Source organism: Lepisosteus oculatus, chromosome 26 (assembly GCF_040954835.1).
Source record: "Lepisosteus oculatus isolate fLepOcu1 chromosome 26, fLepOcu1.hap2, whole genome shotgun sequence".
Classification (NCBI taxonomy): domain Eukaryota; kingdom Metazoa; phylum Chordata; class Actinopteri; order Semionotiformes; family Lepisosteidae; genus Lepisosteus; species Lepisosteus oculatus.
Window position 1 is genome coordinate 12,072,110 of NC_090721.1, and position 71,618 is coordinate 12,143,727.

General features: G+C 47.1%; 2 protein-coding genes, 1 long non-coding RNA gene, 1 other non-coding gene and 1 pseudogene across 4 annotated transcripts; 2 read left to right on the forward strand and 3 right to left on the reverse strand.

Moving 5' to 3' along the window:
- The first annotated feature begins 18,423 nt into the window (after window positions 1–18,423).
- Window positions 18,424–26,848, forward strand: LOC138225161 (uncharacterized). Its single transcript, XR_011183743.1, has 6 exons — window positions 18,424–18,752; window positions 20,477–20,550; window positions 21,401–21,471; window positions 25,675–25,722; window positions 26,456–26,619; window positions 26,748–26,848. It is a non-coding gene; the product is annotated as an uncharacterized lncRNA (long non-coding RNA).
- A 4,968-nt stretch (window positions 26,849–31,816) lies between these two features.
- LOC138225116 (macrophage mannose receptor 1-like) lies at window positions 31,817–34,883 on the reverse strand. The gene is made up of 5 exons (XM_069184114.1): window positions 34,863–34,883; window positions 34,580–34,832; window positions 34,123–34,476; window positions 33,641–33,747; window positions 31,817–33,271 (listed from the first exon to the last, which is right to left on the reverse strand). Exons 1-5 carry the CDS (start codon window positions 34,881–34,883, stop codon window positions 33,098–33,100), a joined length of 909 nt encoding a protein of 302 aa, XP_069040215.1. The 3' UTR covers window positions 31,817–33,097.
- LOC138225162 (splicing regulatory glutamine/lysine-rich protein 1-like) lies at window positions 34,738–42,616 on the reverse strand. Its single transcript, XM_069184433.1, has 4 exons — window positions 42,320–42,616; window positions 40,735–41,706; window positions 35,539–35,883; window positions 34,738–34,917 (listed from the first exon to the last, which is right to left on the reverse strand). The coding sequence occupies exons 2-4, from the start codon at window positions 41,354–41,356 to the stop codon at window positions 34,892–34,894; spliced, it is 993 nt and encodes a 330-aa protein (XP_069040534.1). The 5' UTR covers window positions 41,357–41,706; window positions 42,320–42,616; the 3' UTR covers window positions 34,738–34,891.
- A 24,211-nt stretch (window positions 42,617–66,827) lies between these two features.
- On the reverse strand, window positions 66,828–66,978 carry LOC138225181 (U4 spliceosomal RNA; annotated as a pseudogene).
- Window positions 66,979–67,625: 647 nt separating this feature from the next.
- On the forward strand, window positions 67,626–67,697 carry trnag-ucc (transfer RNA glycine (anticodon UCC)). Its single transcript has one exon. It is a non-coding gene; the product is annotated as a tRNA-Gly (tRNA).
- Window positions 67,698–71,618: the final 3,921 nt, after the last annotated feature.

Below are 71,618 nucleotides of genomic sequence, written 5' to 3' on the forward strand. Positions count from 1 at the left end.
AAATACTCACATATTCGGACAATCCCCTCTGTACCACACACCGGTCACCTCACACAGGTGCAGCCATGACACCACGGTCAACAGCACCGGGCGCGAGCTGCTGCAGCTCTGTCAAGGGCTGGGCCTGTACATCGTCAACGGCAGGACTAGAGGGGACTCTCTAGGCAGGTTCACCTACAGCTCAGCTCTGGGCAGCAGTGTGGTGGACTACGCCATCACCGACCTGGACCCCTCCTGTATCAGTGCCTTCACTGTCAGGCCACAAACTCCCCTCTCCGACCACAGCCAGATCACACTCTACATGAAGAGAACACACCAGCACAGAGACACACTGACACAGCCCAGCCAGCTGTATGACCTCAACCAGGCATACAGATGGGACACAGACAGCCTAGACAGATACCAAACTGCACTGGGCCATGAGGAAATTCAGACACTGATGGACACATTCCTAAACACTCCGTATCAAACCAACAAATTAGGCATAAACTTGGCCACACAAAAACTAAATCACCTATTCCACAAACTAGCATCAAAATCTAAGCTAAAAACAACTACATCAAAAAACTACCAAAAAACAAAAGCAAAAGAAAAGTGGTTTGATACGGAGTGCAAAAACATCAGAAATGCACTACGAAAAGTCTCAAATGAAAAACACAGACAACCACACAACACAGATCTGCGACTCAGGTACTGTGACATGGTAAAACTTTACAAACACACGCTGAAAAAGAAAAGAAACACATACATAGACAAACAACTTGCAGAAATTGAGGAGTCACTAAATCAGAATTGTTTCTGGGAGAAGTGGAACAACTTAAACAAATCAAAACCAGAAGAATTGGCCATCCAAAATGGAACAATCTGGCAAACATACTTTGAAAATCTCTATGAAAAGCTCCCAAATACAAATCAATCAGACCAAAACACCATTTATGAAAAACTCAAAATTTTGGAATTGGCTATCAAAGACAACCAAAACCCCTTAGACTCCCCAATCACTGAGCAGGAGCTACTGGACAAACTCCAGGCCCTCAGACCACGCAAAGCCTGTGGCCATGATGGTCTCATAAATGAGATGCTGAGACACAGCAGCCCAAAGTTGCAACAAGCCCTGCTCAAACTCCTCAATCTCATCATGACAGCTGGATGTTTCCCCGAGGCCTGGAACCAAGGACTGATCACGCCCATCTATAAGAGTGGAGATAAACTCGATCCCAACAACTACCGGGGCATCTGTGTGAACAGTAACCTGGGGAAGGTATTCTGCAGTATCCTGAACACACGAATACTGGCCTTCCTTACCGAACGCAATGTCCTGAGTAAAAGTCAGATTGGCTTCTTGCCAGATCACCGCACATCTGATCACATTTACACCCTACACACACTGATAGACAAACACGTCCACCAAAAACACAAAGGAAAAATTTTTGCCTGCTTTGTCGATTTCAAAAAAGCATTTGACTCGATTTGGCATGAGAGATTGTTTTATAAACTACTCCAAAGTGGCATAGGGGGCAAAGTGTACGACATCATTAAATCAATGTATTCAGAGAGCAAATGTGCAGTGAAAATTGGAAACAAAAGGACTAAATTCTTCACCCAAGGCCGCGGGGTGAGACAGGGCTGCAGCCTGAGCCCAACACTGTTCAATATCTATATCAATGAATTAGCAGGAATGTTGGAGCAGTCTGCAGCTCCTGGTCTTACACTACACGACACAGAAATCAAGTTCCTGCTCTACGCAGATGACCTGGTCCTGCTGTCGCCCACAGAACAGGGGCTGCAGCAGAACCTGGCACTGCTGGAGCAGTACTGTCAGACCTGGGCACTGACAGTCAATCTGGACAAGACCAGAGTTATGGTTTTCCAGAAGAAAGCCAGACCTCAGGGAAACAGGTACAAATTCACACTGAACAACAACACATTGGAGCACACATCCAGCTACACATATCTCGGTCTCACCATCAGCTCTTCCGGGAGTTTTGACCTGGCAGTGAAGGCACTGAGGGAGAAGGCACTCAGGGCTTTCTACGCAATAAGAAGGAGGCTCTTCAACATCAACCCACCAACAAGAATCTGGCTCCAAATATTTGAAAGTGTAATCCAACCCATTGCCCTATACGGCAGTGAAGTTTGGGGTCCCCTCACAGACCAGGATTACACCCAATGGGACAAACACCCCACAGAAACTCTGCACATGGAGATCTGTAGAATCATCCTCCGTGTGCAGAGAAAAACTCCTAACAACGGGTGCAGGGCCGAATTAGGCCAGTACCCACTATTGATAAACATACAGAAAAGAATATTAAAGTATTGGCTACACCTAAAAAACAGCGACCAAAATTCCTACCACCACAAAGCCCTGCTGAGCCAAGAGCTGAGCCCAAAACAGAGCCCCCTGAGCCAGCTGGTCCTGAGGCTCACCGACCTGAGCCACACCAACACTAACCAGCCTCAGGACAGCACTGCTAGAGCACCACAACCCAGACTCAACCACATCACAGCACAGATCAAACAGCAATATCTCACACACTGGGACACACACACACAAACACAACATAAACTGGAATGCTACAGAACCTTAAACAGACAATACACACTAGCTGAATATTTGACCAAAATAAAAAATAACAAACAGAAACAGACCCTGACGAAGTACAGGCTCAGTGACCACAACCTGGCCATAGAAACTGGGCGACACAGGCAGACCTGGCTGCCCAGAGAGGACAGGCTGTGCTCCCACTGCCAGCAGGGAGAAATAGAGACAGAGGTGCACTTCCTACTGCACTGTGACAGATACTCTGGGATTAGAGAAACATTCTTCCCGAAATTCAGAAATCTAATCCCAGAGTTCCCACACCTGCCAAAACCACAACAGGTCCCAATCCTACTGGGAGAGGGAGGAGGGAACTCAGCTGATCTGGCAGCCCAGTATGTGATCTCCTGTCACAGCCTGAGGAACAGTGAGTCCGTCTCCCAATAATGCTCCAGCCGCCTACAGTATATGTCAATATTTTATAATATGTCTCTGTTGTAAATGTCTGTAACATGTCTGTAGATTTTATTTTACTTCTATTTTTTGTTTTGTTCCATGTTAATTTTATTATTTTTATTTGCTTTGGCAACACTGATTGTACCCATCAGTCATGCTAATAAAGCACCTTGAACTGAACTGAACTGTAAGCCTGTCTCTCAATAATAATAATTCAGTGTGGGATCTCCTGTCCCAGCCTGAGGAACAAACAGTGAGCCTGTCTCAAAATAATAATAATTCAGTGTGGGATCTCCTGTCCCAGCCTGAGGAACAAACAGTGAGCCTGTCTCAAAATAATAATAATACAGTGTGGGATCTCCTGTCCCAGCCTGGGGAACAGTGTGCCAGACTCTCAATAATATTAATAATAATAATACAATGTGATCTACTGTCCCAGATTGAGGAACAGACAGTGAGCCTGTCTCAATAATAATACAGTGTGTCCCAGACCGAGGAAAAGACAGTGAGTCTGTCTCTAAATAATTATAATAATACATTGTGGGATGTCCTGTCCCAGCCTGGGGAACAGACAGTGAGTTTGTCTCTCAATAATAATACAGTGTTATCTCCTGTCCCAGCCTGGGGAACAGACAGTGAACCTGTCTCTCAATAATAATAATACAGTGTGTGATCTCCTGTCCCAGACTGAGGAACAGACAGTGAGACTGTCTCTCAATAATTATAATAATACTGTGTGAGCTCCTGACCCAGCCTGGGGAACATACAGTGAGCCTGTCTCTCTATAATAATAATTCAGTGTGGGATCTCCTGTCCAACTCTGAGGAACAGACAGTGAGCCTGTCTCTAAATAATAATAATACAGCGTGTGATCCTCTGTCCCAGCCTGAGGAACAGACAGTGAGCTTGTCTCTCAATAATAATAATACAGTGTGTGATCTCCTGTCCCAGACTGAGGAACAGACAATGAGACTGTCTCTCAATAATTATAATAATACTGTGTGAGCTCCTGACCCAGCCTGGGGAACATACAGTGAGCCTGTCTCTCTATAATAATAATTCAGTGTGGGATCTCCTGTCCAACTCTGAGGAACAGACAGTGAGCCTGTCTCTAAATAATAATAATACAGTGTGTGATCCTCTGTCCCAGCCTGAGGAACAGACAGTGAGCTTGTCTCTCAATAATAATAATACAGTGTGTGATCTCCTGTCCCAGCCTGAGGAACAGTGAGCCTGTCAATCAATAATAATACAGTATGTGATGTCCTGTCTCAGCTTGAGGAACAGAGAGTAAGCCTGTCTCTCAATAATAATAATAATAATACAGTGTGGGATCTCCTGTCCCAGCCTGAGGTACAGACAGTGAGCCTGTCTCTCAATAATAATATAGTGTGTGACCACCTTCTGTGGTCTGTTTCAAATCCGCCCGCGATGAGACACCGAGGAGAAATGAAGAGCCCCAGTCGCGCTAGAAAATCACCCGGGAAAGAGACTTTCAATGTAGGAAAAAAAAGTCGTTAGTAAGAGACATAATATGTTTGTTTTGTTTTTTTAATCGCTGCGATGTGTGACTAAGCCCATACGACTAAGAGTTGCCCCCTTTGTCTAGATCTCCACTCTCTGAATAAAGAAGTGTCGTATGGCCCTGACACCCACCCCTCCATTCTCTGCATAAAGCAGTGTCGTCAGGCCCTGACATCCCACCCCTGCCACTCTCTGCGTAAATAAGTATCGTCAGGCCCTGACATCCCACCCCTGCCACTCCCTGCGTAAAGAAGTGTCGTATGGCCCTGACATCACACCCCCACCACTCTCTGCGGAAAGCACTGTCGTATAGCCCTGACACCCAACCCTCCACTCTCTGCATTAAGCACTGTCGTATAGCCCTGACACCCACCCTTCCACTCTGAATAAAGCAGTGTCGTCAGGCCCTGACATCCCACCCCCGCCACTGTCTACGTAAAGTAGTATCGTCAGGGCCTGACATCCCACTCCCGCCACTCTCTGTGTAAAGTAGTGTCATATGGCCCTGACACAAATCCCTCCACTCTCTGCATAAAGCAGTGTCTTATGGCTCTGAAACCCTCCCCTCCACTCTCTACATAAAGCAGTGTTGTCAAGCCCTGACATCCCTCCCCCGCCACTCTCTGTGTAAAGCACTGCCGTATGGCCCTGACATCACACCCCCACCACTCTCTGCGTAAAGCACTGCCGTATAACCCTGACACCCACCCCTCCACACTCTGCGTTAAGCTGTGTTGTCAGGCCCTGATATCCCACCCCCGCCACTCTCTGTGTAAAGCAGTGTCATATGGCCCTGACATCACACCCCCATCACTCTCTGTGTAAAGCACTGCTGTATGGCCCTGACATCACACCCCCACCACTCTCTGCGGAAAGCACTGTCATATAGCCCTGACACCCACCCCTCCATTTTTTGCATAAAGCAGTGTCGTCAAGCCCTGCCACTCTCTGCGTAAAGAAGTGTCGTATGGCCCTGACATCCCACCCCCACCACTAACTGTGTAAAGTAGTATCGTCAGGCCCTGACATCCCACCCCTGCCACTCCCTGCGTAAAGAAGTGTCGTATGGCCCTGACATCACACCCCCACCACTCTCTGCCGAAAGCACTGCCGTATAGCCCTGACATCCCACCCCTCCACTCTCTGCATAAAGCAGTGTCGTCAAGCCCTGACATCCCACCCCCACCACTCTCTGTGTAAAGCAGTGTCATATGGCCCTGACATCCTAGCCCCGCCACTCTCTGTGTAAAGCAGTGTCATATGGCCCTGACATCCCACCCCCACCACTCTCTGTGTAAAGCACTGTCGTATAGCCTTGACACCCACCTCTCCACTCTCTGTGTAAAGCAGTGTCATCTAGCCCTGACATCCCACCCCCTCCACTCTCTGAATAAAGAAGTGTCGTATGGCCCTGACACCCACCCCTCCATTCTCTGCATAAAGCAGTGTCGTCGGGCCCTGACATCCCACCCCTCCACTCTCTGCGTAATGCGGTATCGTCAGGCCTTGACATCCAACCCCCGCCACTCTCTGCGTAAAGCAGACATGTTACAGACATTTACAACAAACACATATTATAAAATATTGACATATACTGTAGGCGGCTGGAGCATTATTGGGAGACAGACTCACTGTTCCTCAGGCTGTGACAGGAGATCACATACTGGGCTGCCAGATCAACTGAGTTCCCTCCTCCCTCCTCCCTCTCCCAGTAGGATTGGGACCCGTTGTGATTCTGGCAGGTGTGGGAACTCTGGAATTAGATTACTGAATTTCGGGAAGAATGTTTCTCTAATCCCAGAGTATCTGTCACAGTGCAGTAGGAAGTGCACCTCTGTCTCTATTTCTCCCCGCTGGCAGTGGGAGCACAGCCTGTCCTCTCTGGGCAGCCAGGTCTGCCTGTGTCGCCCAGTTTCTATGACCAGGTTGTGGTCACTGAGCCTGTACTTCGTCAGGGTCTGTTTCTGTTTGTTATTTTTTATTTTGGTCAAATATTCAGCTAGTGTGTATTGTCTGTTTAAGGTTCTGTAGCATTCCAGTTTATGTTGTGTTTGTGTGTGTGTGTCCCAGTGTGTGATATATTGCTGTTTGATCTGTGCTGTGATGTGGTTGAGTCTGGGTTGTGGTGCTCTAGCAGTGCTGTCCTGAGGCTGGTTAGTGTCGGTGTCACTCACTGCGAGTGTGATTTCAGCAGAGTCTCTGTACTCTTGGGACACTTGACTCACCTGTCTCTCTCTTTCTCTCCCTGTGCTGTCCCTCTCCTGCCCCCTCTCTCCCTCCTCGGACTCCAGCTGGAGGAGGTCCAATCACCACCTCCTGTGAGACAGAAGAAAAATAAGGTGGGTAATGCTCTGATCCTCTCTTTACTCCTGTCCAGTGTCCAGTCAGTGTCCAGTCAGTGTGTCTGTATGAACCCCTCTCTCTCTCAGTGCAGTGTTCATGTACTGGAGTGTCCAGTCAGTGTGTCTATATGAACCCCTCTCTCTCTCAGTGCAGTGTTCATGTACTGGAGTGTCCAGTCATGTGTCTGTATGAACCCCTCTCTCTCTCTCAGTGCAGTGTTCATGTCCTGGAGTGTCAAGTCCGACTCTTAACGTGACTCTCCTGTCTCTGCTGCAGAATCGCTGGTGCGTCTTTTTAAACTCCCTGAGCTGCGTGTCAGTGGAGACAGATGATCAGGACGAGCCCATGGAGGCGGCGGAGACCGTGGGTCAGGAGAGAAAGAGCGAGGGAGAGGAGGAGCAGGCTGCCGGGAAGGACAAGAAGAGGAAGAGGAGGTGCAGGTGAGCAGACAGGGGGGCGCCACCCGGTCGTGTCTGTGATTCAAGGAGGAGTCTCCTCTTGCTGTTTGATGTCATGGTGACGTCTGTGTCTGTGTCCCTCACACCTGCAATAACAATATTCTTTCCAGGTTCCTTTCCTGGTTCTGTGCCAGCTAAGATCTGGACTGGACTAGACTGGACTGGACTGGAGCTGAGGGCTGCCAGACTGGACTGCACTGAAGCTGAGGGGCCCCAGACTGGACTGGACAGGAGCTGAGGGACACCAGACTGGACTGGACTGGAGCCTAGGGACACCAGACTGGACTGGACCGGAGCTGAGAGACACCAGACTGGACTGCACCTGAGCTGAGAGACACCAGACTGGACTGGACTGGAGCTGAGGGGCCCCAGACTGGACTGGACTGGAGCTGAGAGACACCAGACTGGACTGGACTGGAGCTGAGGGACCCCAGTCTGGACTGAAGCTGAGGGACCCCAGACCGTGCTGGACCAAAGCTGAGGGACCCCAGTCTGTGCTGGACCAAAGCTGAGGGACCCCAGTCTGGACTGCACTGGAGCTGAGGGACACCAGGTTGGACTGGAGCTGAGGGGCCCCAGACTGGACTGGACTGAAGCTGAGGGGCCCCATTCTGGACTGGACTGAAGCTGAGGGACCCCAGACCCCAGTCTGGACTGAAGCTTGTAATTTTTGTTCTTTTGTTAAGCATCAATAAAATTTTTTTTAAAAAAATCTGTTTAGCTTTTGGTTTTTTCCCTCCCCCCCCCCCCAAAGTTGCTGCTGGGAGAGGTGTGAGTGGGGCCAGCAGGGGGCGCTCTCACCCTGCGGTCTGTGTGGGTCTTGATACCCCAGTATAGTGACGGGGGACACTGGACTGTAAACAGGCGCCGTCCTTCGGATGAGACGTCAAACCAAGGTCCTGACTCTCTGTGCTCGTTAACAATCCCGGGGTGTTTCTGGAGAAGAGTAGGGGTGTTACCCCAGTATCCTGGCCTGATTCCCCCCCTGGTCTTGAACCATCATGGCCTCCTAATCACCCCCCCTCTCTGAACTGGCTCCATCCCTCTGCTCTCCTCCCCACTGGATCCCCCTGACCTGGGAAGAGCTCTGAGTGGAGAGTCCAGATGGATTAATTATTATTATTATTATTATTCGTGCTGCACTGGGCTTCAGTTCTGGCAGTGAGAGGGGGACTCTGTGATCAGTACAGATACTTATGACTGTATAATAATACACGATAGAAATGGAAAACAGGGTTGCGCTGTGGTCCCTTCGAAACGTTTTGAACTGCCAGAAGAAGTTTTCACAACCCGGACTCGTGAAGGTACAGGTCTTCTCCCATCGTCCGGAGCAAGGTGTATGGTGTCCTGGTGATTTCTCCTGTTTTGAACGGAGTTTAATGTCTTGTTTCTACTTTATTAGAGAGAGGCACTGAACATCCTGTGATGGACTGGTGTCCTGTCCAGGGTGTGTGAGTGTGTGTGTGTCCTGTGATGGACTGCTGTCCTGTCCAGGGTGTGTGAGTGTGTGTGTGTCCTGTGATGGACTGGTGTCCTGTCCAGGGTGTGTGTGTGTACTGTGATGGACTTGTATCCTGTGAAGGACTGGTGTCCTGTCAAGGGTGTGTGTGTGTCCTGTGATGGACTGGTATCCTGTGAAGGACTGGTGTCCTGTCCAGGGTGTGTGTGTGTCCTGTGATGGACTGGTGGATCACAATATCAATTCTCCTCCATGATTCCCTCCTTCATCGCCAGAGTAAAAGCGGGACACGGCAGTAAAAGCTCAGCCCTGAGGGTGGTGGTCCTCTCGGCCACACGGGGGCGCTGTGGCCCCACGGGGGGGTTATGTTCAAGTCCCGCTGGGAATCGCACCGACGCGGCGGAGTTCGTGAACGTCCCAGACACTAAGAAAACGAGAGAGAGAAAAAAGGTCGTTTTCTGGGTTCAAGAAGCAACCCTGAGATTCAGGGAGTTTCCCTGCTGAGCTTACTCTGCCGAAAACACGCACACGGTTTTATTTTTTTCCCGTGCCCCCCCTCACACAGGCCGTTTCTGTAGCGTGAAGTTGTGTTTTTTTGCGCGGCGGTCGGTGAGGGGCGAAATTGTATTTATTTTTTTACCACGGTTTGAAACAGAAACGGCCGGGTGGTGTTGTAGAGAGGTCGACGTGCCTGGTTTTCCTCGTCTCCGAAGCCCGTTTTTTTGGGGGGGGGTCGTGAGGTCCCACGCAGGGCTCGGAAAAGAAAATGCCGTGTCTTTTCCCCGCAGGACAGGGGGAGGGGGGGGGGGAACCCGTGTTTTTTGGACGTGGCGTGGCCCGAAATTTCCGCCCTTGGCCGCTAGAGGGGGGTGGAGGTTGGTCTTTCTTTGACTTGGGGGTCGGGGGGGTGCTAATTTCACTGAACCCCACCCCACGGAAACCCGTGTTGGACGTGGGGGTGCTGAATGCGCCCTCGACGTGATTTTGTCTTTAAATTCAAATGCAGCTTTTGTAACCCTTGGGCCAGAAACAGCTGGACCCGTTTCCCCTGCTTGTCCGGGGTGGCGACTACCGGGTTCGTACAGGGACACCCGGCTGGCCGCCGAGAGTTGGAAAAATAAAATGTCCACCCAAAAAAAAACAACATCCGCGAAAAATGTCGGCCATTTTTGTTTTTCGCGGCCGAGCCGTGAGCGCGTCGGGGGCGACGTCACGGGGGCGTCACAATGAGCCGCCTGACGTCACAGAGCGGCGGATTCTTGCGGGGGGCGGCGCCGGAGCCCCGTGAGCTCAGAGGAGTGAAGAGAAAGGAGGAGGAAAGGACAATATAGCGCTTTCTAAACACGTGTTAATTCCAAAAAAGATTCGCGGGTTACTTCGACTTCAATCAAATAATAGTTTCAGCTTCAGTTTCGCCCTTAAGTATCCCCGTGAATCGGTAAGTCAGTTAAAAAATGCCGCTGTCGAGAAATAAAATAAGTTGAGAAATAAGTTGTTTTTTTTTCCCTGTTACTCCACTCTTATGGGTGTGATCGTGCTGTAAAAAGATATTGAGAGGAGGTGCACCTCTACACAGAGAGTGGTGGGGGTGGGGAACAAGCTGCCCAGCCCTGTGGTTGAAGCCGATACCCTGGCTTCTCTCCAGACACAGCTGAGTGAGCTCCTCCAGTCAGGACAGGAGGCTCTACTGTACAGAGAGTGGCGGGGGTGTGGAACAAAGCCGATACCCTGGCTTCTCTCCAGACACAGCTGGGTGAGCTCCTCCAGTCATGACAGGAGGCTCTTCTGTACACAGAGGGGGGCGGGGGTGGGGAACAAGCCACCCAGCTGTGTGGCTCCGCCCCCTCCCCTCTGTGACTCTTCTTGTCTCGGCAGGACGATGGACCGACAGAGATGCCGCACGGCCGTGCGCGGTCGCAGCAGGACCCGGGCCCGGCGAGGCGTCGTAAGTCCACCCCTCCCGCCCGCCGTCCAGCGTCCAGCGTCCAGCCCTCCTCCAACTGGCCTCTCCGCCCCCAGCAGCGCTCGCTGTATTATAATAATAATAATAATAAACTTCACTGATAGAGCACCTTTCACACACATAGCAGCGCAAAGCGCTTGACAGACCAGGTCTCACGGTAACACCTCCAGACGAGGAGAGACACTTCCAGTGGTGATCTTGACTGAGGACACGCCTCGGCTCAAGAGACAGGGTCGCGGGTCCGAGGAAAACCAAGCTGCAGGTCCATTATGGCCTTCTGAGTGCACAGATTGCCTCTGAACGTCCCACACTCTTCCTGGACACACTGTAGAGACTCACCTGTCCAGACTCTTACTGGACTCACTGTACACACTCACCTGTCCAGACTCTTACTGGACACACTGTACACACTCACCTGTCCAGACTCTCACTGGAGACACTTTAGAGACTCACCTGTCCAGACTCTTACTGGACACACTGTACACACTCACCTGTCCAGACTCTCACTGGACACACTGTAGAGACTCACCTGTCCAGACTCTTACTGGACACACTGTACACACTCACCTGTCTAGACTCTCACTGGACACACTGTAGAGACTCACCTGTCCAGACTCTTACTGGACACACTGTACACACTCACCTGTCCAGACTCTTACTGGACACACTGGTCTGACTCACCTGTCCAGACTCTCACTGGACACACTGTACACACTCACCTGTCCAGACTCTCACTGGACACACTGTACACACTCACCTGTCCACACTCTCACTGGACACACTGTCGAGACTGCCCAAGGCCCCTAGTCTCGACACGACTGGGCTGGGCTATGTGGTCAGAGCTGTCTCGGAGATGGGCTGTTTGGCGTCTTCACAGGTCACACCGGTCAGGCCGAACCCGGACTGGCAGCGGGAGAGGTCCCGGCCCAAGTCCCGGTGCTTTTCCGTAAGTCTGACCCGGTCGCCTTCCGCGAGACTGGACCGGCCGCCCTGTGGTGGGCCCGGTGCCCCACATCTACCTTACAGCTCCCCACACTGACCCCTAAACTCCCGATACCCTACAGCTCCCCACACTGACCCCTAAACTCCCGATACCCTACAGCTCCCCACACTGACCCCTAAACTCCCGATACCCTACAGCTCCCCACTCTGACCCCCACAGTCCTGATGGCCAAGAGGTCTCTGCTTGCTGTAGTGATTGAGTGAGCTCTGTGGACCTGACCTCTGTCTTGTGTCCTCGTTTCCAGCGTCTCCTAGTGGTCCGGCATTTCACCAGAGCTGAAGGTGAGATCTGGGGAGGAGACAGAGCACCCCCTAACACCCCTGAGCTGGGTTACAGGGTAAGACAGCTTCTTACTGTTGGACACACCTGTCCACACTCTTACTGGACACACTGGACACACTCGCCTGTCCAGACTCTTACTGGACACACTGGACACACTCACCTGTCCAGACTCTCACTGGACACACTGTCCACACTCACTGGACACACTGTGCACTCACACCTGTCCACACTCTCACTGGACACACTGTCCACATTCACCTGTCCACACTCACTGGACACACTGTCCACTCTCACCTGTCCACACTCTCACTGGACACACTGTACACACTCACCTGTCCACACTCACTGGACACACTGTCCACTCTCACCTGTCCACACTCTCACTGGACACACTGTAGAGACTCACCTGTCCAGACTCTTACTGGACACACTGTACACACTCACCTGTCCAGGCGTAGTCTCTGCTCCTCATCCCCCCTGCGTTGTGTCTCCCCCTTTCCCCGCTGGACAGAATCCCGTGGTGTCTTCGTGCTTCCCCGAGCTCGTCCAGAAGCTGGAGAGGGCGGCCGAGCTGCAGCTGGAGCTCCCGGGGTCGCCCGGCTCGTCCCGCTCGGGCTCGCCCGGCTCGTTCCGCTCGGTGTCCCCCCCCTCCTCGCCCGAGAGCCCCCTCCGGCCCCCTCAGGCCCCTGACTGTCCCGCCCCGCCGCCCCCCCTTCCTCCCCGCCATGCCCCTCGAGCCCCCCCTGCTGCCCGGGGCGGTGCCCCTGCCCCTGCCCCCGCCCGTCCTGCCCCCCATCGCCCGCCCGGCCCCGCCAGGCCCCGCCTGGGGCTCCCCGGTGCGGAGGGCAAGGAGAGAGGCTGAGATGTCTGACGAGGCAAGTGGGGCAGAGTCTGTCCGTCTGTCCGTCCATCTGTCTGTCCGCCCATCTGTCCTTCTGTCCGTCTATCCTTCAGTCCATCTGTCCTTCTGTCCATCTGTCTTTCTGTCTTTTTCTGTCTTTCTGTCCATCAGTCCATATGTCCTTTTCTCTGTCTCTGTCATCTGTCCATCTGCACTTCTCTCTTTCTGTCTTTCTGTCCTTCTGTCTGAGTCTCTGTGTCTGTCCCTCTCTCCCTGTCTCTCTCCCTCTCTCTTTCCATGTCTCCCTGCTCTCTGTCTGTCCTGCTTTGTCCCAGCTGGGCCTGTCTCCCTGTGTCTCTCCGTGTGTCTCCCTGCTCTCTGTCTGTCCTGCGTTGTCCCAGCTGGGTCTCTCTCCCTGTGTCTCTCTGTGTCTCCCTGCTCTCTGTCTGTCCTGCGTTGTCCCAGCTGGGCCTGTCTCCCTGTGTCTCTCCGTGTGTCTCCCTGCTCTCTGTCTGTCCTGCATTGTCCCAGCTGGGTCTCTCTCCCTGTGTCTCTTCGTGTGTCTCCCTGTCTGTCTCTCTGTCTGTCCTGCGTTGTCCCAGCTGGGCCTGTCTCACCGGCTCTCTGCCTTCAGCTCTGTTCGCCGATGTCCCGCCAGCCCGTCTCTCTCTCAGCCTGTCTCTTGACTTGCAGGAGGAAGAGGAGGTGGAGACAGTTACTCTGGCAGGAGAGAGGAAGGAGGTCAGTGCTGGTCCCACCCTGCCTCCTGTCCTGTCTGTGGTGGAGTTTCGCCGTCTTGTCTGTCCCTGGGTCTCAGTGTCTCTCTCTCTTTCAGCCCTGTCTGTCAGTGTCTCTCTCGGCCTGCTGTCTGTCCCTGCCTCTCTGTCTCTCTCTCTTTCAGCCCTGTCTCTCAGTCTGTCTGTCCCTCGATCTCAGTGTCTCTCTCTCGGCCTGCTGTCTGTCTGTCCCTGCCTCTCTGTCTCTCTCTCTTTCAGCCCTGTCTGTCAGTGTCTCTCTCCTCCTCCTCTCTGTCCTGTGGTGTCCAGGCAGTGTGTCTCTCTCCTCCTCCTCCTCTCTGTCCTGTGGTGTCCAGAGGGTCAGTATTAGTGGGCTACACCCAGGCTCACTCACTGCGAGTGTGATCTCAGCAGTCTCTGTGCTCTTGGGACACTTGACTCACCTGTCTCTCTCTTTCTCTCCCTGTGCTGTCCCTCTCCTGCCCTCTCTCTCCCTCCTCGGACTCCAGCTGGAGGAGGTCCAATCACCACCTCCTGTGAGACAGAAGAAAAAGAAGGTGGGTAATGCTCTGATCCTCTCTTTACTCCTGTCCAGTGTCCAGTCAGGGTGTCTGTATGAACCCCTCTCTCTCTCAGTGCAGTGTTCATGTCCTGGAGTGTCCAGTCAGTGTGTCTGTATGAACACCTCTCTCTCTCTGTGCAGTGTTCATGTACTGGAGTGTCCAGTCAGTCAGGGTGTCTGTGTGAACCCCTCTCTCTCTCAGTGCAGTGTTCATGTACTGGAGTGTCCAGTCAGTGTGTCTGTATGAACCCCTCTCTCTCTCTCAGTGCAGTGTTCATGTCCTGGAGTGTCCAGTCCGACTCTTAACGTGACTCTCCTGTCTCTGCTTCAGAAGCGCTGTTGCATCTTTTTGAAGTCCCTGAGCTGCGTGTCAGTGGAGACAGAAGATCAGGACGAGCCGATGGAGGCGGCGGAGACCGTAGCTCAGGAGAGGAAGAGCGAGGGAGAGGAGGAGCAGGCTGACGGGAAGGACAAGAAGAGGAAGAGGAGGTGCAGGTGAGCAGACAGGGGGGCGCCACCCGGTCGTGTCTGTGATTCAAGGAGGAGTCTCCTCTTGCTGTTTGATGTCATGGTGACGTCTGTGTCTTTGTCCCTCACAACTGCAATAACAATATTCTTTCCAGGTTCCTTTCCTGGTTCTGTGCCTGCTAAGATCTGGACTGGACTATACTAAACTGGAGTGGACCGGAGCTGAGGGACACCAGACGACTGGACTGGAGCCTAGGGACAATAGCCTGGACTGGACCGGAGCTGAGAGACACCAGACTGGACTGGACTGGACTGGAGCTGAGGGACCCCAGACTGTGCTGGACCGAAGCTGAGGGACCCCAGTCTGGACTGAAGCTGAGGGACCCCAGACTGTGCTGGACCGAAGCTGAGGGACCCCAGTTTGTGCTGGACCGAAGCTGAGGGACCCCAGTCTGTGGTGGGCCAAAGCTGAGGGACCCCAGTTTGTGCTGGACCGAAGCTGAGGGACCCCAGTCTGTGGTGGGCCAAAGCTGAGGGACACCAGACTGTGCTGGACCGAAGCTGAGGGACCCCAGTCTGTGCTGGACCGAAGCTGAGGGACCCCAGACTGTGCTGGACTGAAGCTGAGGGACCCCAGACTGGACTGGACCGAAGCTGAGGGACACCAGACTGGACTGGACTGGAGCTGAGGGACCCCAGTCTGTGCTGGACCGAACCTGAGGGACCCGAGACTGTGCTGGACCGAAGCTGAGGGACCCCAGTCTGGACTGCACTGGAGCTGAGGGACACCAGACTGGACTAAAGCTGAGGGGCCCCAGACTGGACTTGACTGGAGCCGAGGGGCCCCAGACTGGACTGGACTGGAGCTGAGGGATACCAGACTGGATTGGACTGGAGCTGAGGGACACCAGACTGGACTGGACTTTTGTAAAGCATCAATAAAATGTTTTAAAAAAAAATCTGTTTAGCTTTTGGTTTTTTCCCTCCCCCCCCCCCAGGGTTGCTGCTGGGAGAGGTGTGAGTGGGGCCAGCAGGGGGCGCTCTCACCCTGCGGTCTGTGTGGGTCCTGATGCCCCAGTATAGTGAAGGGGGACACTGGACTGTAAACAGGCGCTGTCCTTCGGATGAGACGTCAAACCGAGGTCCTGACTCTCTGTGCTCATTAACAATCCCGGGGTGTCTCTGGAGAAGAGTAGGGGTGTTACCCCAGTGTCCTGGCCTGATTCCCCCCCTGGTCTTGACCCATCATGGCCTCCTAATCACCCCCCCTCTCTGAACTGGCTCCATCCCTCTGCTCTCCTCCCCACTGAGAGCTGCTGTGTGCAGAACGGACTGGAGCATCATCCAGGTGGGGGCTGCACACTGGGGGGGCTGGAGGGGATCACCCTGACCTGGGAGGAGCTCTGAGTGGAGGGTCCAGACTTATTAATTATTATTATTATTCGTGCTGCACTGGGCTTCAGTCCTGGCAGTGAGAGGGGGACTCTGTGATCAGTACAGATACTTATGACTGTCTAATAATACACAATACAAATGGAAAACAGGGTAGCGCTGTAGTTTTCACAACCCGGACTCGGGAAGGTACAGGTCTTCTCCCTTCGTCCGGAGCAATGTGAGAGGTCACCCCCTCGGGGCGCAGTATCCCCGATGCATCCCCCCACCACCACCACCCAAAACGACACACACTTCTGTGATGATTGGGAGACCCCGTTTCGACCAGCCCCTGCGGTGGAGGAAACGACCCGCTGGAGAGAACACGCAGACTCCTCACAGAAGGGTCACCTCGGCATTTATTCCAACAGCAAAACAACACCAGAGAGAAACGGTCTCCGAAAGAGAAGCGTACACCGGGAAAAACACGACGGGTCATTACAAATGGGAATAGGAGTTCTTTTTTTCTTTTTTTTCCGGACGTCAGTTGTATCGTGTCCTGGTGAATTCTCCCGTTTCGAACGGAGTTTAATGTCGCGTTTCTAATTTATTAGAGAGAGGCACTGAACTTTGGGGAACGTGACATCCACCCAGTATTACTAGTAGGTTGATAAATACAAATGTTCTTTTTCCCCCCGTATTATACCTCGCGAAATATAACGATGGCCAACTCCTTAAGTCGAAATTTAAACCCTTCTCACGCTACAAGACTCCGGACGTTTCCTTTTTTGTCCTCTTTGGCCTCCAAAATAAAAAAAAACTGGGATCCATCGTGGCGTTGCCAAACTAAAAGGTCAACCACTTTTCGGGCTTTCGTGCTGTCCATGATGAAACCGTCATGGTTGTGTAAGGATACGTTACGTCACAGACCGGCGGCGCTCGAACGTGAGGAGTGTCGTTACGTTTTTGAAACGGGCATGTCAGACAAGATCTCTGACAAGATCTCTGAAAAACCCAAACCTGTAAGATTCAATTTCAATTCCGTTTTTTTATATAGCGCCTTTCACAACAAGAATGCCCCAAGGCCCCGAACAAAGGAGTTGTTCCACACCCCCGCCACCCTCTGTGTACAGTAGAGCCCCCTGTCCTGACTGGAGGAGCTCACCCAGCTGTGTCTGGAGAGAAGCCGGGGTATCGGCTTCAACCACAGGTCTGGGCAGCTTGTTCCCCACCCCCAACCCCCTCTGTGTACAGAAGAGCCTCCTGTCCTGACTGGAGTGACAGTAGAGACGGGGTTCGTGGGTTATCTGGAGGGGGACTTCGCTCCAACAAAACGCCCAGCCCTGCTGCTCCTACCTCGGACGGAAGACACTTTCCCCAGCTGCTTCATCGTCTTCTCCCTGCGGGAGACCAGCCGCCTGCCGGATCGGGGGGCGCTGTCGCCGGGGCGGGCCGTGGCCCCCGACGTCGAGGGGCTCCCGGGGGCCGCTCCGCTCGTCGTCGGCACCGGCGCCGCGTTCTCTGCCGCCGCCACCGGCATCGGGCTGCGGGCCTCACCTGGAGGCAACACAGCGGCTTCTTTTAACAGATCACCTCGGGAATCGGGAACAACGGAGCTGTGTGCTGCCATCTGTACGGAGGGGTTCAGCGCAGGGGGGCTCCGGGCTCGGGTCTGGACCCTGGGGGGGGGACTGTCTGTGTGGAGTCTGCATGGTCTCCCTGTGTTCTCTGGTTCCAAAGACAGGGTTTTGGGCTAATTGGCTTCTGGGAAAACTGGCCCTGGTGTGTGCGTGTCCTGTGATGTACTGGTGTCCTGTCCAGGATGTGTGAGTGAGTGTGTGTGTGTCCTGTGATGGACTGGTGTCCTGTCCAGGGTGTGTGAGTGAGTGTGTGTGTGTCCTGTGATGGACTGGTGTCCTGTCCATGGTGTGTGTTTCTGTGTGTCCTGTGATGGACAGATGGTACCCAGCCTGGACACCCATGAGACACTGGCTTCCTCAGAAGACTCTCACGGAGGGCACACTGTCCCTAACCCGGGTCCAGAAGTAACTACAGTGATCTATAATTCCTGCGCCTCGGAAGGGTTTATGACGTCTCTGTCCCGCGCCCGCGCCCGCGGACCGGCGGTTCGGCGTCGCGCTCCGCAGCTCGAGCTTCGGTGCGAGGCAGGGCGGGAGGGAGTCGATGTGGCCTCGGCGCCATCTTTGCTGGTGAGTCAATTGTGACCGTTGCGGTACAATAAACCATCAATAAACCTTTTCCCACCCCGACCAGTATTTCTGTCGCGGCCCACGTCCCTTACAATCGACAAACTATAAAAAAACACTAGCCCTTCGCAACATTACACGCCATTTTATTTATTTTAAACGTCCGTTAGATACGCAGGTGGCTCGATACCTGTCTTATCCTCGCCGGCGTCTTTATACCGGCAAGTGAATTTTATTTGGGGTCCCTCAGAATTGTGACAGAAATGTCAGTGAAACACAATAAAAAACGAAACTTTTTTTTAAAGGCGATGAATGGATTTTAACAGTAACCGTGTAGCGACTGACGTAAGAAAAAAAAAGTTGTCTTTCCCTACGAAGACGTTTTGGTACAGGACTTTCTTTAAATATCAGTTGTGCATAGCGTTTTACAAAAAGTTGATGATGATCTTGGAGATAATTGCAAAGGAAAATTGAGATAACTACCAAAACATTACGTGTGAAACGACAGGACAGAACTTTGAACCCACAAAGAAACAAAGGTATGAAATATTGCCTCGTCATGGGGGGTTGATAATTGTAATAAGTGTTCCTAATTTTCGTAAAGAACTGTATATTATGGGAGTCACACGTGAGATTTAGTGTATATACGTTTCATATTGTGCATATATACGGGGTTAAAAAGTGGAATGAGTATGATTATAAACTCGTGTGTCCTATAATCAGATAATTTTTGAACAAGCTTTGATTAGACAGGTGAAAAACAACACCAGATCCTTTTTTTAAATATATTCTCACGTCTGAATATCAGCTTCTCCCCTCTGGCCAACATTTCAGGGCTCCCAGATGTAGATCCCAAATTGAAACAAATATTCATTTGTTACCCTTATTAAAACAGTTAATAGAAGTGAGTGACCAGGGTAAATAAAGGTGGGTCAGTGTAAACTGTTTATTCTGAACCAGACGTCATGTGTGATATGTCATGACTTCTTATATTAAGTTTTATCTTTATATTTAGTTATACATGTGTAATAGATGCAATGTGTCCATAAAAAGGTTTCTCCAGGGGAAAATCAAGTTGGTTTTAAAACCGTGTTTCCTTTTTAGGGTACGTTTGCATTCCAAGTGTGGTGTTTTTGCCTTTTTATCATATTTCGGATGTGAATCTGTGGTATTTTTGCAGAGACAAGTTGCCTTTCTTATACGCGGAGGGATCTGTTTGTGAGATGTCTGCTCGGTCCATTTCTGAGCTCAGTATAAGGTGTAGAAACCATGACTGTCATCATAACCTGCCTCTCACCCTGGCCCGAGCCTGAAGCATGCCCCTTAGTGCAGGGTTAGAGGTTTGGAATAATGTTGTGACTATTGCTTCATCAATAACATGCTGATTGCATGTTTCTAGATGGGTATAACAGAGATCTCAACTACTGAGGGGCCTTACTAATAATTGCTTACACTTATATAGCGCTTTTCTGGACACTCCACTCAAAGCGCTGCACAGGGAATGGGGAATCCCACTACCGCCACCAATGTACAGCCCCCACCTGGATGATGCGACGGCAGCCATAGTGCGCCAGAACGCTCCCCACACACCAGCTCTCAGTGGGGAGGAGAGCAGAGGGATGAAGCCAGTTCAGAGAGGGGGGTTATTAGGAGGCCATGATTGGTAAGGGCCAATGGGAAATTCGGCCAGGACGCCTGGGTTACACCCCTACTCTTTTCGAGAGACGCCCTGGGATTTTTAATGACCACAGAGTCAGGACCTCGGTTTTACGTCTCATCCAAAGGATGGCGCCTGTTTACAGTATAGTGTCCCCCGTCACTATACTGGGGTATCAGACCGCAGGGTGAGCGCCCCCCTGCTGTCCCACTAACACCTCTTCCACCTCTTATTAGCCAGTGAAAAATGGTAGCTTCCTCAGAGACACCGCAGGAAGACAGGAGTTTGTGATGAAAGTTCAAGAGGCATGGCCACACCCTAGTTCAGTCAGACTCGGCTGTCGATATTCAAGCAATCACTCCTGACTCCTCTCCTGAAACACTGTCAATACTGCACGTGATCCCCCTCTCTCCCTCGCGTCCCTCTCCCACCCCGTCTCCACCTGTGTAGCTGCCCCCCCTGGTCACTCCTCCTCGCTGTGCAGGGGGGGTCCCAGCCTCCTCGTCCTCTGGCCAGGAGCCCTCAGCCAAGCGGGTTCAGCCAGATCATCACTCCATTATTCTTTTCAGTATGCTAAATTCCTGGTGTTGTTTTTTTTCTCCCCAGAAAACTGACTGTCCGCCCCACCTCTGCGCTAAGTGGACGATGAAGTCAGGTTCCAGTGTGCCTGGTGTTTACAGGTAATACTTCAGACTGGTCGGCCTCACCTCAGGGTGTCTGGGCGTTTGATATTATACAGTTGCAATGCTGAGGCCTGTGACTGTGATGCTGTAAGGCTACAGGAGTCTCTCTGGAGATCCTGAGTGATTTCCGGCGTTCGTGTGGAAACACAGCCCTACCCTCCCGCAGTGTCCAGTCCGCAGAATTTCTTGGAGACGTGGCCTAGCCGATGGGCGACCCCGCCAGCAAGAGACTAGCTGAGGCAGGATGTTCTGTACGGTTCAGTTAATTAGACACGCACAGATGTTGAGCTCATCGTCCTTTTAATTGTGCCATCTATGCTAACTGTAGCCGAGATCGAACTATCAAGGTGACAGATCAATAATTTTAAATTAAATAGATGCATGATATTGCTAGCGCTGATGCAAGAGGCAAGTCAGAGGAACTGAACACAGAATGGATAGGAGTCGCAGTGAGTGAGAGAGGAATGAGCTAAATTATTTAAGAGGATTAAAACACTGAAGAACAGGAGACACAGTGAGAGAGAGGAGGTCACAGGAAATGCCTCAGTAACAAACATACTAACACACAGGACAGGAGACACAGTGAGAGAGAGAGGAGATCACAGAGAATCCCTCAGTAACAAACCCACAGGACAGGAGACACAGCGAGAGAGAGGAGATCACAGAAAATACCTCAGTTTTAAGTGCAGACAACCGGACTGGAGACAGAGTGAGGAAGAGTAAATGAAACACAGTAGGATTGATAGGAGACGGGTTATGAAGAGATGGGACACACAGAGATGGAGAGAAGGGAGGCGACAGTTGAACTCGCTGGCTGAGTGAATTGACACTACTGTTTCTTTGGCAGATGAAGTCGGGGTCCAGAGTTTCACTGACGTGGCAGAACCGTCCCAGCTCGGTCTCCTCCCATTCCTGCAGGTCAGTGCCCCTTCAGTCAGACCCTGTGTTCGGGGAGACACACAGGGAAGTCGCACACTGTGACAAAAGGCTCCAGAGACATCGCCGAACCAAAGAATAGCTCCAGAGCATTTGTGCACCTTTTGGAATTCTTCATGTATAGTGAAAGGTGAAAATAAAACCAAGAATGGGTGACGCGTCTTTACACAGAGGCGGGTGGGGAACAAGCTGCACAGCCTTGTTGTTGATGCCGATACCCTGGCTTCTCTCCAGATACAGGTGGATTAAATCATGGGTCCAATTAATCACTAACTACCAGACAGGCTTGAAAAACCGAATGGCATTCTCTCGTTTTTAACCTTTCCTCAGTTCTTAGAAAACCTGCACGCAGAAAAAAAATAATTTGCATTTTTTTACAATTTCCAACGGTTAGGTCTGTGGGTATTTAAATCTGACTAGAATGTGTATTGTTCAAAATCTCTTGTTCACTATCAGTGTTGTTGTTTTTAGTGTCATTATCATTACTCCTGTGGGTTTTATACTGTGGTAAAGAGTTAAAAAAGTCCTCACTTTGTGCTGCTCTCGGTTTGTTGACGGTGGCGTACTCCACATCACTGTTGGGTAGTGTGATGTCTGTAGACAACAGGATACTGGTCAATACTTATGTTAACTTATACTATACAGGATAAGACTTACATTAACACCATACTGAACAACAGGGCTCACTGTTCACACTCGTATTGACACTGTACAGATAACAGGACTCACCGTTCACACTTATATTAATACTTTTTTGATCAACAGGACTCAGTGTTCACACTCATGTCGACACTTATAACACTCGTATTGACACTGTACTGAACAACAGGACTTACTGTTCACACTCGTATTGACACTTCTGAACAACAGGACTTACTGTTCATACTCGTATTGACACTGTACTGAACAACAGGACTTACTGTTCACACTCGTATTGACACTGTACTGACCAACAGGACTCGTGTCGACACCGTTCACACTCGAATCGACGCTGCTCACACTCGTGTCGACACTTGACACTCGTATCCAGTAATGATTGCCCAACCCAGCACTTAGCAGAGCTCCCAGTGGTGGGGCTGTGGTCCAGGGGCTCTGCCCCGACTTCACCTCACACTGACCTAGCAAGCCCGCGCACCACAGGCGTCTCGCCGTCCCCCGCCGCTGCCGTTTGAGCCCTGCGAGCCCTTACACGTGAGAAGGCAAAACCTACTTCCGCCCGCGGGCCCGGGATCCTGGATCACGGAGTAATGGCATTCCTGCGGTGCCGCGGTTCCTGAAAGAGAGAGATAACGGTCAGGGAAGCGTCGCTGAAGACGCGCGGCAGGTAGGGATAACGGTCAGGGAGGGGGCCGTGTCGGCCACCCGCAGGCCGCAGAGGCAGCAGGTACGGGATCATTCCACGCGGCCGAGAGAGAGGGGAAAGAGACGCGACATTTAGACTGTGGTCTTTTCCGGCTTCACGCGCCCGAAGGAGGCTCTGCGGCCGAAACGCCGCGTCCCTTTTCCTGTCCTTCCAGCGCAGGGATAAACTTTGACCTGCTCTGCTGCGGGTGAAGACAAAGTCGGCGTCGCTGGGTTTTTAAAAAAAACCCGCAGAGCCACTTCATACTTCTGACGACGATGGAAGGGGAATATTTACAAGTCCTGTTCTAAAAGGTCTTCGGATCTCACCATCACCGGCTGGGAGTGGGGTTTGCGCCAGGCAGTAGTCGGAGTCCGTTTTCTCCAGGTGTTCCGAAACAGACCGAAACACAGGATGAGAGACCGCAGTTGTGAAATGAGTTGAAAGCCGATCGTGGGCCGCCTGTTTGCTAACTGAACCAGGCTTGCTCAGGCCGGATCCATTAAAACCCACAAACTTAATGAATTGATACTTGAGCTTGCGTTGTCCTGTTCTGGGACCGACCAGCTTTGACTTTGCTGGACCTTTTATTGAAGATCATATCGGACTGCTCCAGTGAGAACTCAGCATTACAGATCTCTCAAGGTCAAACTCACAGAAGAGCCACAGACAGACAGAGACAGGATCAGAGACACAGGGGAGAGTCAGGACGGTGAAGGAGTCCTCATGGAGGAGATCAGATACACTGAGAGAAGAGCCACATTTAGACAGAGACAGGATCAGAGACACAGTGGAGAGTCAGGACAGTGAAGGCGTCCTCATGGAGGAGATCAGATACACTGAGAGAAGAGCCACAGACAGAGACAGGATCAGAGACACAGCGGACAGTCAGGACAGTGAAGGAATCCTCATGGAGGAGATCAGATACGCTGAGAGAAGAGCCACAGACAGAGACAGGATCAGAGACACAGGGGAGAGTCAGGACAGTGAAGGCGTCCTCATGGAAGAGATCAGATATACAGAGAGAAGAGCCACAGAAAGAGACAGGATCAGAGACACAGGGGAGAGTCAGGACAGTGAAGGCGTCCTCATGGAGGAGATCAGATACACTGAGAGAAGAGCCACAGACAGAGACAGGATCAGAGAATCAGAGACACAGTGGAGAGTCAGGATAGTGAAGGCCTCCTCATGGAGGAGATCAGATACACTGAGAGAAGAGCCACAGACAGACAGGATCAGAGACACAGCGGAGAGTCGGGACAGTGACGGAGTCCTCATGGAGGAGATCAGATACACAGAGAGAAGAGCCAGACAGAGACAGGATCAGAGACACAGCGAAGAGTCAGGACAGTGAAGGAGTCCTCTACTTAAATTATTACATTATACACAATTTGAGTTCATTTTAAAAAGTAAAAGGTAATGAAAGGAATGCATTTTCATAAGAAAGATAATACCGATATGCATGTGATAATCTTCCTTATATCATGTAGTGTGTCATTTGGACACTTTGTGGGCTTGAAATACAAAGAAAATCATGTTCTATGGTACAAGATAAATACAAAACTTAAGCTTTTATTTTAATTAGATTTGTTGTTAAAGCATAAGCAATCATTTATTACATTAATATATGTGAAAATAACATTTTAACATCATACATTTAGTATATTTAGTCCCTAATGCTGAAAGAAATGATCATTTGTTTAAAACGCACGGGTCTGTCTCAAAGGATGCAGTGCTCCTGAAAGGGCTCTCAAACCCTGCATTTCAGATGCCTAGCTGTATCCCTCACATGTGGCACCTCAGAATGACTTCTAACCTTACCTGCGGTGTATTCAGTCCCTATTGCTCAATGCATGGTGTACGTACTGCATACATGTGTCTTGAGAATGAGGAATGGGCCCCTGAGACAGTCATTTGCCTGTTTCACAAATGATCGTATTTTACTAGAGATTCTGTTTGGGATTCAGATGTGCATTCGGATTTATTGGTACATGCCCAGGGCAGTAAGCAGTCTGAGGATTTATGGCTTATTCAAAGCAGACTGAGCGCTGCTATACTGTATGTAGGAGCCAGAGATGAAGAATGAGCTATTTAAGGAAATCAGGAGTGTGAGAGAGGGAGTGTGTGTTTTTCCTCCCAATAGAGAAGGCTTGTGGTTCTTTATGCTTTTCTGCACAGGCTGCCAATGTGAGTACGGGTTGGGTTCTTGGTTTGAATGCTCGAGTTGTCAGGCTGGCGTTTTTTGTTCCTGTTGGAGCCCATAAATATGAACAAGGCGCTTGAGAACGTCTCTGTGCGGGTGTGCGTTTGTAATGACGTGTGTGTGCCTCTCTGTTTCAGTATAAAAAAATGCATTTAAGACATTCAGCCTTTTCATGTTTCTAATATTCTTTCCTTCTTGACAATAAGAACTAAGGTGCCTGGAGCATCATCCAGGTGGGGGCTGCACACTGGGGGGGCTGGAGGGGATCCCCCTGACCTGGGAAGAGCTGGAGAGGAGAGGGTCCAGACTTAGTGTCTCTCTCCTCCTCCTCTCTGTCCTGTGGTGTCCAGGCAGTGTGTCTCTCTCCTCCTCCTCTCTGTCCTGTGGTGTCCAGTCAGTGTGTCTCTCTCCTCCTCCTCTCTGTCCTGTGGTGTCCAGGCAGTGTGTCTCTCTCCTCCTCCTCCTCTCTGTCCTGTGGTGTCCAGTGGGTCAGTATTAGTGGGCTACACCCAGGCTCACTCACTGCGAGTGTGATCTCAGCAGAGTCTCTGTACTCTTGGGACACTTGACTCACCTGTCTCTCTCTTTCTCTCCCTGTGCTGTCCCTCTCCTGCCCCCTCTCTCCCTCCTCGGACTCCAGCTGGAGGAGGTCCAATCACCACCTCCTGTGGAACAGAAGAAAAAGAAGGTGGGTAGTGCTCTGATCCTCCCTTTACTCCTGTCCAGTGTCCAGTCAGTTTCCAGTCACGGTGTCTGTATGAACCCCTCTCTCTCAATTTTTCAATTCAATTCAATTCAAGGTGCTTTATTAGCATGACCGATGGGTACAATCAGTGTTGCCAAAGCAAATAAAAATAATAAAATTAACATATAACATAACAAAAAATAGAAGTAAAATAAAATCTACAGACATGTTACAGACATTTACAACAAACACATATTATATAATATTGACATATACTGTAGGCGGCTGGAGCATTATTGGAAGACGGACTTACTGTTTCTCAGGCTGTGACAGGAGATCACATACTGGCTGCCAGATCAACTGAGTTCCCTCCTCCCTCTTCCAGTAGGATTGGGACCTGTTGTGGTTTTGGCAGGTGTGGGAACTCTGGGATTAGATTTCTGAATTTCGGGAAGAATGTTTCTCTAATCCCAGAGTATCTGTCACAGTGCAGTAGGAAGTGCACCTCTGTCTCTATTTCTCCCTGCTGGCAGTGGGAGCACAGCCTGTCCTCTCTGGGCAGCCAGGTCTGCCTGTGTCGCCGAGTTTCTATGGCCAGGTTGTGGTCAGTGCAGTGTTCATGTACTGGAGTGTCCAGTCAGTGTGTGTGTATGAACTCCTCTCTCTCTCAGTGCAGTGTTCATGTACTGGAGTGTCCAGTCCGACTCTTAACGTGACTCTCCTGTCTCTGCTTCAGAAGCGCTGTTGCGTCTTTTTGAAGTCCCTGAGCTGCGTGTCAGTGGAGACAGAAGATCAGGACGAGCCGATGGAGGTGGCGGAGACCGTGGGTCGGGAGAGGAAGAGCGAGGGAGAGGAGGAGCAGGCTGCCGGGAAGGACAAGAAGAGGAAGAGGAGGTGCAGGTGATCAGACAGGGGGGCGCCGCCCGGTCGTGTCTGTGATTCAAGGAGGAGTCTCCTCTTGCTGTTTGATGTCATGGTGACGTCTGTGTCTTTGTCCCTCACAACTGCAATAACAATATTCTTTCCAGGTTCCTTTCCTGGTTCTGTGCCAGTCTGTGCTGGACCGAAGCTGAGGGACCCCAGACTGGACTGGACTGAAGCTGAGGGACCCCAGACTGGACTGATGACCTTTTGTTAAGCATCAATAAAATTTTTTTAAAAAAAATCTGTTTAGCTTTTGTTTTTTTCCCTCCCCCCCCCCAAGGTTGCTGCTGGGAGAGGTGTGAGACCCTGCGGTCTGTTTGGGTCCTGATGCCTCAGTATAGTGACGGGGTACACTGGACTGTAAACAGGCGCCGTCCTTCGGATGAGACGTAAAACCGAGGTCCTGACTCTCTGTGCTCATTAACAATCCCGGGGTGTCTCTGGATTAGAGTAGGGGTGTTACCCCAGTATCCTGGCCTGATTCCCCCCCTAGTCTTGACCCATCATGGCCTCCTTATCACCCCCCTCTCTGAACTGGCTCCATCCCTCTGCTTTCCACCCCACTGAGAGCTGCTGTGTGCTGAGCGGACTGGAGCATCATCCAGGTGGGGGCTGCACACTGGGGGGGCTGGAGGGGATCCCCCTGACCTGGGAAGAGCTCTGAGTGGAGAGTCCAGACTTATTAATTATTATTATTATTCGTGCTGCACTGGGCTTCAGTCCTGGCAGTGAGAGGGGGACTCTGTGATCAGTACAGATACTTATGACTGTATAATAATACACGATACAAATGGAAAACAGGGTAGCGCTGTAGTCTCTTAGAAACGTTTTGAACTGCCAGAAGAAGTTTTCACAACCTGGACTCGTGAAGGTACAGGTCTTCTCCATTCGTCCCCCTCGGGGCGCAGTATCCCACATGCACCACCCCACCACCACCCAAAACGACACACACTTCTGTGACGATTGGGAGACCCTGCGGTGGTGGAAACGACCCGCTGGAGAGAACACGCAGACTCCACACAGAAGGGTCACCTCTGCATTTATTCCAACAGCAAAACAACACCAGAGAGAAACGGTCTCCGAAAGAGAAGCGTACACCGGGAAAAACACGACGGGGTCATTACAAATGGCAATAGGAGTTCTTTTTTTCTGTTCCGGACGTCAGTTGTATCGTGTCCTGGTGATTTCTCCCGTTTCGAAAGGAGTTTAATGTCGCGTTTCTACTTTATTAGAGAGAGGCACTGAACTTTGGGGAACGTGACATCCACCCAGTATTACTAGTAGGTTGATAAATACAAATGTTCTTTTTCCCCCGTATTATACCTCGCGAAATATAACGATGGCCAACTCCTTACGTCGAAATTTAAACCCTTCTCACGCTACAAGACAGTACGTCAACATCGCCGCGGCCCGAAGCGCAACTTCCGGTATGACGTTGGCCGAAGGGGGTAGGATAAGTACGTCACAGCCGGGGGAAGCCCCTATCATGTGAGAGGGGTGCGGCGGGCGGCGAGCCCCCGGGGGCGAAGAGAAGCTGATTTGCGTGGGGTGTGGAAACACTACACGACCGGGTAAGCGAGCCGGTTTTTTTTTTTTGTTTTGTATTTTCAGAACATCAGAACAACCGCAGAGATGACCATCGATCCACTCCGGACGTTTCCTTTTTTTTCCTCTTTGGCCTCCAAAATAAAAATAACTGGGATCCATCGTGGCGTTGCCAAATTAAAACGTCAACCACTTTTCGTGCTCTTCATGATGAAACCGTCATGGTTGTGTAAGGATACGTTACGTCACAGACCGGCGGCGCTCGGATGTGAGGAGTGTCGTCACGTTTTTGAAACGGGCAAGTCAGACAAGATCTCTGACCAGATCTCCGAAAAACCCAAACCTGTAAGATTTAATTTCAATTCAGTTTTTTTATATAGCGCCTTTCACAACAAGAATGCCCCAAGGCCCCGAACAAAGGAGTTGTTCCACACACCCCCCACCCTCTGTGTACAGTAGAGCCCCCTGTCCTGACTGGAAAGCTCACTGAAATGTGGTTTGAAAAAATGCCAGCTTTCTCCCTGAGCTTTACAGAAAAGGAAAAATAATGACAAATCCTACAGACTATAGCACAGAGAAAGAGAGAGAGAGAGAGAGAGAATTATACAGTCTTGCCGTGTTCAGACAACCACAATGAAAACGTGAAACATTTTCATTTGTTTCTGGAGAGAAGCCGGGGTATCGGCTTCAACCACAGGCCTGGGCGGCTTGTTCCACACCCCCGCCACTCTCTATGTACAGCAGAGCCTCCTGTCCTGACTGGAGTGACAGTAGAGACGGGGTTCATGGGTTATCTGGAGGGGGACTTCGCTCCAACAAAACGCCCAGCCCTGCTGCTCCTACCTCGGAAATGTGGACTATCCAGTCCAAAGGAATAGTTTCAGGAACCCTCAAGAAATTCCATCCGCCTCCAAAACTCATTGCATTAAGAAGACTCATTTTAAAACGTTACCTGCATGCCCCAGAACACTTAAAGTCGCCAATCAGCAATAAAATGTTGATTACTGATGCTCACATTTTGACATACAATTAATAATGTCTCAGCTCCTCCCCCTGTCTCACATGACTAGATTTCACCCCTATTAAAGGGAGCGAGCGCCTACACCGAACGGAATGTCGTTCTCAGACGTGTGGCCCGATTCGCCCAAAACCCAGAATTCGGATGTTGACGGGGGAGCTGCACACCTATCATACCCCTGTCATACCTGTCCAGCAGGGCCGGGGAGGGGGGGGGCACGTTCCTCTTTCGACAAGAGCAAAAGCAACAGCAGGAGGCCTTCCCTGGAGCCGCTGGGGGACGGCCTCCTCCCACCTGGACCTGTTTCATCAGCGCCGGTCCGAGGGAGAGGGAGGCGGGCAGGAGAGGAGGACCATGGCCACGGGCGACAGTTCCTCCCGCCCCGGAGGTGAGGATCTGGTCCGCTTCACCCCCCCGGCGTCCCGTCCCGCCGGAGGAGAGACGGCTCTGCCCGGCCTGCAGCCCCGCGGGACCGAAGCACAGGGCCGGACAGCCTGTTCCACACCCCCACCCCCCTCTGTGTACAGAAGAGCCTCCTGTCCTGACTGGAGGAGCTCACCCAGCTGTGTCTGGAGAGGAGCCAGGGTATCTGCTTCAACCACACGGACTGGGCGGCTTGTTCCCCACCCCCACCCCCCTCTGCGTAAAGTATTGTTTGCAATGCAGTTTCCTTTGCGGACTCCCGGCGCTCCCTGCGTCCTACCACAGGGATGGCCGTCCGGAGTCACCAGTGGAACTGATGGAGGGCCTGCGGCCTTGCAGCGGGTTCGAAGTCCTCTCTTCAGCTCTGAGGCCTTATCATCACTCAGGCTGCTGCGAACGGTGACTGTGGTTTCCTGAGTTTATCTCTGAGTCTCACTGGGAGAGAACTGTTTGTCCCTCTGCACACACAAACTCTGACCGCAACGTGCTTCTTCCTGCACCGCTATAGCGCCCCCCCCAAACGGATGTGTACCCCAACACTTGAATTTCCACACACTCTTTCAAATGGACTCCCCAGTTCATTTCTCCCAGTGCTCCCAGCTCACCTGCCTGGAGTGAGAGGGATCGGGCCCAGAAAGCTCTCTCATTCTAAAACGGTACGACACTTAGGCACAGAAACAGCGGGAAATCAAAGGTGACATTCTGCCCGTCTGGCTCGTGTTCGGTTTTCATCTCAAGTCTGAATTGCTTCAAGGGGACAGCGACAACAACACTGGCCTCACTGGCCCAACGCTGACGACGGCTCCCTGTATGTACAGCCGGCAGCCATCTCATCCTGCAACTCACAGCTGGCAGCCCCCCCACTGGAGCCCAGCAGGTGTGAGCCTGGTCAGTAACTGGAGGGGAGACTCCTGGGAAAAACTAAGGCTGCTGCTGGAAGAGGTGTAAGTGGGGCCAGCAGGGGGCGCTCTCACCCTGCGGTCTGTGTGGGTCCTGATGCCCCAGTATAGTGACGGGGGACACTGGACTGTAAACAGGCGCCGTCCTTCGGATGAGACGTCAAACCGAGGTCCTGACTCTCTGCGGTCATTAACAATCCCGGGGTGTTTCTCGAAAAGAGTAGGGGTGTTACCCCGGCGTCCTGGCCAAATTTCCCATTGGCCCTTACCAACCATGGCCTCCTAATAATCCCCCTCTCTGAACTGGCTTCATCCCTCTGCTCTCCTCCCCACTGAGAGCTGGTGTGTGGGGAGCGTTCTGGCGCACTATGGCTGCCGTCGCATCATCCAGGTGGGGGCTGCACACTGGTGGCGGTAGTGGGATTCCCCATGACCTGTGCAGCGCTTTGAGTGGAGTGCCAGTAAAGCGCTATATAAGTGTAAGCAATTATTATTATTTGCAAATCACTACTTATGTACTTTGTTTTTTTCTTCAGAAATGTGTTATGCACTTCAACAGGTCCTCAGGCGTGTTCTTTCCGTGTCGCGTTTCTCTGGAAATCAGAATCCGGCCACTTCAGAGCAGCTTGTCCGCTTGAACAGGTCCTACAGCTGTGAAAATCTGCTCGATGCTGATCTGCTTTTGTTTTCTGTTGGTGTGGCTTCAGTGCAGCCGCTACAGGTGTAGACACAGACACACACTCACAGATCCTGGACAGGACACCAGTCCATCACAGGACACACACACACTCACACACCCTGGACAGGACACCAGTCCATCACAGGACACTCACACACCCTGGACAGGACACCAGTCCATCACAGGACACACACACACCCTGGACAGGACACCAGTCCATCACAGGACACACACACTGTGAGCAGTGTGACAGCCGATCCGCTGTGAGAGCGGACAGGAGTGTCTCCCTCTGGTGGCTGCAGGCGGTACTGCTGGCGCTGTGGAGTCTGCACCAGTAACCCCCCCTGGGAGACGCACAGAGATCATTCTGCACCAGTTACCCCACCTGGGAGACTCATAGTGATCGTTCTGCACCAGTAACCCCACCTGGGAGACACACAGTGATCATTCTGCACCAGTAACCCCACCTAGGAGACACACAGTGATCATTCTGCACCAGTTACCCCACCTGGGAGACTCATAGTGATCGTTCTGCACCAGCAACGCACCACAAACACCTGGATCACACTGTAGAATACACACAATGCACAAAAAACACATCAGGTGTCACACTGTCCCCCCAGTCTGTGGAGGAAATGCAGAGGGCAAACAGAGGTTGTGACCTCTGACCTGAGTGACTCTCCCAGGGCGCTGGGCGCTGCTGCAGGATTGGTCTCTGTGGGAGACACTGGGCTGCGTGTCAGTTCACAACACCGCAGAGCCATTAACCCTGCTGGAGAACAACCTGCAGCTGAACACACCCCAACGCTCATGTTTCCACAGACGCAAACTCGAGTGGAATGGCATCCAGACACTTCACTGCTGGACTTTTAACAAGCTTCAAGTCGGAAAACCACCCAGAACGTCCTCTCGCTCAGTGTGACAGGCGCTTTTATTAGAAAGAAGGGAACCTGACATCTTTTTAACTTGACATCTTTTTATAAGCGCAGTGAATTCTGCGCCGTACAGAAGTACAGAATGTGAGTCAGTTCAACAGCAGTTTTATCAGGATGTTGATGAAATAACATGTTCATGCTGCTGAACTTCTGTAGTTTCTCTAAATGCAGTATAATGAAAGCAAATGAGATCTAAAAGAGAGACCATGTTTGACAAGTGCAGTATCACTCGAAGCCCACAGAGTTGTGTGAAGAAGGCTAGAGTCTCCGAGCAGTCCCACACTGCCTGGACTGGACACTCTGCTGTCAGACTGGCTCCGAGTCTAAACTGGACACACACACTGGTCTGTGGACAAAACACACGACAGCAGAGTTAGACACTCAGAGCAGAGATGGAGCTGGACACCACACACACACACACACACACACACACACACACACACACACACACACACACTGTACTGACAGAGCTGGACATCACACACACACGCACACTGTACTGACGGAGCTGGACACCACACACACTGTACTGACAGAGCCAGACATCACACTCAGACACACAGACACACACTGTACTGACAGTTGGACAACACACACACACACTGTACTGACAGAGCTGGACACCACACACACGCGCACGCGCACGCGCACACTGTACTGACAGAGCTGGACATCACACACAGACACACACTGTACTGACAGTTGGACAACACACACACACACTGTACTGACAGAGCTGGACATCACACACACACACTGTACTGACACCACACGCACACTGTACTGACAGAGCTGGACATCACACACACACGCACACTGTACTGACAGAGCTGGACACCACACACACACACGCACACTGTACTGACAGAGCTGGACACCACACACACTATATAGGCCACAGGGGTCTGTGCAGGAGCTCATGGCAGCGACAACAGGTCCTGTCAGAAGCAGCAGATCACGTCTCAGGCAGCGAGTCCTGTCTTGGGCAGGAGGGTCCTGTCTCGGGCAGGAGGGTCTCAGACTCGCCTCCTCCCTCTTCTGCCGGGCAGAAAACCCGTCCGTCCGGCTGCTCCCTCCAGCGCAGGGTGTGGTTCCCCAGGAGACCCTGCTGGGCCAGCAGGTCATCCATCTGCAGACACAGACGGACTGAGCTGTGTGCAGTGACTCAACACTCAGGCATGCGGCACTGTAGGACAGCTCACACAGCGCCAGCGTGCACCTCAGACACAGCGCTAACACCCCTGGATTCGAGCAACACGGGTTCGATCTGTGAAACATCGTGTCGCAGAGCAGATCTGCTCCGTCTCTCCTGCTGAGCCCTTAATCTGAATCCCTGAGGATCAGGGACAGGAAGGTTCCCTTTATAGCCCACCTGTCGACATCTGGAACAGTCCGGCTCGTCGCGGACGTCCTCCTCGGAGTCTGAAACAATCCCTTCCTGGGGGAACCCCAGTCACACACCAGACACACTCAGCTCCCAGAAGGGGCTCCCGCCTACCTGCTCCAGGAGTCTCTGTTTCGTCTCGGCGTCGTTCTGAATCTGCTGTCTGCTCCCGGCGATCTTCAGCCTCAGGATGGTCCTCTTCCCCGTCCTCCTCTGTGGATCTGGGGCGACAGGCGTCGCAGGACAGAGAGATACCCGAGAGAGAGGGAGACAGAGAATGAGCACTGTTGCCCCAGTTTGAAAATTGAATCAACGTTTGCCACCACATTTGACTTGCAGTCCAGGGCGGTCCCTCAACACTGGTTCACCCCTGATGCAGGTGTGAGAGGGGGAGAGGAGGGGGGCCGGCCTGCAGTCGGGGGGTGTGGGGTCACTAACAAGGCCGACAGTCTCCTGGTTCTACACTGGAGTGTGAGATCGAGCGCAGATCTCTCCTCGCTCAGCGGTCAGGCGAGAGGCCTGGTCTGAGAGCAGACAGCTCTGCTGTCGCCACCTGCTGGTCAAACACGTGCAGAACAGGGAGTCGCCCTCAGTACCTCTGGAGCAGAGGAAGCTCAGCTGCTCCTCACAGCTGCGGTTTGTCCAGCTGCCCCCTCTGTCTCTGTCCAGGGCTCCACAGGGGCTGGAAGCAGGCCGGCCCGGGGCTCCCCCTGCGCCCCAATTCTGATAGACCAGGGGAGCCTCGTTCGCCCAGAACCAGGACCCCGAGACTCGGTTCTGCCTCAGGCCCAGCCAGACCAGAGTGGACTCAGCAGACTGGGCCCCTTCAGCAGCGTAGCTCTGCTCCTGGTGTGACTGGATATCCGCCAGGCCAGTGTGGCGAGTCTGACAGTGATCCAGGGCCTCAGCCAAGGACTTCTCCTCTCTCACCAGGACGAGCTCTCTGCTGTCTGGAAGAGAGAGACACAAATTAAAGCTGAATCTGTGTCTCTGTAGGGTCCCCAGACGCCCCTTCAGGACACAAACCCAAGTGGAAAACGGAGCCGTCCTCACCCCAGTGACAGAAGAAGGGTCTGATCTCACTGCAGTCTGTCTCTGTCCATCTGCCTCTCGGGCTGCCCTGCAGGTCCACCTGCGCACATCTCTGTCCACCTGCTGACCCAGGCTGCCCTCCTGCCCAGTTCCTGAAGCTGGACGCCCCCTGGTCTGACCACTTCCAGGGCTCGTTGTACAGGCCGATCCACACCCTGTGACCCCGCGCTGACCTCCAAACCTCCTCATTCTCACGGTGTGTACAGCTGTGAGACTACAAATCCCATAGTGCTTTGCAAACCACCATTTCCTGTTTCCTGTTCATTCTGGTGTCTAGTTAAATAGGTAAAGGTTTATTCCTGAAAAGAGAAGACAAGAAACACGTTTCAGCTGTGATGCCTTCAGCTGTGTGTACCAGCAGAATTCCTGAGCTCGAACCCATGACAGTTCATCATGTATAAAGTGGTACCAGTCAGATGAATTTGTAGCTTGAATTTTGTTTTTATTTCAAACTACCCTTTATCGCATGCCTTTGTTTTTTTCAGGACAATAACATTCTCTGTGATTTGGAGAGATCTTTGTGGTGAGTTTATGTTTTCTGATGCTGTACGATGTTTGTGATCACTGCTCTATCACACCAAGAGGCGTTAGTAGTGACAGCTTACTGTAATAAAGAAAATAAGATTAATAGATACATTCCAAGAAAAGGGGCCTGGATAGGTCTTTTCCCATGACGTGATGATCCCAGGGAAAAGGTAGTGTTGAAGTCTGTGCATTTTAACTTTGGTGTGTATATGAGTGCATATAATTTAGGACTACGTTTCCCAAGATACAATGCTCATCGCATAATGACTGCAAAGTGAGATGAGACTACAGATACCAGAATGTCCATGCAACCCAGCTCTTCCTGCTCCCTGTTCTTTTCTGTCTATACCTAAAGACAGATCTCAGATTGAGCCCTGCGTGCAGTGTCGTCTCACCTTGACTCTCACATATGAAGTAGTCCTCCTCGCTGCAGTCTCTCTCCTCCCAGAATCCCGCTGCATTGAGAACAGCGCAGGGGAGCTGACTCCTCCAGTGGGTGAAGGTCACGAGCTCTCCGCCAGACCACCGCCAGCTCTCTCTGCAGTCTCGGTACAGGCCTATCCAGGCTGTGCCACTGGGCAGGTTAGTGGTGTTGAGGACTGTGTCCATGTCTGCTGTGCTGTTGATGGAGGCCAGGTCAGTACAGTTGTCTCTGCAGTGTCTCTGAGCGTTGGCCCAGCTCAGGGGTGAGTCCACAAAGTAGAACTTCCTGATGAGGCCGGATCCAGGAGGACAGAGCACTGGGAACACAGAATTATGGGTTGTGTGCGTTTCTCAAATCCATCTGTATTGCAGCTCAAAGGGTCTGTACGCTCCAGAGTCAGGTTGTTTAAATCTATTGTGAGACATAGTAACACCACAGTCCTGCTGTCCTCCACCCGAAGCTCACTCGTCACCCCGCTGGTGAGACAGGTGACCCCCCGTCTGTAACGGACAAGTCTGTGGGTGACGGAGTCCTCTCTGTGGTGATGTGAACCAGCTCTGGCAGTGTGGTCAGCCCATCCATTATCTAATGTGCTTTGGCAACACTGATTCTACCCATCGGTCATGCTAATAAAGCACCATCGAGTTGAATTGAATAGAACGTCGCTTTATCAACCCTTTAAAATTTCTTGCATTAGGAACTTATCTTTTCATGAAAAGCGAGCTGACTCTGCAGTCACTGGGGAAGAGTGCAGGTGAGAGAACACATCCCTATAGCAGTAACAGCAGCAGCAGGAATAATGCTTCCTTACAGTTCTAGAGCTCTTTCCGGGACTCCCCCCTCAGAGCTCTTCCCAGGTCAGGGGGATCCGCTCCAGCCCCCCCCAGTGTGCAGCCCCCACTTGGATGATGCTCCAGTCCGCTCAGCACACAGCAGCTCTCAGTGGGGAGCAGAGCAGAGGGATGGAGTCAGTTCAGAGAGGGGGGTGATTAGGAGGCCATGATGGGTAATTCAATTAAATTCAAGGTATTTTATTAGCATGACCGATGGGTACAATCAGTGTTGCCAAAGCAAATAAAAATAATAAAATTAACATGGAACAAGACAAAAAATAGAAGTAAAATAAAATCTACAGACATGTTACAGACATTTACAACAAAGACATATTATAAAATATTGACAGCTGGATTGGCGGCTGGAGCATTATTGGGAGACAGACTTACTGTTTCTCAGGCTGTGACAGGAGATCACATACTGGCTGCCAGATCAACTGAGTTCCCTCCTCCCTCTTCCAGTAGGATTTGGACCTGTTGTGGTTTTGGCAGGTGTGGGAACTCTGGGATTAGATTTCTGAATTTCGGGAAGAATGTTTCTCTAATCCCAGAGTATCTGTCACAGTGCAGTAGGAAGTGCACCTCTGTCTCTATTTCTCCCCGCTGGCAGTGGGAGCACAGCCTGTCCTCTCTTGGCAGCCAGGTCTGCCTGTTTCGCCCAGATTCTATGGCCAGGTTGTGGTCACTGAGTCTGTACTTCGTCAGGGTCTGTTTCTGTTTGTTATTTTTTATTTTGGTGAAATATTCAGCTAGTGTGTATTGTCTGTTTAGGATCACTCTCTCTCTCTTTCCTCTCTCTCTCGGTTTGTTTGTCCCTCAATCTCAATCTTTCTCTTTGCCTGCTGTCTTTCTCTGCCTTCAACTTTGTCTCTCTCTGTCCTGTGGTGTCCAGTCAGTCTCTCTCCTCCTCCTCTCTGTCCTGTGGTGTCCAGTCAGTGTGTCTCTCTCCTCCTCCTCTCTGTCCTGTGGTGTCCAGGCAGTGTGTCTCTCTCCTCCTCCTCTCTGTCCTGTGGTGTCCAGTGGGTCAGTATTAGTGGGCTACACCCAGGCTCACTCACTGCGAGTGTGATCTCAGCAGAGTCTCTGTGCTCTTGGGACACTTGACTCACTTGTCCCTCTCCTGCCCCCTCTCTCCCTCCACGGACTCCAGCTGGAGGAGGTCCAATCACCACCTCCTGTGAGACAGAAGAAAAAGAAGGTGGGTAATGCTCTGATCCTCTCTTTATTCCTATCCAGTGTCCAGTCAGTGTGTCTGTATGAACCCCTCTCTCTCTCTCAGTGCAGTGTTCATATCCTGGAGTGTCCAGTCTGACTCTTAACGTGACTCTCCTGTCTATGCTTCAGAAGCGCTGGTGCGTCTTTTTAAACTCCCTGAGCTGCGTGTCGGTGGAGACAGATGATAAGGACGAGCCGATGGAGGCGGCGGAGACCGTGGGTCAGGAGAGGAAGAGCGAGGGAGAGGAGGAGCAGGCTGCCGGGAAGGACAAGAAGAGGAAGAGGAGGTGCAGGTGAGCAGACGGGGGGGCGCCGCCCGGTCGTGTCTGTGATTCAAGGAGGAGTCTCCTCTTGCTGCTTGATGTCATGGTGACGTCTGTTTCTGTGTCCCTCACACCTGCAATAACAATATTCTTTCCAGGTTCCTTTCCTGGTTCTGTGCCAGCTAAGATCTGGACTGGACTGGACTGGAGCTGAGGGACACCAGACTGGACTGGACTGGAGTGGAGCTGAGGGACACCAGACTGGACTGGACTGAAGCTGAGGGACACCAGTCTGTGATGGACCGAAGCTGAGGGGGCCCAGACTGGACTGGACCGGAGCTGAGAGACACCAGACTGGACTGGACCGGAGCTGAGGGACACCAGACTGTGCTGGACCGAAGCTGAGGGACCACAGACTGTGTTGGACCGAAGCTGAGGGACCCCAGTCTGTGCTGGACCGAAGCTGAGGGACACCAGTCTGTGCTGGACTTAAGCTGAGGGACCCCAGACTGTGCTGGACTGAAGCTGAGGGACCCCAGACTGTGCTGGACTGGAGCTGAGGAGCCCCAGACTGGACTGCACTGGAGCTGAGGGGCCACAGACTGTGCTGGACTGAAGCTGAGGGACCCCAGTCTGGACCGAAGCTGAGGGGCCCCAGACTGGACTGGACTGAAGCTGAGGGACCCCAGACCCCAGTCCGGACTGAAGTTGAGGGACCCCAGACCCCAGTCTGGACTGAAGCTGAGGGACCCCAGTCTGGACTGAAGCTGAGGGACCCCAGACTGGACTGTGGAAAACTTTCACATTATCTCAACCTGAGTCCTCAGATCGTCTGCATGACCTTGTATTATTAAGTATTATTTTAAGGTCCTGTGATGATTGTAAGATGGGGGGGGTCACTTAATAAACCCTTGACATTAATCTGTATTGTAATTATTTTTTTTAAATCTGATTAGGTTTTGGTTTTTTCCCTCCCCCCCCAACGAAATGAACGAACAGAGTCTGTCCTTCTCTTTCATCCCGGAGAGTTTGTGCTTGATGGATTGAGGCCGAGAGCCCTCGTCATCGGTGTGCCACCAGTTGGCGGGGATATAGCAGGGGAGGCATCGTGTCCAATACTCCTTGAAAAGCGACAGATTTCAAGCCACCTCCGTCTGAAGAGAAGGAAGTCGACCACGAAGTCCAGGGTGTCCTAGGAAGCTCTTTAGCCATCGTTTGCCCAGCAGCCATCTCACCCTGCAGCTCCTAGCTGGCAGCCCCCTCCCCACTGGAGTCCAGCAGGTGGGAGCCTGGTCAGTACCTGGAGGGGAGACTCCTGGGAAAAACTAAGGTTGCTGCTGGGAGAGGTATTAGTGGGGCCAGCAGGGGGCGCTCACCTCATCTCTGAAGCCCGTTTTTTTTGGGGGGGTCGTGAGGTCCCACGCAGTGCTTGGAAAAGAAAATGGCGTCTCTTTTCCCCGCAGGACGGGGGGGGGGGAACCCGTTTTTTTTGGATGTGGCGTTGCCTGAATTTCCGCCCTTGGCTGCTAGAGGGGGGTGGAGGTTGGTCTTTCTTTGACTTGGGGGTTGGGGGGGTGCTAATTCCACTGAACCCCACCCCACAGAAACCCGTGTTTGACGTGGGGGTGCTGAATGCGCCCTCTACGTGATTTTGTCTTTAAATTCAAGTGCAGCTTTTGTAACCGTTGGGCTGGTAACGGCTGGACCCGTTTCCCGTCTGTCCGAGGTGGCGAGTGAAGAGAGAGGAGGAGGAAAGGACTATATAGCGCTTTCTAAATACGTGTTTCTTCAAAAAAAGATTCGCGGGTTACTTCGACTTCGATCAAATCATAGTTTCAGCTTTAGAATCGCTCTGCAGTATCCCCGTGAAATCGGTAAGTTGCTCAAAAGCACCGCTGGCGAGAAATAACAAAATAAGTTGAGAAATAAGTTGTTTTTTTTTACCATTACTCCACTCTTATTGGTGTGATCATGCTGTAAAAAGATATTGAGAGGAGGTGCACCTCTACACAGAGAGTGGCGGGGGTGTGGAACAAAGCCGATACCCTGGCTTCTCTCCAGACACAGCTGGGTGAGCTCCTCCAGTCAGGACAGGAGGCTCTACTGTACACAGAGGGGGGCAGGGGTGGGGAACAAGCCGCCCAGCTGTGTGGCTCCGCCCCCTCCCCTCCCCAATGTGACTCTGCTTGTCTCGGCAGGATGATGCACCAACAGAGATGCCGCACGGCTGTGCACGGTCGCAGCAGGACCCGGGCCCGGCGAGGCGTCGTAAGTCCACCCCTCCCGCCCGCCGTCCAGCGTCCAGCGTCCAGCCCTCCTCCGACTGACCTCTCTGCCCCCAGCAGCGCTCGCTGTATTATAATAATAATAATAATGCTCCACACTCTGACCCCTAAACTCCCGATACCCTACAGCTCCACACACTGACCCCTAAACTCCCGATACCCTACAGCTCCCCACACTGTCCCCTAAACTCCCGATACCCTACAGCTCCCCACACTGAACCCTAAACTCCCGATACCCTACAGCTCCCCACACTGAACCCTAAACTCCCGATACCCTACAGCTCCCTCCACTGACCCCTAAACTCCCGATACCCTACAGCTCCCCACTCTGACCCCTAAACTCCCGATACCCTACAGCTCCCCACACTGACCCCTAAACTCCCGATACCGTACAGTTCCCCACACTGAACCCCACAGTCCTGATGGCCGAGAGGTCTCTGCTTGCTGTAGTGATTGAGTGAGCTCTGTGGACCTGACCTCTGTCTTGTGTCTCACCTGTCCAGACTCTTACTGGACACACTGTACACACTCACCTGTCCGGACTCTAACTGGACACACTGGACACACTCACCTGTCCAGGCGTAGTCTCTGCTCCTCATCCCCCCTGCGTTGTGTTTCCTCCTCTCCCCGCTGGACAGAATCCCGTGGTGTCTTCTTGTCTCCCCGAGCTCGTCCAGAAACTGGAGAGGGCGGCCAAGCTGCAGCTGGAGCTCCCGGGGTCGCCCGGCTCGTCCCGCTCGGGCTCGTCCGGCTCGTTCCGCTCGGTGTCCCCCCCCTCCGCTCCCCGCCCCCGGCCCCCCCCTCCGGCAAGGAGAGAGGCTGAGATGTCTGACAAGGCCAGTGGGGCAGAGTCTGTCCGTCTGTCCTTTTCTCCTTCTGTCCGTCTGTCCTTCTATCCATCTGTCCTTTTCTCTGTCCTTCTGTCCTTTTGTATGTCTTTCTGTCCTTTTCTCTGTCCATCTGTCCTTCTTTCTTTCTGTCCTTTTCTCTGTCCATCTGTCCTTTTCTTTCTGTCCTTTTCTCTGTCCCTCTGTCTTTCTTTCCTTTTCTCTGTCCTGTCCTTCTGTCCATCTGTCCTTCTGTTTTTCTGTCTTTTTCTGTCCTTCTGTCTTTCTGTTCTTTTCTCTGTCCTTCTGACTTTCTGTTCTTTTCTCTGTCCATCTTTCTGTCCTTTTCTCTGTCTTTCTATCCATCAGTCCATCTGTCCTTTTCTCTCTTTTTGTCCATCTGTACTTCTCTCTTTCTGTCTTTCTGTCCTTCTGTCTGAGTCTCTCTTTTTCTCTGTGTCTGTCCCTCTCTCCCTGTGTCTTTCCATGTCTCCCTGCTCTCTGTCTGTCCTCCGTTGTCCCAGCTGGGTCTCTCTCCCTGTGTCTCTCCGTGTGTTATCCTGTCTGTCTCTCTGTCTGTCCTGCGTTGTCCGAGCTGGGCCTGTCTCCTCTGCTCTGTCTGCCTTCAGCTCTGTTCGCCGATGTCCCGCCAGCCCGTCTCTCTCTCAGCCTGTCTCTTGACTTGCAGGAGGAAGAGGAGGTGGAGACAGCTCCTCCTGCAGGAGAGAGAAAGGAGGTCAGTGCTGGTCCCACCCTGCCTCCTGTCCTGTCTGTCCCTGGGTCTCAGTGTCTCTCTCTCTTTCAGCCCTGTCTGTCAGTGTCTCTCTCGGCCTGCTGTCTGTCTGTCCCTGCCTCTCTGTCTCTCTCTTTCAGCCCTGTCTGTCTGTCAGTCTGTCTGTCTGTCCCTCGATCTCAGTGTCTCTCTCTCGGCCTGCTGTCTGTCTGTCCCTGCCTCTCTATCTCTCTCTTTCAGCCCCATCTGTCAGTCTGTCTGTCCCTCGATCTCTGTCTCTCTCTCTCTCTTTCCTCTCTCTCTCGGTTTGTTTGTCCCTCAATCTCAATCTTTCTCTTTGCCTGCTGTCTTTCTGTGCCTTCATCTTTGTCTCTCTCTCTCCTTCCTTTCTGTCTCTCTCTGTCCTGTGCTGTCCAGTCAGTGTGTCTCTCTCTTCCTCCTCTCTGTCATGTGGTGTCCAGGCAGTGTGTCTCTCTCCTCCTCCTCCTCTCTGTCCTGTGGTGTCCAGTGGGTCAGTATTAGTGGGCTACACCCAGGTCACTCACTGCGAGTGTGATCTCCGCAGAGTCTCTGTGCTCTTGGGACACTTTACTCACCTGTCCCTCTCCTGCCCCCTCTCTCCCTCCTCGGACTCCAGCTGGAGGAGGTCCAATCACCACCTCCTGTGAGACAGAAGAAAAAGAAGGTGGGTAATGCTCTGATCCTCTCTTTACTCCTGTCCAGTCAGTGTACAGTCAGTGTCCAGTCAGTGTGTCTGTATGTACCCCTCTCTCTCAGTACAGTGTTCATGTCCTGGAGTGTCCAGTCTGACTCTTAACGTGACTCTCCTGTCTCTGCTTCAGAAGCGCTGGTGGGTCTTTTTAAACTCCCTGAGGTGCGTGTCGGTGGAGACAGATGATCAGGACGAGCCGATGGAGGCGGCGGAGACCGTGGGTCAGGAGAGGAAGAGCGAGGGAGAGGAGGAGCAGGCTGCCGGGAAGGACAAGAAGAGGAAGAGGAGGTGCAGGTGAGCAGAAAGGGGGGCGCCGACCGGTCGTGTCTGTGATTCAAGGAGGAGTCTCCTCTTGCTGTTTGATGTCATGGTGACCTCTGTGTCTGTGTCCCTCATACCTGCAATAACAATATTCTTTCCAGGTTCCTTTCCTGATTCTGTGCCAGCTAAGATCTGGACTGGACTGGACTGGACTGGACTGGAGCTGAGGGACTGGAGCTGGACAGGACCTGAGGGACACCAGACTGGACTGGACCGAAGCTGAGGGACCCCAGACTGCGCTGGACCGAAGCTGAGGGACCCCAGACTGTGCTGGGCCGAAGCTGAGGGACCCCAGTCTGTGCTGGGCCGAAGCTGAGGGACCCCAGTCTGTGCTGGAACGAAGCTGAGGGACCCCAGACGGCTGCACTGGAGCTGAGGGACCCCAGTCTGTGCTGGACCGAAGCTGAGGGACCCCAGACTGTGCTGGACCGAAGCTGATGGACCCCAGTCTGGACCGGACTGAAGCTGAGGGGCCCCAGACTGCACTGAAGCTGAGGGGCCACATTCTGGACTGGACTGAAGCTGAAGGGCCCCAGACTGGACTGAAGCTGCGGGGCCCCAGACCAGACTGGACTGAAGCTGAGGGACCCCAGACCCCAGTCTGGACTGAAGCTGAGGAATCCCAGACCCCAGTCTGGACTGAAGCTGAGGGACCCCAGACCCCAGTCTGGACTGAAGCTGAGGGACCCCAGACTGTCCTCAGAGTCCTCAGATCGTCTGCATGACCTTGTATTGTTAAGTATTATTTTAAGGTCCTGTGATGATCGTAAGATGGGTGGGGGGGGGGGGTCACTAAATAAACCCTTGACATTAATCTGTATTGTAATTTTTGTTCTTTTGTTAAGCATCAATAAATTTTTTTTTTAATCTGTTTAGCTTTTGTTTTTTTCCCTCCCGCGCCCCGAAACGAACGAACAGAGTCTGTCCTTCTCTTTCATCCCGGAGAGTTTGTGGTTGACGGATTGAGGCCGTGTCTCTGGAGAAGAGTAGCGGTGTTACCCCAGTGTCCTGGCCTGATTCCCCCCCTGGTCTTGTCCCATGATGGCCTCCTTATCACCCCCCCTCTCTGAACTGGCTCCATCCCTCTGCTCTCCTCCCCACTGAGAGCTGCTGTGTGCTGAGCGGACTGGAGCATCATCCAGGTGGGGCTGCACACTGGGGGGTCTGGAGGGGATCCCCCTGACCTGGGAAGGGCTCTGAGTGGAGGGTCCAGAACTGGACCGGGGACACAGACCCCTGGACTGACTGGACCGGGGACAAAGACCCCCTGGACTGACTGGACCAGAGTCACAGACCCCCTGGACTGACTGGACCAGAGTCACAGACCCCTGGACTGACTGGACCAGGAAATGCCTGGGATAAATCAGTGAATCGATCTGTCAAATCAGCCAACTCTCTGACAACCCAGCAAGCAATTAGATCAGTCAAAAAACGAGTTAGTTAATGAACAAGTTAGTTGAGTTAGTCAATGATCAATTAATCAGTCTGGGCTGTCAAGTGATTTTTTAAAAGCTCTCCCTGCAAAACCAAAGTCAGCTCTCCCACTGGTTTCTGGAGCTGGTGCTGAACTAACGTCTTTCATTCATTCCCAGGCTTAACAACATCCAGCACCACCACTCCTGCTCCCACAAGTCACATTGAGTATGGCTGGAACACCACTTCAAGGGTGTGCACTGGGAACACTGAGTATCCTCTGAACACTGGGAGTGCACTGAGAACACTGGGTATCCTCTGAACACCGGGTGTGCACTGAGAACACTGGGTATCCTCAGAACACTGGGAGTGCACTGGGAACACTGGGTATCCTCTGAACACTGGGTGTGCACTGTGAACACTGGGTATCCTCTGAATACTGGGTGTGCACTGGGAACACTGGGTATCCTCTGAACACTGGGAGTGCACCAAGAACACTAGGTATCAGTGTATCTGATCTCCTCCATGAGGACTCCTTCGACGTCCTGACTCTCCCCTGTGTCTCTGATCCTGTCTCTGTCTGTGGCTCTTCTGTGAGTTTGACCTTGAGAGATCTGTAATGCGGAGTTCTCAATGGAGCAGTCCAATATGATGGTCAATAAAAGGTCCAGCAAAGTCAAAGCTGGTCGCTCCCAGAACAGGACAACGCAAGCTCAAGTATCAATTCATGAAGTTTGTGGGTTTTAATGGATCCGGCCTGAGCAAGCCTGGTTCAGTTAGCAAACGGTCGGCCCACGATCAGCTTTCAACTCATTTCACAACTGCGGTCTCTCACCCTGTGTTTTGGGTTGTTTCAGAACGCCTGGAGAAAACGGACTCCGACTACTGCCTGGCGCAAACCCCACTCCCAGCCGGTGACGGTGAGATCCGAAGACCTTTTAGAACAGGACTTGTAAATATTCCCCTTCCATCGTCGTCAGAAGTATGAAGTGGGTCTGCGGGTTTTTTTAAAAAAAACAGCGATGCCGACTTTGTCTTCACCCGCAGCGGAGCAGGTCAAAGTTTATCCCTGCGCTGGAAGGACAGGAAGAGAGATGCGGCGTTTCGGCCGCGGAGCCTCCTTTGGGAGGCGCGGAGCCTCCTTTGGGCGCGCTGTTTCTGGTGCGATCTTGTGCAGCTGACATTTCACTGTTTTAAACGAACAAGAAATTAGATTGCTCATAGATCACTTATCCTATATAAACACAGCGTAATTGCCCTCCGAAAATCCTCTTTTTCTTGTTCGTTTTAGAGACCTTGATCGAAACTGATTTTAGATGTCAGAAAGGATTTATTTTCTCTGTATTTCCTACATTGCTTTGTTGAGATTTTAACTTTATATCTAACTTTATATCTAGGCTCAGATTTCAACTATAAATCGTACAGTAATTAATAGCAGTAAATACTGATGTTTTGCACCCTCTTACCACAAAAATATATATGTTTTGTAGCTGGGATGAACTTTATTTCGTACGCGTAGCTACTGCGATTCGGACACGGACGGTTAAACATGGCGGCAAATCAGACACCCAGAGAGGGGGGGGGGGGGGGCGTCTTCTCACCTCCATAACTAAAATGCCAAATAGGAGTGGCTTAAGCGACATACACAGTCGTGTAACTGACAGTTTGAGGTAGCCTATCATGTAAATTTCGATTTGTTGCTGATACAGATGCAGCCATTCAAAGTGAGCGGTACAGACACCGTGGTACAGATACCGCAGGTATGATGACACAGGATACCGCGGTGCGTGATTGGTTGACCGACAGGGGCACTCGTGGTCCGTTGGTCTGTCGTAGAAAGACTTACTGTAAACGTCTTTACTGTGCCCGTTGTAGATATTGAATTTTACCACTGAAGGGAAATCTTAGTAGCTGAGCATAAAAAGAATAGGAGCATACTGTAACGCGTGTGAAGGCCATAAACGATATTAATTTTGGAACGTAAACATACAGTATATAGCTGGTCTTGGTACTTTAAAGAAAAAAATACACACCGGTATTCCATTTCTCCCTAAACATTGTAAGCTTCAAAGTCTTTAACTAACGTGATACCAGAGTCAACAAGCATACTTTTAGAATTTGATTAAAAGGGAATATAATATGGAATCGCGTATCTCAAGAAATTAATAACGGTATGATTATATCCGTGTACTGCGGCAGGGCTGTGTAGGGCTGTATATAATATGGAATCGCGTATCTAAAGAATTTAATAACGGTATGATTATATCCGTGTACTGCGGCAGGGCTGTGTAGGGCTGTTTCGCCTACCTGATCGTGTGAGCTGTCTTGTAGCCTACTGGTCTAGGTGTGTGATTACCAACTGGCAGGTTGTGTGTTCAAATCCAGCTGGTGCTGGACTTTTCATTTTTATTTATTTATTTTTTAATCGCGTAACATAAACATATTACCGTATGCAAACTGTACTGTATACAGTATGTATATGTATATTTAATGTCTTAACTGTGCCCGTTTAATTGAATTAAAAAAAAAATATTTAACACGAACATTAAGCTGTTTACATCTTCCGCCTGAGAACAGTCACCCGTTGCTACCCAACGCAGAATTGTGATTGGCTGACACTATCTGACACCCCTCTGATTGGAGAAAAAAGACGTGCTGGTGTGCTATACACACTACCAGGAAGAGGATTTCTTTCTATTCAAAACGTGTATTTTAAAAGTTTAAGAAGTAAAAACCTTACAGCGTACACAGATTTCTAAACTGATCAGGATCGTTATCTTTGTCTTATGCATAATAATGTTCACCGCTCTGTCCAGCAAATTAATAATAAACTTTATTTTATATAGCGTTTTAAACGAATAAGTAATTAGATTGCTCATAAACCTAATCACTTGCTTTTTCTTTTTATTTAGGCTCAGATTTCAACTATAGATCGTATTATTAATAACCATAATAACAACCAACCAACAAAAACAACCATATAAACATAATGGTGGTGCTGGACCTTCCAGTTTTATTTATTTATTTTTTAATCGCGTAACATAAACATATTACCGTATGCAAACTGTACTGTATACAATATGTATATGTATATTTAATGTCTTAACTGTGCCCGTTTTAGTATTGAATATTCATATCTAATTTTACCACTGAAGGGAAATCTTAACATAAACATACAGTATATGGCTGGTCTCGGTACTTTAAAGAAAAAAATACACACCGGTATTCCATTTCTCCCTAAACATTGTAAGCTTCGAAGTCTTTAACTAACGTGATACCGGAGTCAACAAGCATACTTTTAGAATTTGATTAAAAGGGAATATAATATGGAATCGCGTATCTCAAGAAATTAATAACGATATAATTATATTCATGTTGCAAAAGAACTGCAACGGACATAAAAACTCCCTTGCATGGTTTCATTACGACCAGAATCGGTCTTGAGATATTTTTAACTTGACTTACAGTTTTTGAGAGGTATGTCTTAACACCGATACTACAGTGCTTAAGTATTGCTCACGTATATGTTTCTAGGTTTATATTATGCATTTCATACGGTCAAATTACTTTTGAGCAACTAATAAGAAGCGCGAAACGGTATGCGTTTTACTTTCGTTTTGTGCTGGGACCCGTGGATTGATTATAGATATCAAGTACATACAAGTCATTTTTTAAATGTTGTAGTTCGTCTTGAAAAAATGTTACGAGTACATCATCTATCAACAATTACACAGGTTCAATTTCCATATTGCAGATTTTGGTTACGTAATATTATTTTCTAAATTTCACATTGTGAATATATGATTTGGGCAAACAGAGCCGCAAACAAGTACATTATAGGTTGTTGTTTTTTTTTGCAGTTTTATCTAGAACAAGCGATGCTTAAACCTTTGTCTGATTCTTGTGAAACTATCCACACGACAGTTACAGTACCTAGGAGTTGACTTCAGTGATGTCACTGATGGGATGTTTCTAAAAATCCATCCTCTGTAAAACATCTTCTCTAGTTGTCCTGCATATGTATTCGCTAATGAAGCTGTGTGTTCTGAGCCTGGAACTCTACATTTCTGTATGAACCAGCTTAGAGGGCTAAAGACAGCTTGTGTTTAAATTGAGTGTAAGGCAATTTATGCTTCTAAAGTCATGGTCAGCATTTATTATTGTACTGTGCTGTAAACTTGTTCTGTGCCTAGTCACATTATTTTATAGCGTTTTTATAGTGTTATCAAATCCGGTGGCGCTGTGTGTTAGTTTCCTGCCTCCCATGTCACATGGTCTGTGATTGAATCCCATGGAACTATGACTTAATTTTTTAACAAACATTTCTTTGAAAAAATGAAACGTTTCCCTTGGTCAGAGATTAAATAAAACCTCACTCGCACCAAACAAATTTATATTTCTAAATATCACAACATGATCGAATTTAAGTATTTTTAATAACAATGAATAGTCACCTATGCGTTACAAAATAAACATTAATATTGATTTGAATCGCGTTTTGAACCAGCTACCAGTTAACACTGTACTTCCTACTTTGAAAATACCTATGATACCGGTTTAATTCATCACAGCCAGCACTCCGGCAGAGAGGGGGTTGTACTCGTAAAGTAGAAGCAGGCGAGATTTCCAGCGAAAGACACCTCCCCCCCCCCTCATACTATTCAAATTGTATTACAGCATTGTAATTACACATTGTAATTGTATTACACATTGTACACATGCTTAAAAGAGAAGAGAGAAAACGCAAGCCTTCTTCAGGTGTGAGGGTCTTCTGCTCAGAATGAAATGCTAAAATGTAATGTAGGCTCTGAATGGGTTCAATTATGATTTGGGCTTGATTAAGGTCGCTGCCTTTCATCTAAAACCCTACTTGAATCCTTCTAAACTAAAAATCAGTGTTAGTGAGTTCTAAATAAAGAGGTATCCAGGTAACAGTGAAACGGGCGGACAGTCTGGGTGAGATCGCCCGTTTTCCATGTAAATAGTTCCCTGGTTCCGCACCCCTTGGTGTTTCTCTCGCTCTCTCTCGGGTCACCTGATCATTAGCTCGAAAGATTTCAGTGCTTTGTGTATATTCTAATGGTAGTGGGGGCAGGGTGTGTGGGAACAGGTTTGGTTGAAATTGCATTGGAGATCTATGTTCTTCACACCTGAAACATTTTCTCTGAAAGCATTTTAGCCGACAGAGCAGTTTAGCCGATCTTGTAACAGCATGTTACAGTTTACTATTATTAACCATATTAATTAATGGCTTAATGCCATTTTTTGACCAGGCACGAATATTCTTAAGTCCATATCTTCGCAAGGGAATCAGTGCGAATTGCTATACTAATTAAATGACCGCAGGCACTTTCCACCCCCTCTGCCAGCAGGAACATTCCTATTCTTAGCTCAACAGCTCATTACAAACCGGGTTTTTTTACACAGCGATACAGCTTTGTGTTGTGAATCTGTTTTTCCGTGTTTACAAAGAAAGTGGAATACAGTGATACTACCTGCTATACAGATACATATGTTTAGATATTTAGACCCTTAAATTAATATCATTATTAATAATAATGATTATAATGATAATAATGATAATCGGCCAGTGAAAGCTCTGTTGTCCTTCACATCAATGCCTGGAACATTTTACCGAACCCAGGATTTTACAGAGAGGGAGGAGGCGCGGAGCTCAGCAGTACAGAACGAACATTCTGCTGCCTGGAGCGCTTATGGCAGCAATCGCGTCTGCATTTATAACTTAGTTTTTAAAATTAATCAAGCAATATGAAGCATCTATTTACTTTTAAGTCCCTTACTTATCATTAAGCACAGCTTTCTCACCACTTAGACTACTTTTTGATACCATCCTTAGTCAAACCAGAAACGTGTTGTTCTGTCTAATGACATTACAAGTGGAAAGATTACAGATTTTAAACGTCTTTTATTTTGTTACGTTATACATTTTAGAAACGTTTCATCCATACAAACACCACAAAGCTATTTTCGATTGTATTTCTGAATAGTATGTTACACTTAGTTCACTGTTTTAAATACATCTAATTAAGAAAGTTAGGTGTTAGCATAAACTATTAGCAATCAATAATATTAAATTTAGCACTGTAATAAGCTGTTGCACTTTCCCCCGCATCTTGTAAAAATATATTTTCATTGTTCAAATATACATTAAGTCTGACTATCATATAATAAGTTAAATACAAAACTAAAGAAAAAATAAGGTTAAATATAATTCAAAATATTTTGCTAACAATGTTAACTGTTTATGAATAATAAAATGTATTAACTAAGGAGTAGGATGGCACAGTTGTTGGTATGTTTTTTGTTTTGTTTCTTTTTCATAAATACAACAGTAGTACCTGATGTCTCAGTGGCTTTCAAAATTAAATTATGCATGCAAACCTGTGAACTAGAAAGATAACTAAGATATCCATCCATTTATAATGGTGGCGAAGTGGTTAGCATTGCTATCTTGCAGCATTGGGGTCCTAGGTTCAATTCCTGCCATCCTGTGTGTGTGGGGTTTACATGTTCTCTCTGGGTTACATGGTTTTTCTCCATATGTGTGATATGACTCCCTCTCGCACTCCAAAACATACTGGTAAGTTAATTGGTTTATGGGAAAACTGGCCCTGGTGTGTGTGTTTGTGTCTGTCTGTCCTGTGATGGACTGGCGCTATGTCCAAGGTGTATTCTGCCTTGTGTCCGTTGCTTACTGGGATAGGCTCCAAATCCTCTGTACTGGATAAAGAGATTAGAAATAGATGGAACTATACACAGTGTTAGAAACCCACTATGAAATGGCAGCATCTCACTGAGAATAAAATATTTTATAGTGCTGGCCTTTTCACCTCTCTTTCACATCAGTATCCATACCTAGTTATTTAAACAAATTACCTCTAATTATAAACATCTTAATATGCTGGCTCTGTGGATCCGCATCAGCTATGTTTGCCCATTCCTTCAATTCATGTGCATCCAACACACAGTTCAATACTAGTAACTGCACAAAATCTAAAATACAATCCTCATTTCAGTATCTATGTAAACATACAGTCTGTTAACTTCATCATCTTCATCAAAAGTATGCCTAACCCCATTAGGAAGTGTTCTTGTTATCAGTGTATTCCTTAGCTTTCCCAAAATTATCTTCTTCTTACCAACATCTCTAGTCTTTTATCCTGCAATAACTCAGCCAACACTTAAATCCCCAAAAGCTGCTTGTGTTAATTTCTTTAAATCACAAATATCATGTGTAAATACTGGCCATGTAATACTCTGCATTGTGGAATAATAGTTTATTTTAAAGGGAACTAGAGAAACTAAGAACTAGAGAAATCAAGAAAGGCTTTTTTTTCTAGAATTAATAAATGCACATCCTGTTCACTGGGGAAATTAAATCCACACTGAGCAATCTTCAATATGTTCAGAATATGACAGCAAGAATCCTATCAGGGATGCATTACACCTGTTTTCAAGTCCTTGCACTGGTTACCTATCAGATTTCGAGTCAACTTCAAAATCCTTATCCTCCTTATATACTGTCCTACAAATGTTATTATTGATCTCCGAATTATTGTACTTGACATGACTTCATTCAGCCTTTCCTGAACGTCTATGACAGGCAGAGAGAGTGCTGTTTCTGGTGCGATCTTGTGCAGCTGACATTTCACTGTTTTAAACGAACAAGAAATTAGATTGCTCATAAATCACTTATTCTATATAAACACAGCGTAATTGCCCTCCGAAAATCCTCTTTTTCTTGTTCGTTTTAGAGACCTTGATCGAAACTGATTTTAGATGTCAGAAAGGATTTATTTTCTCTGTATTTCCTACATTGCTTTGTTGAGATTTTAACTTTATATCTAACTTTATATCTAGGCTCAGATTTCAACTATAAATCGTACAGTAATTAATAGCAGTAAATACTGATGTTTTGCGCCCTCTTACCACAAAAATATATATGTTTTGTAGCTGGGATGAACTTTATTTCGTACGCGTAGCTACTGCGATTCGGACACGGACGGTTAAACATGGCGGCAAATCAGACACCCAGAGAGGGGGGGGGGGCGTCTTCTCGCCTCCATAACTAAAATGCCAAATAGGAGTGGCTTAAGCGACATACACAGTCGTGTAACTGACAGTTTGAGGTAGCCTATCATGTAAATTTCGCTTTGTTGCTGATACAGATGCAGCCATTCAAAGTGAGCGGTACAGACACCGTGGTACAGATACCGCAGGTATGATGACACAGGATACCGCGGTGCGTGATTGGTTGACCGACAGGGGCACTCGTGGTCCATTGGTCTGTCGTAGAAAGACTTACTGTAAACGTCTTTACTGTGCCCGTTGTAGATATTGAATTTTACCACTGAAGGGAAATCTTAGTAGCTGAGCATAAAAAGAATAGGAGCATACTGTAACGCGTGTGAAGGCCATAAACGATATTAATTTTGGAACGTAAACATACAGTATATAGCTGGTCTTGGTACTTTAAAGAAAAAAATACACACCGGTATTCCATTTCTCCCTAAACATTGTAAGCTTCAAAGTCGCTGACCATGCGAGCTGTCTTGTAGCCTACTGGTCTAGGTGTGTGACTACCAACTAGCAGGTTGTGTGTTCAAATCCAGCTGGTGCTGGACTTTTCATTTTTATTTATTTATTTTTTAATCGCGTAACATAAACATATTACCGTATGCAAACTGTACTGTATACAGTATGTATATGTATATTTAATGTCTTAACTGTGCCCGTTTAATTGAATTAAAAAAAAAATATTTAACACGAACATTAAGCTGTTTACATCTTCCGCCTGAGAACAGTCACCCGTTGCTACCCAACGCAGAATTGTGATTGGCTGACACTATCTGACACCCCTCTGATTGGAGAAAAAAGACGTGCTGGTGTGCTATACACACTACCAGGAAGAGGATTTCTTTCTATTCAAAACGTGTATTTTAAAAGTTTAAGAAGTAAAAACCTTACAGCGTACACAGATTTCTAAACTGATCAGGATCGTTATCTTTGTCTTATGCATAATAATGTTCACCGCTCTGTCCAGCAAATTAATAATAAACTTTATTTTATATAGCGTTTTAAACGAATAAGTAATTAGATTGCTCATAAACCTAATCACTTGCTTTTTCTTTTTATTTAGGCTCAGATTTCAACTATAGATCGTATTATTAATAACCATAATAACAACCAACCAACAAAAACAACCATATAAACATAATGGTGGTGCTGGACCTTCCAGTTTTATTTATTTATTTTTTAATCGCGTAACATAAACATATTACCGTATGCAAACTGTACTGTATACAATATGTATATGTATATTTAATGTCTTAACTGTGCCCGTTTAAGTATTGAATATTCATATCTAATTTTACCACTGAAGGGAAATCTTAACATAAACATACAGTATATGGCTGGTCTCGGTACTTTAAAGAAAAAAATACACACCGGTATTCCATTTCTCCCTAAACATTGTAAGCTTCGAAGTCTTTAACTAACGTGATACCGGAGTCAACAAGCATACTTTTAGAATTTGATTAAAAGGGAATATAATATGGAATCGCGTATCTCAAGAAATTAATAACGATATAATTATATTCATGTTGCAAAAGAACTGCAACGGACATAAAAACTCCCTTGCATGGTTTCATTACGACCAGAATCGGTCTTGAGATATTTTTAACTTGATTTACAGTATTTGAGAGGTATGTCTTAACACCGATACTACAGTGCTTAAGTATTGCTCACGTATATGTTTCTAGGTTTATATTATGCATTTCATACGGTCAAATTACTTTTGAGCAACTAATAAGAAGCGCGAAACGGTATGCGTTTTTCTTTCGTTTTGTGCTGGGACCCGTGGATTGATTATAGATATCAAGTACATACAAGTCATTTTTTAAATGTTGTAGTTCGTCTTGAAAAAATGTTACGAGTACATCATCTATCAACAATTACACAGGTTCTGTTTCCATATTGCGGATTTTGGTTACGTAATATTATTTTCTAAATTTCACATTGTGAATATATGATTTGGGCAAACAGAGCCGCAAACAAGTACATTATAGGTTGTTGTTTTTTTTTTGCAGTTTTATCTAGAACAAGCGATGCTTAAACCTTTGTCTGATTCTTGTGAAACTATCCACACGACAGTTACAGTACCTAGGAGTTGACTTCAGTGATGTCACTGATGGGATGTTTCTAAAAATCCATCCTCTGTAAAACATCTTCTCTAGTTGTCCTGCATATGTATTCGCTAATGAAGCTGTGTGTTCTGAGCCTGGAACTCTACATTTCTGTATGAACCAGCTTAGAGGGCTAAAGACAGCTTGTGTTTAAATTGAGTGTAAGGCAATTTATGCTTCTAAAGTCATGGTCAGCATTTATTATTGTACTGTGCTGTAAACTTGTTCTGTGCCTAGTCACATTATTTTATAGCGTTTTTAGTGTTATCAAATCCGGTGGCGCTGTGTGTTAGTTTCCTGACTCCCATGTCACATGGTCTGTGATTGAATCCCATGGAACTATGACTTTATTTTTTAACAAACATTTCTTTGAAAAAATGAAACGTTTCCCTTGGTCAGAGATTAAATAAAACCTCACTCGCACCAAACAAATTTATATTTCTAAATATCACAACATGATCGAATTTAAGTATTTTTAATAACAATGAATAGTCACCTATGCGTTACAAAATAAACATTAATATTGATTTGAATCGCGTTTTGAACCAGCTACCAGTTAACACTGTACTTCCTACTTTGAAAATACCTATGATACCGGTTTAATTCATCACAGCCAGCACTCCGGCAGAGAGGGGGTTGTACTCGTAAAGTAGAAGCAGGCGAGATTTCCAGCGAAAGACACCTCCCCCCCCCCTCATACTATTCAAAATGTATTACAGCATTGTAATTACACATTGTAATTGTATTACACATTGTACACATGCTTAAAAGAGAAGAGAGAAAACGCAAGCCTTCTTCAGGTGTGAGGGTCTTCTGCTCAGAATGAAATGCTAAAATGTAATGTAGGCTCTGAATGGGTTCAATTATGATTTGGGCTTGATTAAGGTCGCTGCCTTTCATCTAAAACCCTACTTGAATCCTTCTAAACTAAAAATCAGTGTTAGTGAGTTCTAAATAAAGAGGTATCCAGGTAACAGTGAAACGGGCGGACAGTCTGGGTGAGATCGCCCGTTTTCCATGTAAATAGTTCCCTGGTTCCGCACCCCTTGGTGTTTCTCTCGCTCTCTCTCGGGTCACCTGATCATTAGCTCGAAAGATTTCAGTGCTTTGTGTATATTCTAATGGTAGTGGGGGCAGGGTGTGTGGGAACAGGTTTGGTTGAAATTGCATTGGAGATCTATGTTCTTCACACCTGAAACATTTTCTCTGAAAGCATTTTCTTCGCAGTTTAACCGATCTTGTAACAGCATGTTACAGTTTACTATTATTAACCATATTAATTAATGGCTTAATGCCATTTTTTGACCAGGCACGAATATTCTTAAGTCCATATCTTCGCAAGGGAATCAGTGCGAATTGCTATACTAATTAAATGACCGCAGGCACTTTCCACCCCCTCTGCCAGCAGGAACATTCCTATTCTTAGCTCAGCAGCTCATTACAAACCGGGTTTTTTTACACAGCGATACAGCTTTGTGTTGTGAATCTGTTTTTCCGTGTTTACAAAGAAAGTGGAATACAGTGATACTACCTGCTATACAGATACATATGTTTAGATATTTAGACCCTTAAATTAATATCATTATTAATAATAATGATTATAATGATAATAATGATAATCGGCCAGTGAAAGCTCTGTTGTCCTTCACATCAATGCCAGGAACATTTTACCGAACCCAGGATTTTACAGAGAGGGAGGAGGCGCGGAGCTCAGCAGTACAGAACGAACATTCTGCTGCCTGGAGCGCTTATGGCAGCAATCGCGTCTGCATTTATAACTTAGTTTTTAAAATTAATCAAGCAATATGAAGCATCTATTTTTACTTTTAAGTCCCTTACTTATCATTAAGCACAGCTTTCTCACCACTTAGACTACTTTTTGATACCATCCTTAGTCAAACCAGAAACGTGTTGTTCTGTCTAATAACATTACAAGTGGAAAGATTACAGATTTTAAACGTCTTTTATTTTGTTACGTTATACATTTTAGAAACGTTTCATCCATACAAACACCACAAAACTATTTTCGATTGTATTTCTGAATAGTATGTTACACTTAGTTCACTGTTTTAAATACATCTAATTAAGAAAGTTAGGTGTAAGCATAAACTATTAGCAATCAATAATATTAAATTTAGCACTGTAATAAGCTGTTGCACTTTCCCCCGCATCTTGTAAAAATATATTTTCATTGTTCAAATATACATTAAGTCTGACTATCATATAATAAGTTAAATACAAAACTAAAGAAAAAATAAGGTTAAATATAATTCAAAATATTTTGCTAACAATGTTAACTGTTTATGAATAATAAAATGTATTAACTAAGGAGTAGGATGGCACAGTTGTTGGTATGTTTTTTGTTTTGTTTCTTTTTCATAAATACAACAGTAGTACCTGATGTCTCAGTGGCTTTCAAAATTAAATTATGCATGCAAACCTGTGAACTAGAAAGATAACTAAGATATCCATCCATTTATAATGGTGGCGAAGTGGTTGGCATTGCTATCTTGCAGCATTGGGGTCCTAGGTTCAATTCCTGCCATCCTGTGTGTGTGGGGTTTACATGTTCTCTCTGGGTTACATGGTTTTTCTCCATATGTGTGATATGACTCCCTCTCGCACTCCAAAGCATACTGGTAAGTTAATTGGTTTATGGGAAAACTGGCCCTGGTGTGTGTGTTTGTGTCTGTCTGTCCTGTGATGGACTGGCGCTATGTCCAGGGTGTATTCTGCCTTGTGTCCGTTGCTTACTGGGATAGGCTCCAAATCCTCTGTACTGGATAAAGAGATTAGAAATAGATGGAACTATACACAGTGTTAGAAACCCACTATGAAATGGCAGCATCTCACTGAGAATAAAATATTTTATAGTGCTGGCCTTTTCACCTCTCTTGCACATCAGTATCCATACCTAGTTATTTAAACAAATTACCTCTAATTATAAACATCTTAATATGCTGGCTCTGTGGATCCGCATCAGCTATGTTTGCCCATTCCTTCAATTCATGTGCATCCAACACACAGTTCAATACTAGTAACTGCACAAAATCTAAAATACAATCCTCATTTCAGTATCTATGTAAACATACAGTCTGTTAACTTCATCATCTTCATCAAAAGTATGCCTAACCCCATTAGGAAGTGTTCTTGTTATCAGTGTATTCCTTAGCTTTCCCAAAATTATCTTCTTCTTACAAACATCTCTAGTCTTTTATCCTGCAATAACTCAGCCAACACTTAAATCCCCAAAAGCTGCTTGTGTTAATTTCTTTAAATCACAAATATCATGTGTAAATACTGGCCATGTAATACTCTGCATTGTGGAATAATAGTTTATTTTAAAGGGAACAAGAGAAACTAAGAACTAGAGAAATCAAGAAAGGCTTTTTTTTCTAGAATTAATAAATGCACATCCTGTTCACTGGGGAAATTAAATCCACACTGAGCAATCTTCAATATGTTCAGAATATGACAGCTAGAATCCTATCAGGGATGCATTACACCTGTTTTCAAGTCCTTGCACTGGTTACCTATCAGATTTCGAGTCAACTTCAAAATCCTTATCCTCCTTATATACTGTCCTACAAATGTTATTATTGATCTCCGAATTATTGTACTTGACATGACTTCATTCAGCCTTTCCTGAACGTCTATGACAGGCAGAGAGAGTGCTGTTTCTGGTGCGATCTTGTGCAGCTGACATTTCACTGTTTTAAACGAACAAGAAATTAGATTGCTCATAAATCACTTATTCTATATAAACACAGCGTAATTGCCCTCCGAAAATCCTCTTTTTCTTGTTCGTTTTAGAGACCTTGATCGAAACTGATTTTAGATGTCAGAAAGGATTTATTTTCTCTGTATTTCCTACATTGCTTTGTTGAGATTTTAACTTTATATCTAACTTTATATCTAGGCTCAGATTTCAACTATAAATCGTACAGTAATTAATAGCAGTAAATACTGATGTTTTGCGCCCTCTTACCACAAAAATATATATGTTTTGTAGCTGGGATGAACTTTATTTCGTACGCGTAGCTACTGCGATTCGGACACGGACGGTTAAACATGGCGGCAAATCAGACACCCAGAGAGGGGGGGGGGGCGTCTTCTCGCCTCCATAACTAAAATGCCAAATAGGAGTGGCTTAAGCGACATACACAGTCGTGTAACTGACAGTTTGAGGTAGCCTATCATGTAAATTTCGCTTTGTTGCTGATACAGATGCAGCCATTCAAAGTGAGTGGTACAGACACCGTGGTACAGATACCGCAGGTATGATGACACAGGATACCGCGGTGCGTGATTGGTTGACCGACAGGGGCACTCGTGGTCCATTGGTCTGTCGTAGAAAGACTTACTGTAAACGTCTTTACTGTGCCCGTTGTAGATATTGAATTTTACCACTGAAGGGAAATCTTAGTAGCTGAGCATAAAAAGAATAGGAGCATACTGTAACGCGTGTGAAGGCCATAAACGATATTAATTTTGGAACGTAAACATACAGTATATAGCTGGTCTTGGTACTATAAAGAAAAAAATACACACCGGTATTCCATTTCTCCCTAAACATTGTAAGCTTCGAAGTCTTTAACTAACGTGATACCGGAGTCAACAAGCATACTTTTAGAATTTGATTAAAAGGGAATATAATATGGAATCGCGTATCTCAAGAAATTAATAACGGTATGATTATATCCGTGTACTGCGGCAGGGCTGTGTAGGGCTGTTTCGCCTACCTGATCATGCGAGCTGTCTTGTAGCCTTCTGGTCTAGGTGTGTGACTACCAACTGGCAGGTTGTGTGTTCAAATCCAGCTGGTTCTGGACTTTTCATTTTTATTTATTTATTTTTTAATCGCGTAACATAAACATATTACTGTATGCAAACTGTACTGTATACAGTATGTATATGTATATTTAATGTCTTAACTGTGCCCGTTTAATTGAATTAAAAAAAAAATTATTTAACACGAACATTAAGCTGTTTACATCTTCCGCCTGAGAACAGTCACCGGTTGCTACCCAACGCAGAATTGTGATTGGCTGACACTATCTGACACCCCTCTGATTGGAGAAAAAAGACGTGCTGGTGTGCTATACACACTACCAGGAAGAGGATTTCTTTCTATTCAAAACGTGTATTTTAAAAGTTTAAGAAGTAAAAACCTTACAGCGTACACAGATTTCTAAACTGATCAGGATCGTTATCTTTGTCTTATGCATAATGTTCACCGCTCTTTACTGCATTACTGGGGAGGATTGGGAGGCTAGAGTTCCAGCAGTCAAACAGTTGAGCAGCTGTCTCCCGAAAAGTGCCTCTCCCCGCCGCGCAGGCTGCAATGCCTGGCGGAAGCTCTGCCCCCCGCAGAGCACACACCGCCTCAGGACACTCCATCCCGGCCTCTCAGTTCACCACCGCGCAGGAATCTGTTGATGCTGTCCCCGCCGGCTATCTCCCCCAAGGAAGCACAGCGGAATTCACAGATGCCAGTGGGACGAATATATTCACAACGTGAAATCTAGAAAATAATATTACGTAACCAAAATCCGCAATATGGAAACAGAACCTGTGTAATTGTTGATAGATGATGTACTCGTAACATTTTTTCAAGACGAACTACAACATTTAAAAAATGACTTGTATGTACTTGATATCTCTAATCAATCCACGGGTCCCAGCACAAAACGAAAGTAAAACGCATACCGTTTCGCGCTTCTTATTAGTTGCTCAAAAGTAATTTGACCGTATGAAATGCATAATATAAACCTAGAAACATATACGTGAGCAGTACTTAAGCACTGTAGTATCGGTGTTAAGACATACCTCTCAAATACTGTAAATCAAGTTAAAAATATCTCAAGACCGATTCTGGTCGTAATGAAACCATGCAAGGGAGTTTTTATGTCCGTTGCAGTTCTTTTGCAACATGAATATAATTATATTGTTATTAATTTCTTGAGATACGCGATTCCATATTATATTCCCTTTTAATCAAATTCTAAAAGTATGCTTGTTGATTCCGGTATCACGTTAGTTAAAGACTTCGAAGCTTACAATGTTTAGGGAGAAATGGAATACCGGTGTGTATTTTTTTCTTTAAAGTACCGAGACCAGCCATATACTGTATGTTTATGTTAAGATTTCCCTTCAGTGGTAAAATTAGATATGAATATTCAATACTTAAACGGGCAAAGTTAAGACATTAAATATACATATACATATTGTATACAGTACAGTTTGCATACGGTAATGTTTATGTTACGCGATTAAAAAATAAATAAATAAAACTGGAAGGTCCAGCACCACCATTATGTTTATATGGTTGTTTTTGTTGGTTGGTTGTTATTATGGTTATTAATAATACGATCTATAGTTGAAATCTGAGCCTAAATAAAAAGAAAAAGCAAGTAATTAGGTTTATGAGCAATCTAATTACTTATTTGTTTAAAACGCTATATAAAATAAAGTTTATTATTAATTTGCTGGACAGAGCGGTGAACATTATTATGCATAAGACAAAGATAACGATCCTGATCAGTTTAGAAATCTGTGTACGCTGTAAGGTTTTTACTTCTTAAACTTTTAAAATACACGTTTTGAATAGAAAGAAATCCTCTTCCTGGTAGTGTGTATAGCACACCAGCACGTCTTTTTTCTCCAATCAGAGGGGTGTCAGATAGTGTCAGCCAATCACCATTCTGCGTTGGGTAGCAACGGGTGACTGTTCTCAGGCGGAAGATGTAAACAGCTTAATGTTCGTGTTAAATATTTTTTTTTTAATTCAATTAAACGGGCACAGTTAGGACATTAAATATACATATACATACTGTATACAGTACAGTTTGCATACGGTAATATGTTTATGTTACGCGATTAAAAAATAAATAAATAAAAATGAAAAGTCCAGCACAAGCTGGATTCAAACACACAACCTGCCAGTTGGTAGTCACGCACCTAGACCAGTAGGCTACAAGACAGCTCACATGAGCAGGTAGGTGAAACAGCCCTACACAGCCCTGCCGCAGTACACGGATATAATCATACCGTTATTAAATTCTTTAGATACGCGATTCCATATTATATACAGCCCTACACAGCCCTGCCGCAGTACACGGATATAATCATACCGTTATTCATTTCTTGAGATACGCGATTCCATATTATATTCCCTTTTAATCAAATTCTAAAAGTATGCTTGTTGACTCCGGTATCACGTTAGTTAAAGACTTCGAAGCTTACAACGTTTAGGGAGAAATGGAATACCGGTGTGTATTTTTCCTTGTGATATTTTAAGCTCTAGTTGAATGATAGGTGTCGCATTTTAAATCATTTTCGTAGCTAGAAATTATGAAACGCCCTGTTAAAAGCAAGGAAGTTTTTATGCCCGTTGAAGTAAAACAAAATGCCTGACAAAGTATGGCTTGGACAGATTCCAAGTGCTTGTACAAATGTGCTAAAGAAATTATACTTTGAGTTTACAGCTTGTCCAAAGTCATCCATTATTAATACTATTAGTAATATCTTCAGTAAAGGCTTTGATGCACAAATATTTCTGATAAAGGTAGGTTGTGTACTTTTGTCCAACTGAGCAATCTTGCTTTCATAAAATATACCAACATTTTAATGACTGATGATTAACATGCTGTAATACACAGTTCAAAATTAAAGGCTCAAATGCTGTACATGAGAGGTTAAGCTCCCCCTGGCGGTTTTACAAGGCGACGCCGGATAGTTAGTCACGTGACACACGTGAAATGCGTGATACAGCGTGATACCGTGACACGGCAAACGGGGTATGCCGCGAAATACCTCACCCATTTTGAATGGCTGCATCTGTAGGTTAAGCTTTCGAAACTCTGCCCCAAAGTCATGTGACTGATTTTTCGCCCTGTTTCGTTGGTTAAACGCAATGATCACAAGCACCACCATGGTAACTGGGATGTGTAGTTTTTAATTCCGTTTGAATTATAACTGTACGTACTGTCTTCATATTTGGCCAGGGCTTTAAAGAGAAGGCGCGCCAAAGAATTTCGGTGCCATCGTCTCCGCTTTAAAGGTACCCCCGTGCTGGAAGAATTTGACCTCGGAACGTTTGCCCAGCGTAGTAAAATATGATCATTTGTGACACAGGCAAATGAGTGTCTGCTACAATATGATTGCTACATATCTGCATTTGTTGGTTTTTAAGGAGTAAGAGTGCAGGGGGCTTAAACCTGCGATCCGGTGTGTTGAAGTATTTCACAACACTACCCCTAGCACATCTGGAAATAAATCCTCATAATGATTATTGCCCTGGGCATGTACCAAAAAATCAGTGAGCTTATATATATATATCGCTGTGTAGAAGCTAGAGACACAGAATAAGTGCAAACACATTCTAAATACAGTGTTCCTGCACCTTTGACCTCATCCAGAATGTATCGTTTTTTGAAAGGGATTGCTGTCAGAATGCACAACTGAATCCCAAACAGAATCTCTAGTCAAATATGATCATTTGTGAAACAGGCAAATGAGTCTCTCAGGTGCCCATTGCTCATTTTCAGACACAATTATGCAATACTTTCACCATGCGTTGTGCAATAGGGATTAAAGATACCAGAGGTAAGGTTTAAAAGTGATTCTGAGGTGCAACACATCAGCGATACAGCTAGGCATCTGAAATGCGGGGTTTGAGAGCCCTTCAGGGAACACCGTACCCTAAAGGTACCAGAAGTCCACAAGTATAAGCATTAAGTCACTGTCACCCCTGTTACAATGTGATTGCTATATATCTTCATTTCTTTGGTTTTTAAGGAGTAAGAGTGCAGGGGGTCTAAATCTGCGATCCAGTGTGTTGAAGTATTTCACAACACTACCTGTAGCCTGTCTGGAAATAAATCCTCATTCTGATTATTGACCTGGGCATGTACCAATAAATCACTGAGCATATATATATATATATCACTGTGTTGAAGCTAGAGACCTGTATGTAATATTATGATGCTAAAATGTCATTTTCACATATATTAATGTAATAAATGATTGCTTATGCTTTATAAACAAATCTAATTAAAATAAAAGCTTAAGTTTTGTATTTATCTTGTACCATAGAACATGATTTCAAGCCCACAAAGTGTCCAAATGACGCACTACATGATATAAGAAAGATTATCACATGCATATCGGTATTATCTTTCTTATGAATATGCATTCCTTTCATTACCTTTTACTTTTTAAAATGAACTCAAATTTCACCTTTGACCTCATCCAGAACGTATCATTTCTTGAAAGGGATTGCTGTCCGAATGCACATCTGAATCCCAAACAGAATCTCTAGTAAAATACGATCATTTGTGAAACAGGTAAATGACTGTCTCAAGGGCCCATTCCTCATTCTCAAGACAATAACTTCTTGAGAAGCGAGCGGCTCCATCACTTGCATCCCCTTACAACTCGCAACTGAAAACCCACTGAAGCTAAGCAGGTGTGAGCCAGGTTAGTACCCGGATGAGGGTGAGCTACAGGGAAAAACAAAGCTTCCAGCAGGAAGCGGTGTTAATGGTGCCGGCGGGGGGGCGCTCACCCTGAGGTCTGTGCGGGTCCCAATACCCCAGCATAGTGACGGAGATGCTGTGTTGTAAAAGGGCGCTGTCTTTTGAATGAGATGTAAAACCGACGTCACAGCGCTCTGTGGTCATTAAAATGACCACCAAAACCTTTGACAAAAGCTCTTGGTAATTGATGGTCTTCAATAATGCTTCTCCTTTAGGTACATTTTAAATCAGCTGAAAAATGCTGTGAAATGGGGGTGCGCTTCAGGCCAGTGTAGGATTTGGGTTACAACAACCATGAAACTGCACGAGAAAGTCGTACACTGAATTACACGGCTTCCTATTCAAAGGAGGGCAAAAGAAATTCCCTGAGTTCGATTTTTTGCAGCACAGAGAGGACTGCTGTCGTGAGGCTGGTTAGCTCAGCTGGTTAAAGCGTGGTGCTAATAACGCCAAAGTTGCGGGTTCGATCTCCGTACAGGCCAGGTTAGGTTCCTTTCTGTGGTAAGATGGGTTGTCATGCAACACTGCCACATAGTGCTGACAGACAAGAGTGTTGTGGGAGAAGAGAAAAATGTTTGAAGATTTAAGAGTGTCTTAGGTGGAGCCAAAATCAAGTGTCACAAATGCAAGTGGGAGGATTTCCAATGTTTAATATGGTCAAAATAAGCGGAAGTTATCTGCCGGTCCGGCACAGTCTGCCATGCTTTTGTCAGATACTGTAAAGTGGTGTCGAACTGGGTGTCGAACTGGAGCCTCACCATTTGCATATGTGAGGCTCCAGTTATACATCGAGTGTCACATTAAATGACAAAAATGAAGAGAGTTAAAGCAGCTGGAGAGGTTTTCTTACAACTTTTGAGCTGACACAGTTTTGGAAAATGTTTCCTTCACGCTGCACTGTACAACATAGGCAGCCAAGAGTCTCCAAAACAAAACAGAATTGACAGAGAGGAGAAAATTCCCACTCGTCCTGAAGTTCCCAAAATCCAGCACTGAGCGTAAACAAAGTGTCTAAGTAGCGTGGGAATGCTAACCCTAACCCTAGCTGGAGTTTGAGCAATCCAGCACTGAGCGTAAAAAGATGAGTCAAACTGCCGTTTAATCGGATTAGTTTCCTTAGAGCTGGTTCAGAGTTTGCTCAAGAGTTTACCTTTCACAGATGCGCAAAGAAGAATGTTGGGGGTGCACGCTTCAAGGCGCCTTACAGCTGTAGGGAGTGATTCGAGACGATTCGTGGCGTGTGCTCGTTCCCATATACCGTACGCCCCGGGGTGCAGTTCTAGGATGATGTACAATACCGCATGGGCACGTAACGGCGTTATATGCAAGTGCGGGACGTGAGGGTTTTCGTTTGTTCGTTTTGTTTTGCTCTGCTTTGCTTTGTTTTGCTTTCCATCGCGTTGGTAAGAGCGTAAATAAAAAGGCGATTCCTGCGTCTACCACTAATGTAAGAGCTATTTCAAGTGTGGCGTGGTGCGGCTTTTCAAATGCTCAACAGGATGACTTCGCATGCACGCGTGCTTTCATGCAGTCGTCTGTGCAAGCATGTCCTCTTACGTGCAAATGGGCGTGGTTTCATGTATGCAAAAAACTTTCCTGGGCTCTTCTGAAGCACATAAAATTATTTGGAGATATACCTTTGTCTTGTTTTCCTCTTAGGCTCTAGAATTGATAACTTTTTTTTCATTTTTGGCATTTTTCATCATTTTCCAGAAAGTGGTTGCAAGCCCGATATCATGCAAAGAAACTTCAGGATTCAGGGACCAGTCAATGGATTTTTTTTCAAAGTTGGATTTTTGCACTCTGTGGACCAAGAGATGTTGTTCTATAATGTTTTTTTTTTCAAATTTAAAAATATCATTTTTTCATGGAGCTTTGAAGGGGATGGATTCACCCTCCTTTAGCCAGGACAGAGCTCCAGGAGCCTGGGTAGGATTCTAGCTTTCTCCCCTTGCAGGCACCTGGCACAGAAGACATCATTATTTCCTTAAAATCTTTTTTTTTTGTGTTCCTTGTTGTTCCAAACTTAATTTTAATCACTTTTAATTAGAGATTTTATTAAAAATAGTGCAAAAAATGACTAATTTCACTAAAAATAATGTAATATAAAACGGAAGTTTTTAACTTTATTGTAGTGTTTTAGAAACTAATATGTCTTCAAAAATGGTTGTTTTTCACTCCTAGGAATGAAAGCTGTTGTTATTTGATGTTTATTTTCAAATTTTGAAAAATCAAAGGATTCTAGCTTTCTCCCCTTGCAGGCATCGGACACAGAGAACCTCATGGTTTTCCTAAAAATCATCTTTTATGTTCCCTGGTGTTCCAAACTTAATTTTAATTTGTTATTATGTTAAAAACAGGGTAATAAATTTCTAATTGGACTATAAATAATGTCATATTGTCTGCTATAAAATTGATGTTTTCAACTGTATTGATTCTAGAACCAACTAATAGAGAATTGAAATAAAAAAGGGCATAAGAAAACATTACCAAAAACGACCACAAAATGGAGATATTGTCTAGACATTACCAACAACGACCACAAGATGGAGATATTGTCCAAAGAGGCAAGGAGGGCAAAGCCGCGATAAGGTAAAATCATTTTTTGTAAGAGATTGCTGTCAGAATGCACATCCGTATCCCAAACAGAATCTCTAGTAAAATATGATCATTTGTGAAACAGGCAAATGAGTGTCTGCTACAATATGATTGCTACATATCTGCATTTGTTGGTTTTTAAGGAGTAAGAGTGCAGGGGGTTTAAACCTGCGATCCAGTGTGTTGAAGTATTTCACAACACTACCCCTAGCACATCTGGAAATAAATCCTCATAATGATTATTGCCCTGGGCATGTACCAAACAATCAGTGAGTATATATATATATCGCTGTGTTGAAGCTAGAGACACAGAATAAGTGCAAACACATCCTAAATACAGTGTTCCTGCACCTTTGACCTCATCGAGAATGTACGAGAATACCGGGGTATTGGGAAAAGCTTTCAACTAGCAATAATCGCGCCTCGGCTAAACCTCACAGGCTACGATACTGCCACTGGGCAAAGCTGACGGTTGCCAGGCAACCGCGGGGATCCTATGGAAATCGTTATCAATCGTCTCATGGCATGTCGTTGCTGTAACGCTTCACATTTGTCGTCTTCTTCTTCTAGCTTGAGGTTTTGAAGAATTTCATGACAGACAAGGGCTCCGTCGGGAACAAAGGCCGTTGTGAGAAAACCGTTGCTTATTTTCAGCAGCAGAAATACAACCCTTTAAATACAAGATGACAGAACAATGACGAAGGGCATGCCGGGAGGAACTGCAGTACAGAGGAAAGGGGGCGGGCACGTACAGTTCACATTCAAGCCACAAGTACTCTTCTCGGATGTTGCACAAACAAATCCTAACGTCTTGAAAGCATTGCAGCATGTTTGTGTCCCACTTCCCATGGCTGCAGGACGACTGACACGAACGGACAAACACAATCTGTGGCGTTTAGCGTGACATAGTCTTGCAGGCATCGTGCTGTCTCACTGCAATACTATAACGCTGGAGGAAACAGTCCATCTGGCCATGAAACTCATTTGAACGTCTAGCTACAGCAACTAACAATATCATGATTTATTCAGGATGTGTGGAATCAGCACGTCCCAGAGACAGCTTCCGAAATCGTGAGCATTCTCTGGTGGTGTCCTGCAGGGCTCCTGTTGGCATGCGTTGGTGGTATAGTGGTGAGCATAGCTGCCTTCCAAGCAGTTAACCCGGGTTTGATTCCTGGCCAACGCAGTGGTGAGTGTTTTCAAATGCTGTCATGAGCCTTGGATTGTGACTAGCGAAGCCTTTTGAAAGAGCTAAAGCACTGCAAAACGGAATTGAAGGAGAATCTTACAGGGGATTCTGAGCGGTGTCTGCATACACGCAGTCCGATACGGGTGCTGAAAGCTTGAGCTACTCTCAATGTCATGCTGCCTTTCCCCGGAGTAAATCTGTTACATTGAAAGAATGCTTCTCGCAGGTTCAAAAAGGGACCCTTGTTAATTGGAGAAATCAATGATTTCGAATGAATTCTGTATGCGTTAAAAGACAGCTATACACAGAAAACATGCAGGACACTGCTCATGATGTTTCCAGAGCCGAAACACAGTGCGTTTTACCAAGCCATTTGACAAAGCCCGCCCACTGAAAACTGCAGCAGATCGTGTAAAGGCGTTCAACTTTGAAACTACTGCACGCACAGGAAGCAGAATAAATTCCTCTTTTCAAACTGTCAAAGATATGCTTTGCGAATGCTGCAGGACATCGCACAATCTCTTTTGAACGGGGACAAACGATTTCTTATGGGGCGCAGTAAGTACAGACGTTTAAAAAGCTCCACTCATGCTGACGATGCAGCATGAAGAAGCGCAACCTAACATTTGCATTCCTAGCACTGTTGCAACCTAGCACTGTTGCATTCCCCGCATCAGTAGCTAAGAGAATATCATTTACGACTCTTGTTAATGCAGTTTCAGAAACCAGACTGAAATTTCTCAAGTATATTATTTGAATCCAGATACGATTGACGTTGAGCAACAACTATTCTCTCAAGACTTTTAGATTGAAATGGGACCTTTGAGACAGGCCTGTAGTTGTTAAGAACTTGTGGATCCAAATTTGACTTCTGGAACAATGTTCTGTGGACAGATGTGACAAAAGTTGAACTTGTTGGTAAATGTGCACAGCGTTGGTATGCAAAAAACACTGCATACCATCTCCAAAACCTCATCCCACCTGGGAAGCATGGCGGAGGCTGTACGGCTTGCAATCATCGAGGGACCGATGAATTCCAAGATGTATCAGGAAATTCTACAGCAGAATGTCAGGGTGTCTGCCTGTGATCTAAAACTCGAACGACGCTGGGTCATGCAACATGACAAAAACAAAGGAGTACATCAACAACAGAGTGGCTGAAACAGAAGAAATTCAGTATTTTGGGATGGCCAAGTAAGAGTCCTGACCCCAATCCCATTGAAGTGCTGTGGCGTGATCTGAAGCAGGCCGTTCAGCGCAAGACATCCCAAAAATATACATGAACTGAAACAGTTTTGCATAGACGAATAGGCCAAAATACCTCCTAACCGCTGCTCAGGTCTGACCAGCCGCTACAGAAAGTGGGGGTTGAGGTTTTTGTCATAAAGGAGGTTCCACTAGCTCCTTAATATAAGGGTTCACGTACTTTTTCCATCAATGACCTTGATTGTTTAAACCATTTGGTCAATAAAGAAACAGCAATGTCAAATGTTGGGCGTGTGTTGTTTGTTAAATCAGACTCTCTTTATTAATTATTATGACTTAGATAAAGATAAGATCACATGTTAGGAGCCATTCATGCAGAAATCCACATCATTCCAAAGGGCTGTTTACAAAAGTTTTTCTCCCAACTCTATGTGAGAGAAAAGCAGAGACGCTCACTGAGTAAGGTGGGGTTGCAGCTTTGAAAATTGCAAGGACATTTGTACACTCAAAATGGGACAGGAGCATCCCAGATGGGACTTGAACCCACAATCCCCAGCTTAGGAGGCCAGTGCCTTATCCATTAGGCCACTGGGGCACACTAGATGGGGTCGATCACGCTGATGAAGAGCCATTTTTGTTTTCCTTTGCTTTTTCAAAGGGATCCCCAAAATTAGGGAAGTTAGGCAGCAGAAGGTTTACTGTGACCTGAGAAGGACCGGCATCCAATCACGGTGGTACACACACACACGCTCTCACTCATCTGAGCTACACGGCTATCTCAGGATGATCTCAGGTGCGCCGAGCTGGTACGGAACATATTGAACTGATCGATGGCGAATTGTCTCTCAGACAGGCTTTTCACCTCTGAGCTCCCTGACTGACAGTGATCAGCTAGGTAGTGAAACAGTCAGCTGCTTCTAAGCCTTAAACAGCTGCATCTCGGCGCTTCCACGGAGAGATGATTTGAAAGCCGAACAAGTCACCTCTGAGCTCCCTGACTTTAGGGTACGGTGTTCCCTGAAGGGCTCTCAAACCCTGCATTTCAGATGTCTAGCTGAATCGCTGATGTGTTGCACCTCAGAATCACTTTTAAACCTTACCTCTGGTATCTTTAATCCCTATTGCTCAACGCATGGTGAAAGTATTGCATAAATGTTTCTGAAAATGAGCAATGGGCACCTGAGAGTCTCATTTGCCTGTTTCACATATGATCATATTTGACTAGAGATTCTGTTTGGGATTCAGTTGTGCATTCTGACAGCAATCCCTTTCAAAAAACGATACATTCTGGATGAGATCAAAGGTGCAGGAACACTGTATTTAGGATGTGTTTGCAGGTATTCTGTCTCTCTAGCTTCAACACAGTGATATATATATATGCTCACTAATTTTTTGGTACATGCCCAGGGCAATAATCATTATGAGGATTTATTTCCAGATGTGCTAGGGGTAGTGTTGTGAAATACTTCAACACACTGGATCGCAGGTTTAAACCCCCTGCACTCTTACTCCTTAAAAACCAACAAATGCGGATATGTAGCAATCATATTGTAGCAGACACTCATTTGCCTGTTTCACAAATGATCATATTTTACTAGAGATTCTGTCTGGGATACGGATGTGCATTCTGACAGCAATCTCTTTCAAAAAATGATTTTACCTTATCGCGGCTTTGCCCTCCTTGCCTCTTTGGACAATATCTCCATCTTGTGGTCGTTGTTGGTAATCTCTAGACAATATCTCCATCTTGTGGTCGTTGTTGGTAATGTTTTCTTATGCCCTTTTAGAATTTCAATTCTCTATTAGTTGATTCTAGAATAGAGTTGAAAACATCAGTTTTATAGCAGACAATATGACATTATTTATAGTCCAATTAGAAATTTATTACCCTGTTTTTAACATAATAACAAATTAAAATTGATTAAAACTAAGTTTGGAACACCAGGGAACATAAAAAAATGATTTTTAGGAAAACCATGAGGTTTTCTGTGTCCGAAGCCTGCAAGGGGAGAAAGCTAGAATCCTTTGATTTTTCAAAATTTGAAAATAAACATCATATAACAACAGCTTTCATTCCTAGGAGTGAAAAACAACCATTTTTGAAGACATATTAGTTTCTAAAACACTACAATAAAGTTAAAAACATCCATTTTATATTACATTATTTTTTGTGAAATTAGTCATTTTTTGCACTATTTTTAATAAAATCTCTAATTAAAAGTGATTAAAATTAAGTTTGGAACAACAAGGAACACAAAAAAAAAGATTTTAAGGAAAAAAATGATGTCTTCTGTGCCAGGTGCCTGAAAAGGGAGAAAGCTAGAATCCTACCCAGGCTCCTGGAGCTCTTTCCTGGCTAAAGGAGGGTGAATCCATCCCCTTCAAAGCTCCATGAAAAAATGATATTTTTAAATTTGAAAAAAAAAAACATTATAGAACAACATCTCTTGGTCCACAGAGTGCAAAAATCCAACTTTGAAAAAAATCCATTGACTGGTCCCTGAATCCTGAAGTTTCTTTGCATGATATCGGGCTTGCAACCACTTTCTGGAAAATGATGAAAAAAGATTTTTAGGAAAACCATGAGGTCCTCTGTGCCCGATGCCTGCAAGGGGAGAAAGCTAGAATCCTAAAAAAAAGTTATCAATTCTAGAGCCTAAGAGGAAAACAAGACAAAGGTATATCTCCAAATAATTTTATGTGCTTCAGAAG

Coding starts and splice junctions, on each gene's coding strand:
- LOC138225116 (XM_069184114.1), bottom strand. CDS start 34,883: ATGAACAGGAAACAGGAAATG. Junction 34,477..34,579: donor ACCCTTCTTCTGTCACTGGG/GTGAGGACGGCT, acceptor TCTCTCTTCCAG/ACAGCAGAGAGCTCGTCCTG. Junction 33,748..34,122: donor GAGCTTCCTCTGCTCCAGAG/GTACTGAGGGCG, acceptor CTGTCGCCCCAG/ATCCACAGAGGAGGACGGGG.
- LOC138225162 (XM_069184433.1), bottom strand. CDS start 41,356: ATGGATAGAAAGACAGAGAAAAGGACAGAAAGATGGACAGAGAAAAGA. Junction 35,884..40,734: donor CAGAGACTACGCCTGGACAG/GTGAGTGTGTCC, acceptor CTGTGTTCCCAG/TGCTCTGTCCTCCTGGATCC. Junction 34,918..35,538: donor CTTCATATGTGAGAGTCAAG/GTGAGACGACAC, acceptor TTCTCTTTTCAG/GAATAAACCTTTACCTATTT.